Source organism: Tetrao urogallus (genome assembly GCF_951394365.1).
Source record: "Tetrao urogallus genome assembly, chromosome: 20".
In the NCBI taxonomy this organism is placed as follows: Eukaryota; Metazoa; Chordata; class Aves; order Galliformes; family Phasianidae; genus Tetrao; species Tetrao urogallus.
In genome coordinates this window covers 5,699,046-5,763,969 of record NC_136833.1, presented here as the reverse complement: position 1 = coordinate 5,763,969, position 64,924 = coordinate 5,699,046, and the positions used below count along the sequence as shown (strand labels likewise).

Genomic DNA, 64,924 nt, shown 5'->3' with positions numbered 1-64,924 from the left:
GGCATTTGGGATGGCAGGAGTTAAATTTCGGAAATTCACCCAAGCCGGCTCATTGGGAACACAGCGTTTTTGGGGTTTCGGTGCCCCTCTGTGGGATCGAGCCCCCGGCCTCCTGCTAGGCTGCATTAGGGCAGCACGGTGCTGCAGTGGGGCAGCTGCAATGTAGGAGGGGGGAAAGCTCCAAACTCCCCCCCAATACACACACACACACACACGTTGTTGTGCCCCATCCTTCTGCAGGACACCCATGGGTGCTCACTGGGGGCACAAAGGGGGAAGATTGCCCCATGATATGAGGGCGGGTGGGCACAGTGCAGGTGTATAGGAGGCACCCCCAGGTTTGGACGCCCCCCCCTCCCCCAACCCGCTCTCCCCCCTCCCGGGTCTCTGTGTGATCTTTTTCCCCCAGAGCTCAGCCCCACAGCACGAGCTTATGGGCACGGGGGGGAGGTGAGTGTCTGGGGGGTGACCCCGTCCAGGGGTGTCGGGTCGCTCTGTGGGGTGCACCCCCAACGGGAGGAGGGATGCGAGGATCGGGGCTGCCCCTCTGCGTATCCCCACCGGGGATGGGTGGCCGGGGGAGGTGGGGTGATGTCGGGGTCCCGGTGCAGCCCGGACCCCTCTCCCCACCCTCGGGCCGTTGCCCTCCCCCCGCCCCGATATAAATAGTAGCGTCTTCCCGTTCCCTAAATTTCCTCGCTGACGTAGCGCTCACGTCATTGTGTAGGTTGATGCTTTTCTATGAATGAGCCGAGATCCCCGTTACTACGAGCCCGATCCTATAAAAGCTCCGCGCTCTGCGGACAGCGCAGCATCGCCACACCGGCGCCGTCCCCGAACCGGGGGGGAACCGCGGGGCTCCGGGTCCGGACCGGAAAGTGTCGGGGTCCGGGGGGGAGGTAAGGCTGAACCCGCCCCCCCTTCCAGGTAAGCGGGGACGGGAGGGAGCAGCGCAGCTCCGCGGCATCGAGCGCTGCACCTGTATGTGGGGACGGGGGAGGAATGGGATCGAGACGGGGGGGGGGGACTCTGCGGCGGGATCAGGGGCGGATCGGGGCCGCCTGGCGCAGCCCCACGTGCGGAGGGGGCGGTGGGGTCGGGGCGCGGCGCCGGTGGGGGCGGGCGCGGAGGCGGAGCCGCCCCGGGGAAGGGGAAGGGGGGAGGGGGGGGCGACCGCCCCCCCCACACTTTGCGGTGTTTATGTGAGTGCGTGTGTTTGGACACCGTGTATCCCCCTCCTCTCCTCAGCCCCCCCCCCCCCCGCCCCCCCCGCGATGTTTGCTGCGGGTGACATTGGCATCCCACTGTCTCCGCATCCAGCCCCGACGTGCTCGCCCCCCCCCCCCCCCCCCCCCCCGCAACGTCCATCCCCCCTTCCCCCCCTCCATACCCCGCACCGGGACACCGCACCCCCGCACCCCGCGCTCTGTGTCGCCTACACCCCGACCGTCGGAAAAGCGTGGAGAGACCCCGTCGAGGAGAGCCCGAGTCAGCGCATCGGCACCTTGGCTCTAGACTGCTTACTGCTGCGTAGGGACAGGACAGTAACAGTCTACAGTCATGGCTACTGAAGCATGACCCACCGGCACCGGCACCGGCACCGCCGTGGGGCGGGGGGAGCGGTCCGGGAAAGGGGGGGGGGGGTGCAGGAGCTGTCCCGCGTGCTGAGCCGTCGGGGCGGCCGGGAGCGTCCCGAGGGGTGGGGATGGGATGGGATGGGATGGGGTGGGATGGGATGGGATGGGATGGGATGGGATGGGATGGGATGGGATGGATGGGATGGGATGGGATGGGATGGGGGTCCGATGCCCGCCTGACCCCTCTCTCTCTTTTCCCCCCCCCCTCCCCCTCCCGCAGACACTGAGACCCCACGGCGGACGCCCCCCGCTGCAGCCCAGGTAGGGGGTTCCCCCCAACGGGGCGGACACGCGTGGGTCGGCGGGAGGGCCGGGTTGTGCTGGGGAGTGCGGGGGGGGTGGGGAGAGGGCTTCCTCCGCACGCCGACAGTCCCCCCACGCTGCGGGGTGGAGGCGGGCGCGTTCGCTGCGGTTTTGGGGGCCGCCCCCTCGCTGTCTCCAGGCACCGGCTGCGTCCCCTTCTCCTCCACCCCCATCCCCCCCTCCTCGACGTCGCCCGGGCGACCGTGGCTTTAGATTGTTACTGTGCTGCTGGGGGGGTAACAGTCTACAGCCATGGTCGCCGGGCCCGGCGCACTAGCAGCGCGGGCAGCACCCCTCAGAGCCCCCCCACAAAACACGGGGCAGAGAGGGGGGGGCAGAGGGGCGCGCGCGGGGGTCCCGTCGGGTACAGCCCCGCCTCCCGCGGCAGTAGGAGCTCACATGCAGGCTGCGTTCGCCGCACATCAACTCTTACTGTTCGGGGGGGCGGGCGCGGAGCGGCTCTTCCTCGGCACGGGGAGCAGCGCGGACCCCCCTCCCTCTGTTCCACATCCCCTCCTACCCCCCCAGCCCGCATTATCCCCCCGCCCCGCTGCCCCTCACCTGCCCTTTCGCCGCCCCGACGGGGAGCTCCCCCGCTTCCCTGTGCCGCGTCGCGATGCGCACCGACGGCTCCGACGAGCGCCGTGCCGCGGGGTTGGGGGAGGGGGTGTGGGGGGAGCACCGGGAGCGGAGCGCGGCCCTACGCGGGCGCGGCGGCGGCGGGGACTGAGAGCGGCCCGACGGGGCGGATGGTGGTGGCCGGGGGCGGGCGCAGGTTGCACAATTCGCCCGTCGCGGCCAGGAGATTCCTGAGAGGCGAAGTCAGAGCGGCCCGACCCGCCCCGTTACCGGGCATCGGGCCCTCGGCAGCCGGCGGTGAGCGGTGGCGGTCGGGAGAGCCGGGGGGGAGGAGTGGGTTGGCACGGGGGGGGGGGGGGAACCCGCAGGAAGCCCTGAGGGATGGGAGGTGCTGAACTCATGCAGGTGGGTGCTGGGGACAGAGGGGTTGGGGGGTGACAGCGGCAAGAGGGCAGGATGGGGACAGGGCAGCTGCAGCCTGGTGGACCCCTGTATGAGGGCTCTGCTCTGTTCCCCCACCTGAGGCCAGAGCAGCCCATAGGGAACACCCGTGGGCACTCTGTGCCCCATCCCCAGCAGTTCTGTTCGTGCCTGAGTGGGATTTGGGGCGGCCCCATCGGTGGGGAGAACCTACAACTGTGGCAGCCACAGCTGGACTGCAGTGCAGGGAGGGACACCCTGAGGTGCTACTCATCTCCAAAAACACCCTCTGCCCCCCAGAAAAACCCGGGGTCCTGTGGCAGGGGGTCTCTTAGGGCCATGGGACGATGCCCAAAATGCATCCCCAGGTGATGGGAGCACCCCTGGGACAGGGACGGCCCCCAGCCTGCATCTCTTCAAAGACTCAAAGCGGCGCTGTTGTTGTTTTGAAGGCCAACTTTTGCTCACACATTGGAATTAGTTTTTCTTCCAAAAAACTTAAAAATATCTCAGATTTCTGACACTGGCTTCCAAGGAGCCTGGCTTCCAAGGAACCGAGCCCAGGGCCAGGGCTCTATCCCATCGAGGGACAGAAGCCTCCCTGCTCCCATGCTCCTTGGCCACAAGGGGACAGAGCTTGTAGGTGAATGGGTGCTGCACAAACACTGCCCTAGGTTGGGTTGCTGGATGAGAAGCAACACGTGATCCCAGCCCTCCTGCTGCCAGGATGGGGTAAGGCTCATCCTTACCCTACCCCTGCCAAGCCCAACGGTGGAGGATTTGGATGCCTCCATCCTGCTCTCCCCAGGTGGGATTTCCCCATGCAGAACACGTGGCCCCAAAGCCCAGCTTCTGCCCAAAGCCTCACAGCTGTGCCACAGGGACCTTGTGCCATGGAGCTGGTGTGGGCAGCACGTGCCCACAGGGCTGGGATGGGGGCACGGGGGGAGGGAGAAGGGGTGCTGCTGCCCCCCAAAAGGCAGCACGGCCCCTGGATGCCCCTCACCGTCTGCTATTGTTACCATCTGACAGCTTTTGGCGAAACCATCTTTGTGATTCAGCCGTGTTTATCCCAGCCTGTGGCCCGGCCCAGCGTGGGTTTCCATGGAAAACTTCCATCGAAAACAAGGAGAAAAGGAGTTACAGCAGGAGTGACTCAGCCACAACTGGAAGCTTCTGCGGATGAGGCAGAGAAGGGGGGGACTCTTCCCACCAGCTTGGTCCCAACTGGGCAGCGGGGCCCAGGGACATCCCTGGAAGCGTCCAGCAGCTCTCTCGTACCCAAATCCAAGCACACTGCAGGTAAGAGCCAGGCCCAAGGGAGATGCATTGTGTAAGCATCCATGAAACGCATCACCTTTCAGGAGCATCCCCTCCCCAGCAGCCTGCATCAGGCCCTGCACACTGCTGGCTGTAGGGGAGGAAGAGTGAGATGAGTAAGGCTGGAAGGACGGTGAGACCCGCTGTCAGCGCAACCCACGGGAGCCCCTGTTTGTGTCTGCCAGCCCTGCATGGGCAGTGAGAGCAGGGAGGGAGCGGGGGAGGGCCTGAGTCAGCAGCAGCACTGGGGAAGGGATGCAGGGAACAGGCGGTGGGTGTTTGCCAGTGGGAGGATGCTTGGGATGCTCACAGCATCTCCAGTGCTGCTGGTTGCCTCAGAGCTTGCGGCAGGAATGGCAGCAAGCAGGGGTGCAGCTGCTCTGGGGAGCTGGCACTGCTGTGGACACACTGGGGGGATGCAGAGAGCTTTGAAAGCTGTTTTGGGGGGCAGAAATAGGGAGCAGAAGGGTGAAGTGCATCCCTGTCACAGGCTCCCATCGCCACTGGGTAAAGGCAACACAGAGGGGAAAAGCAAAACCCCCACGAATAACGCTCTCAGGTAGGAAAGACATTTGCCAGCCTCTCTTTCAGGCTCACATCCCTCCTGTTTTCTTCCCCATGCAGCTCACAAGAAGGTAGATCATAGGAACTAGACCTGGACCAGCAAAAGGTACGTGGCACGGGGCCGAGCTGCTGCTGAGGTGGCAGAACGCAAGCAGAGGTGCGAGTGGTGCTGCGTGGCATGGGGCAGACACAGCCATGCTCAGAGGGGCTGTGGTGGGCAGGATTCCCAGGGCACGGCCCCCTCCTCCGACCAGCAGGTGATGTCTGCAGGAGTCACTTCCCTCCTCCCATCACAGCAGGTGCAAAAACCACCTTCCTCCCGCCCCGCTGACACCTCATGCAGATGAAGGGTCGGCTTGATTTGTTTTTATTATTTGCTTTCAGCTCAGGGAGAAGACACCTGGCTTTTAATTTTTTTATTGAACCCCCTGAGAATGAGATGCAGGTGCTGGAGTATCAAAAAGCCCCCAGAATTCAAGCCCACCCACTCGTCAACCCCCCCCCCCCTCCCCTCCGTTCTCCCCAGAAGAGCCGCATGGGAAGCAGCAGGGCCATTCTGCTCACTCACCACGCACACACACACAGGTCCATCCCTGTTTCCAACGCCAGCGAACGGCTGCGGTGCCTCCGGCCGGTGCTGCTGCGGGACACGGGGGCGGGGGAAGCGGCTGCGGGACCGCAGTGCAGGCTGGACCGCGGCGAGCAGACATCACTGCAGTGCCTCATCCGCGCCGTCCCGCGGTGATGGGCTGCGCCGGCGAAGCGCCACGGCGAGCTGCAAGCTCGGCAATAATGAAACGGCTAACGGCTGGCCGGCCGAGCTGCCTGCTGCTGTCTTTTCACAGCGCCTGGAAGCTCAGGTGGGAAAGCAGCGAGACAAAGGCCCTGCTGCTTTGTCATCACGAGGTTCAGCCTCGCTGTTTTGGCTGCGTTCACCCACCGCCTGCTGCTTGGCAGGGCAACAGGTGTGTAGATGCACAGCAGCATCTCTGCGTCTCCCCGCGTGCTCCTTCCCCACCTCCCTGCGGGCCAAAAGCTGCGTTTTTGCTCCCCAAACCGACCCCCGGGTCCTCAATGCAGAGACCAAGGGGTGACAGACAGACACCCCACAGCTCTGCACCAGCCCAGGAAGCGGCCAAGCAGCACTGTGATGCCGGAGCCCCCAGAGCCTCCACACCCTTCAGTTACCCAAGAGCAACATCAGTGCAAATCTGACCTGCAGGGGAAAGCAGCCTCATGCTCTCACTGCTGCCTCCATCACGCTGCTGCCACAGAACCAGCAAGAAACCAGAGAGCAAAACTCACACGAATTAAAGCTGCTCGGTTAGTTTTGACCTGCGGCGGTTCCCAGGCGTGTTCACGGCTCAGTGAATGCTGAAAGTGCTTCTGTCTACTGATCCACTCCCCGTGGTTGCCTGAGGCTCAGAGCCTCAGCCTGGGGAAGCATGAGGAGCCCACAGACTCAGGTGACACCCTCCCACCCTGCACCACAGCACTGTTCTCTCCTCCTGGTGCTTGTGACCCACCAGAGGATTGCCCAGCACCATCCTCTGCTCAGCTCCACCTGTGAGACCTCAGTGCAGCAATATAGGAGAACAGCCCCACCTGGCAACACGAGCGAACTACCACGTTTAGCATCTACAGTGCACTTCATCACTGAAGAAAAAGGGCATCGGAGACCATGCTGTGAGCTGAAGTCCCTGTGGGTACAGACCCGAGGCTGGTGTACCCCAGCACTGAAGCCACGTGGCAGCCAAGCAGGATGCCTACCATCAGAGCAACAACACCAGCATCGCAGATTTCTGGGTGCATTTGGAAAATGTCAGACAAAACCTAGCAATGGTTGAGTTTTTCCTCGTTTGTGAAGGCTCTTTGCACAGCAGAAGATATAACAGATCTCTCAATTCACACAAGCTGAACCAGCAGAGAAATTTAATGCAAGAGGCAAACACCAACCCTGACACTGCCAGGAAATGTCTTCTCTAGGCCCAGGCCCATTGAAAGGCTGGCTTCATTTTTTTAGTAGGGGATACTGAAAACACAAACCTTTTTGGATATAAGAGCTGCAAGTACTGTGTGCTCTGCAGCTGCTTCCTCTGACTGAGATCGTACTTTTGAAGGGACTCTGGAAGTCCATCAGGCACAGCTGCATCACTCTCTTGCCTGCAATCCAATGTCACATACATAATAAAGTTGCAAAGAAGAGATACAGAAGAGTTTCACTGTGTTAATATAGCAAAAGAGCACAGAGATCGTGACAACCTCTCCAAAGAGCGCAGAAACAGCAAGCTCTGCTCCAAGATACCCCACCAAGCAGCCCACCACAAATTACAGACACCGCTATCACACTGCTCCAGCCCCTGGCTGCTCAGCCCGGCCCTGCCCAGGGCAGAAACGTTCCAAGAAGCGCAGGTAGGCCTCCTTTTGTGCCGCAGCCACGGGGACGAAGTGGCCGCCGGGGTGCGTGACGACGACGGGCTCCACGAAGCACCGCGCCAGCTCAGCGCTGAGGTGCGCGGCGATGACAGCGTCGGCATCGCCCACGACGTGCAGCGAGGGCAGGGCGATGGGCTCCCGGTAGAAGTGCTCGTGGGCCGGCGCGCGGCTGGCGAAGGCGGCCACCAGGATGGCGAAGGCGACGGGAAAGCGCGGATCCCCGCGGGCCCGCAGGGCGCACACCATAGCGGCCAGCGCCGCACCCTGGCTGAAGCCCAGCAGCCCGTCGAAAGGCCCGCGCTCCTCCAGCGCTCTCGCCACGGCCTCCAGCGATTCCTCCAACCCTGCCGGCCGATCCGCTGCCTCCGAGGCCTCAAAAGCTCCCGGCCTGGAAAACCACCACCCACGTGGGGGGTCGTCGCTTATTTCATCCTCACTGCCGGGCACGAGGTGCGGAGCATCGAGGGCTACGAGCTCAGCACGGCCTCGCAGAGCCTTGCGCAGCGCGCCGGTGCGCTGTCGGAAGCGGCGCTCGCTCTGCCGGTAGCCGTGCAGCGCCAACAGCCGCAGCGGCCGCCCCTCCGACATGGTGCCCGCCACAGCCGGAAGTGAGCGGCACTTCCGGCCGCCCCCTCTTCCCGCCGGAAAGCTACGCGCTGATTGGCTATGGCCGCACGCAAGGAAAGGCTCGGGGAGGACCGTCCGCCGGCGCGCCCCCTTGCGGCGGGAGGTCGCGGGACGAGAACGTGGAGGGGGCGGCCCCGACGGGGTGCCAGTGGAACCGGCGCCGTGCAGTGAGGGGGGATGCGGAGCGGGAGGGGCTGCGCGACCCGCTTCCACCAGGCAACAAGGCCATACGGGCCGTCCTCAGTTCCACCCCTTTCCATCCTGGTGCTGGTACCAGCGATGCCCCAAATCCGTGTGGCCCCGATGATGCTCACCCTGGGGCGGTTGAACCCACGCCAAGTCCCCACAGGTGGCAGCGGGGCCACCGGGACCCTGTTCAGGAGGTGGCCGTGTCCTCAGGCGGGTGAGCACTGCGGGAGCCCTCAGAGCCATTCTTCAGGCTGGGGGCTGCGAGTGGCTTCTCCTGTGGGGACAGACATGGGGTAAGCAGAGAAGGGGCCACCTGTGCTCCGACGGAAGGCGCCGCGTGGGCACCAGCCCTGCTCTCCAGGGAGCAAGCCACTGGGTGGCGCTTGTGACACACGGCACCGAGCACCAAGGGACACAGTAGGGACTCCCACCCCCCAGCGGCCACCTGGGCTGGCTGTGCTGAGCGATTGGCCGTCCACGGTCCCAGGGATTGACTGGCATAGAAGTCCATGGGGTACGGCTGTTGCCACTCGATGTCCCCAAGAGCCACCGCTGCCTGCGAGGAGGGGATAAGGGGCTGAGTGCCACTTGCAGTGCTGGGAGGGGTCCTCCTGAAATGCACCGGGGGCTGCTCACCTCATAGGGTGTCAGCAGTGGTTTGCCGAAGGCCTCCCCCCAGTCAATGGAGAGCCGTGGACAGGCGATCTGCACCCACCTGTGAGGAGAATGGCAGCAATAAAGACCCCACAGCCCCATGTGAGGAACCTCAGGATGGCTCTGGACACCGCCATGAGGAGCTGCTCCCCTTCACCGTGCTGCGTCCCAGGACCAAGAAACATCACTTGGATTTAGGGGCACCACGGAGGAACTCTCCATGACAACAGCCCAGAACTACGTCAGGCCCAGCACCACATTCCCAGCACGGCTCTGGGGCTCCCCACAGGAATGGGGCCGGGAGCACTCACGCATCCACGCTGTCGAAGAGCTGCAGTTTGCTGGGGAAGATCTCAGACAGCAGCACCCGCACGAAGGGCCGGCCCAGGGCACGCAGCCGTGACTCCAGGTGCTATGGGGAGAAAAACAGCACCGTGGTTCAGGGGCTGGCCAGCCTCATGCTAACCCGCACAGCACTTTCCATCCAGAAGGCCATACAGAACCCAAAGCTCAGCCCTCAGGCCTCTTGGGAACACAGCTCTGTGTCCCTGCCACATGCAGGGGGCACACACGGTGACAGGGCCGCAGCTCCAGCTCGCACGCCGCTTCCCCTAGCGCGTGCCTCAGCCTAATGAAGTAATTACTGCTCAATGACAACAATCTGTTCTCGTTAGCAGCTGCAGCCTTGGGACACCTGCCTGCTGCAGGGCTGAAGGCTGTGGGAGGACGTGAGCAGCGTGGCCGTGACCTCAGAGCCGCCAACTGTTTCCCGTGCCCTACTGTGCCCGTCACCTCCCTGAGCCGCCCCCCAAAATCACTCTCAGGATCTCTGCCCCACATCTCACTGCTGATCCCCCCAATCCCCCCCAACATCAACGGCAGCACCTTGGCTCTGCTCCCCTTGCCCGCAGAGACAGCGAACCCAAGCAGGAGTTCATCCAATTAAAACCAAACCAGCGAATTAATTGCTGAGCTGCTCATCCAGGGGGGTCTCCACGGCTGGCCAGTGTTTAATGAGCCCTTGGCCAACCTCCCTCATCTGCTGCTAATTGCCCTGCCCGCACGGCTCGGGGCGGATCGATGGCAGCAAGAGAGGGCAGGCGCTGTCCTTGCCCATTTCCCAGCCATATCCCCAAGGTGAGGGGACCCAGCAGTACCTGTAGGATGGCAGGGGATCCCTGTCGCCCCAGGGTGCCCAGCAGCAGCCCCCAGCACTGGGCGCGGGCGGCGGAGCGGATGGCAGCCTGCCGGGCTTCACGCATGCGGTCATGGGCATAATGCTCCTGCGAGAAGACCTTGCTGTAGGGATCATACCTGTGGAGCAGACCCAAACTCAGCCACAAGCAGCCCCCAGCCCCACAGATGGCCCCCAAACTGCTCCGTGCCCTCCTTCATTTGCACTAATTAGCTCACAGGGCCCAGTTGGTTCATCAGGAGGGCAACGGGGCCAGGACTGCGCTCCCATCGCAGCCCCCCACACTCAGCCCCTCCCAGTCCCGGCTCATCAATTATAAAGGAATCTTTGATTTGTTGCTTTGTTTGACGAGGAGAATTTTAATCAAATCCCACTCGGGTTTCGGCAGCTTCCCCAGCGCCATAAAGCTGACGCGCGCCTCCCGTTCGTAACAAACGACCTACTAAGAAATTCAGATTTCACCAAATGGGCCCTGCCTTTCGCTCTTGATATTTCATCTGCTTTCAGCAGCCTCATCATCGCGCTTTATGGCCTCTGCCTGCAGCAGCCGGGGAGTTTAATGGCTGCACCTCAAAGAGCTTTCACAGGTACTTGTCAAAATGTTTATATTCAGCCGGAGTAAATGGCTGGTGTTCATCGCATGGAGCGTGGCTCCCTCTGCCCTGCTGGGATGGGGGAGGAGTTGGCCCTACCTGTAGGCGGGTATCCCCGGGTTGGAGATCATGATGGACTCCAGGTGGAAGCGGCCGTCCCCCAAATAGCTGCGGGAGAGAGGGAGAGGAATGGGGGGTGGTGGAGTCGTGTGCTCCTTCCTCAGCATGCAGGGTGTGGAGGGGTGGGTGGATGGACGGATGGACAAATGGATGGATGGACAGATAGACAAATGGACGGATGGACAGATGAACGGACACATGAATGGACAGACGGATGGATGGATGGACAAATGGCTGGATTAATAGATGGATGGACGAATGGACAGATGGGCAAATGGATGGATGGACAGACACGTGGATGCACGGACGGGAGGATGGTTGGATGGACAGACACATGGATGGAGAGATGGACAAATGGGCAGACAGGACGGATGGATGGACAAATGGCTGGCTGGGTGGATGGACTGACAGATGGATGGATATGCAGATGGACGGATGGATGGATGGAGAGATGGTCAGATGGACAGATGGATGGAGAGATGGACAGTATGAAGAGAAAGACGGACGGACAGACGGATGGATGGATGGATGGAGGGATGGATGGACGGACAGACGGATGGACAGACAGCCACTTTCGGAGCAAAAATGGACATGAAGCAGCAGGGCCAGCGCTACGTCTCTACGGCTGGTTATAGACGTTGCTGCTTCCATTTCTAATCGGATTTCAAGTCAGCAATTACATTTCAAAGCCTTTCATTCAGCTGCCCTAATGGAGTGAGGCCTCGGAAAATGAATTCAGACGTAAAACTTGACTAGATTTTTGCCCTTAATTGGAGAATGACATTTTGGAAGATCAAAGCTAATTTGTCGGCAAAAGTTAGCCCCAGAGACGGGCTAAATAAGAAAATAACAACGCGGGGAGGATGCAGGTACGTCGGGTGTGGGCACCTCGGAGGATTGCGGGTACCATGCTATGGTTCCAATGGCAGCAGGATGGGTGTGCTCATGCCAGCGTGGTGGCTTTGGGGACAGCAGAAACGCAGTGCCTCGCCCCCAGGTCCAGGTGCAGGGCAAAGTCACAGCCCTGTCCCACAAGGCTGCCCCATGACTGGGAACACGAGGGCGATGCTCTGCCTCACCCCAGGTGGCTGAGATGGGGTTTAACACCTCCAAGGGTGGGGTCCTCGTATTTATTTATTCTGCAGCGCACTGTATTCACAGTACATTAAGCATTTCCATTACCTAAAATAATTAGGTGATAGGAAGCGAAGTGCTCCCTCTAATTTGCTGTCCTTAAATAAAATTAATGTTGCTGTGATGTTGGGCCCCGGCCATTTGTCTTTTCCAATTATCCACCCGCCCTTCCATCTATTATCTATTCTGATATACGACTCAATTATTTCCTCTGTGCTACGAGCAGACGCCAATCAGAGCAGCTTTAGGAGCCGGAGGGACCCAGCCCAGCCCATGTACACCCCAGGCAGGGCAGAGGAGGGATGGGCAATCCTGGCACCAGGAAAATGTACCCACGGATCTGGGGAAGGCATGGGGATGGGGTTGAGGATGGGGTCGGGATTGGAAAGGATTTGGGATAGGGTAGGGATGGGGATGGCTCTAGGGATGTGAATGGCATTGGGATGAGAAGGGTTTGGGGACAAGGTTGGAAATGGGGAGAGGGCTGCAGATGTAGTGGGGATGATAACGGAATTGAGAACGGAGACATGACTGCGGATGGGTTTGAGGATAGAGGCAGATTTGAGGATGGGGATGGGGTTGGATATGGAGCACGGCTCCAGCCTGGCTCTATGCCCTGCCTTGAGCTGCAGGGTCCTTGGGGACAGCAGGTACTTACACAATGGCATCAGTGTCCCGTGCGAGCCGGGGCGATGTGCAGCCCAGTATCTCACCAGGGGACAGAGGCTTACACTGGGGCACACACACCTTGTACTGCGACTGCAGCTCCTTTGAGGCTGCCTGCAGAGACATGGGGTCAGCCAGAGAGCCAAGATACAGAGCCCACACCCGGCCAAGGCTGGTGACAATCACAGTGCTGGGGACCCTCGGGGCACCTCAATCTGGAGAGCCACAGGGTGCCTCAGTTCACAAGGTAATGGCCCTGCGGAGCAGAGATGCTCTGCCACACTAGAACAACATATCAATTAGAAGAGAAGGGAAAATGCTTAACGCTCCAACAGCCTCATGTTTGGATAGACGTGGCTCAAGAGGCTCATTCATCTCCGCTCAGGAGCAGACAGACAGACAGAGCTGCTGGAGCTTCCCTCAGCACTGCACTGAAATACCACATGCTCCTCTGCCTGCCCTGACATTTACAGAGCAGCTCCCAGGGGAGCTGGGGAGTGGTGCTGCTGTGAAACATTGATCAGAGTTATCACAAAGCTCTCCATCAACGCGATCGTGGCTGCTCACCTGCACTGCAGCCACAAACTGGATGGTGCTGACCAGGGCCAGGGAAGAGCCTGCGGCGAAGTTGAAGCGGATGGTGTCCAGGAAATGGGATGTGTCAATCTTGATGTCCACGAAGACATAGAGCATCTTCAGACCACGCGTGGCATCGATGGGGACTGCCAAGAGAAAGAGTGTGAGGATGATTCTGGGGGGCTCTCCTTATGTCCCATAGCCTGGTGTATGGCAGATGGGGGCCTGTTCACTCCAGGCAGGGGGTGCAGATGGAGCACCCATTCATTTCTCTCTGGATAACGGCAGCCCGGGGGGGATCAATGAACACAAATCTAATTACCCCCGGTGCTAAGAAGCCTGTGTCACCACGATTAAGTGAATAATTAAAGTACACAGAGTCCACATCGATCCGCAGCTCCGCATTCACTTCCCATTTTGGTGCGCTTCGCCTGAGCACAATTAAGTGCAAATTACTCCCTCCTGCAGGGCCGGAGGGATGGGGATGGTGGCTCTGGGGTGGCACCCCCTAAAATACCATGGGATCCCACAAGGATAGCTGTGCTGAGCTGGTGTCAGGGTGGGCAGCCCAATAGATGCCCCTCGGGGTGCTAAATTCATAATGTGGTTTTGAGTTACAGATCTCAACCAGGAGGTCAGTATTTCATAGGGAGCCTGGAGCGATACTACAAACCCCATAAGCATCCTCAGAGCCCCTGCCCAGGCTCAGAGAAGCTGCAGGATGCTGGGAAGACCGAGGTTGCTGCCCAGAACAGCAATTCCACCGATCCACCTTAAAACCCAGAGTGTCTTATTGTTATTTTTGGGCTGATTCCATCCTGGGTGGACTTCAAAGTTAGCAGCATCTGGGACAGCAGCGCAGTTTCCATGGCAACCGGATCCAGAGTACCGTCCGCCTGGGGAGCACACAGCCTCCTCCTCCCTTCCCCTTCCAGCCAGCTCAAAGCCACGTCCCCATTGTCCCCACCATCCCTATTGTCCCCATCCCCACCAGTAGCTCCCAGGCACAGAGGCTGTGTGCTCTGCTGATGTCAGGCTCAGGCGATGTGATTTGGGCGATGCCACGGCCAAGCAGGCACTGCAGTGCTGCGATAGGGACGCTCTCCACATGCACTGCTGCTCCCCAAATCCTACCCAAAGGCAGCAACCCAATCAGCCCGGCCCTACCCAGCTCTGCCTTTGGAGAGGGCTTACAGCACTCGGTGCCACGGCCCCATGCTGGCACTGAGCACGGGCACAGTACTGGCAGTCCCCAGTGCCACCGCACACCCCAGAACCCAATGTCACCTACTCAGGCAGCTGTGTCCATAGTGCACCAAGAAGTCAGCACCCAGAGCCCGCGCCGTGTAGTCATCCACGCAGCACGCGCCGTACGTCACATCGCCCATCACCACCGCCTCAGCATCTGTAAACCTGCAGGAGGGACAGCAGTGCAGGCGGCATCGGGGTGGCATCAGGATGGCAGCGTCATGGCACACGTCCTCCCAGCCCTCTGCCGGTGTCCCCAGCCCCGCTGTGTCCCTGCCGGCACGTGACGCGGTGCGAACGGGGGACCCCTCAGCACACAGCGGGGAGGACGAGCACTGGCCACTCTCCGAGATGTCAACATGATTAAAGTGGAGAGCGCTAATCCGCCTCTTCAATTGGGTAAAGCTGTTTGCAATTCAGCGGATTATCCGCTCATCAAATAATACGCTGCCAGCTTCCTAATGCAGCGGCACGGAGAGACCCAGCGCACGGCCACCGTGCCGGGGATCGGAGCCAACCCGAACCGTGCCAACCCCATAGCAGAGGCCGTGCCCCCACACCCTGGGCACTGCTGCTGCCCTCCAGCCCACGCCTGGCTGGCACTTGGACAGGGACAGCACAAAGTGGCACTGTCCCCTCCAGGGGTTCCACCCATACCTGGTGCTGCCATTGGGAGATAAAGCCCCGTCGTGTGATTTAAGCGTGCCACCTTCACCGGTGGTTTATTGCACCATTTCGGGGGATTATTAGCTTGGCCACGTTCCCGCGGTGTTTTAATTAGGAAAGCGGGTATCGCAGTGACAAAGCCCCATGCCTGGAGGGCTGCTTCAACCAGATGCTGACGCCTTATTTACACCAAGGTTGTGCCACAGGCTGGGTTGGAAGACCCTTCTGACAGGATGGTGGCTGAGGTGCCATCGGGGTCTGCGTGCCGGTGAGTTCCCAGTGACACCAAGGCAGGGTTTGGGGACAGCAGAGGCGTCACCCCCTGCTGGCGCTGGCTGAGGGCCAGGGTCCCCCTCCCTGAGTGCCGTGCAGGGAGCGTTACGTCGGCGGCAAGAATAGAAGTGGTGGGCAGATCTGGGCAGATGGCAGAAGGTGGAGGAATGGCGGAGCGTGCAGAATATTAACAGCTCCGACCCAGCGGCAGAGCTCGGAGAAGGGGACAGGGCACACAGTGTCCCCAGTGCGGGGACAAAGCCACCATCATCTTCGTGTCCTGCCCAAAGCAGACATCCCATGGGCAGGGGATGCGTTGGGGACAGCTGGAGGATGGGTGTCAGCACCCAGAGCTGCGGTCCCGATGGCACGGATGGGCACACGGCCACCCCACTGCCCATATGGCAGTGCCATAGGGCTGCTGAACGATCCAGAAGGCTCTTTCCCCACCCCCCGGTTCCCCTCAGCCCCCTTCTCTAATGAGAGGTGATGAGATGAACGTGAATCAGACTCCACACATCTCAGCAAAAGTGGAAAATTATTCAGCTCCTTAAGATTCAGGACGGGGAGGTCTGACTCAGAGCAGCAGCCAGCGCCGCTTAATTTTTTATAGATTAAAATGTATGCAAATTGGCCCAAACCCCAGAGAAAGTCCCTGGGGGTGAAGAGCAAGAAAGTGAAATAGCAACAGTGGAGGGAGGGGATGGCAGAGGGGCACTGTGCTCCCACCCATGGCACACAGCCATACGGGGACGGGGCTGAGCTGCCTGACCTCATACCATACTCCTGGACTGGACAGGGGACATGGGACAGACCAAGGACACTGTAGGACGATGGCGGCAGGCTCCCTGTGGTGACGTGGGGACAGCACATGCCGGGGTCACCCACACCGGATGGGCTATGATGGAGCAGCCATAATCTCCTGAGACAAATCAAAGCAGAGCACGGGGGCCTCCCCTTGATGTTTTAATCAGTTCGGCGTCGCCGGAGCCTTTCATCAAACTACAGAGGAAGGAAATGTCAATTAGCATCCACCTGCCCGCGACACGGGACGCTGCACTGCAATGGGACACAGTCCTCGCCATGCTCCATGTCCCCACTGCCCGGTGGTCCGGTGGCACGTCAGGCTGTGGTGACAGGGCTGTCCCCACGGGGCTGCGAGCCGTTCTCTCCCTCTGGGAGCTCATGAATATTGAAGACAAGGGGAGGTTATTCATCTTTTCCGTCCCGCAAACCCCGTTCATTCTGAAAAACAGCCCGGCCTTAGTGTTTTCCTCATCTCCCCTAATTCATTATCTCCTCCTTTAAACAGATGGCTCCCAAAATGCCATTTATAAAGTGCCACGCTCAGCACCGGCAGAGGGCTGGGACCCCCTGCCCTGCTCTGCCACAGCGCAGAGGTGACACAACCCAGTGACAAACACGGGGACCCCATCCCTTTGCCAACACCCCCCCTCCGGTTTTGCTCCTGCTTGACTTCTGCAAGCAAAACTTCCCAGCCCCAATCCCTGAGAAGGTTTGGAGGGGAGCCCCTGATCCCAACAGCACCATAGGTGCCCAAGTCCCTTTGGGACGGGTACATGGAACTCTCTGCTCGACCCCAACCTTCCACCCCCCTAAAAGCATTGAGCGCAGCCCCAGTGTAGAACAATGCGATTAATTAGCAGAGAAGCCCGTCGCCGAGCCCCATTACCAGGTTCCCAACTTCATTAGCACAGGAAAGCTGCACATAATTAAAATAATGAGTTTGCAATTTTACTGCAAGCAGCTCTGGAAGAGCACCGCTGCAGCTGGGCAATTATTGCCTGCGTGCAGCACGGGGACCCGCAGAGCACCTGCAAGTGGGTCAGGATGGGGAGATGGCAACAGGGATGGGGTTCCCATCCAACGTGAGGATGCAGAGCACTGTGACCCCATTGTTGGCCTTTGATGCATCCCAGCTCTGTGCTTTGCTGTGCTTTGTGCCTTGAAGCTGGAAACCCCTCCAAAAGATGAAGCTATGGAGCAAAGAACAGCAGTGACCAAGCCACCATGGCTGTCCCATGCCTATCTGGTGCCCATCCCTTTGGCAACAGCTTCCACCAAGGACTGGCCATAGGGTTGCCAGCTCCCCAGTCTCTGTAGGGACACAAGGACATAGGATATGGACACAAGGACACAGACACAAGGACGCAGACGTCGCAGCAGGATGGCATTGGCACGTTCTGACCTCAGGAGGTAGCAGCCCTTTGCCCCATTCGCCCCACGCCATCACCGCCCAACCGAGCTGTTCACCATCTCCACTGAAGTGAGAACTTCATTCTCCCTAATGATGCTGTTGTGTGCTTAATGAGGGTGATTAAATCCCCCCTGTGCAGCACCACGCGCTCGAAGGACGAAGGGAACAGGGAGGGCAGCGGTGGCTGAATCCTGCACCCCAAGAAGGGTCCTTTAGGGTTGACACCACAGCAGCTTGGCCACAGGATGTGGTGTCCCCACGGTGCCATTCACCAGGAGGGGACAGCGCATGGCACCGGGGGGCTCTCCCCCTTTGCTACTGTGGCCACCAGCTCCAGAGCAGGGAAGGGGCAGAGCGGTGCCACCAGCACGTCCCCGACTCCATCACCTCCCCTATTAGCAGGAGACAGGGGGGATTAGCAGCTGCGCAGCCTGACAGCTGATTTTATTAACAAGGAATCAAGAGCCCAGCTGAGCCGCCTGCCATGCACGGGGAAGGAGGGGGGGGTGGGGGGGGTCTGCTCCCAACACCCCCCCCCCCCCCAACACATGGAGCTGGTGGGCTGAGGGCTGCCCCCCGATCCCGAGCTGTTGTCCAGGCTTTCCCCCACGCTGCCACCCCCTCACCGGCACGAGCTCCCTTCCACCGAATTACATCAGCCACCAGAAACGGAGCCAATTTGGATGCTGCCTGGAGAGCGTCGTGATGCGGCTCCAGCAGCGCACGGCCCCGCCAGCTCAGCAGCCTGCGGGCGGTAACGAGACCCCCACCTCAACGGGGGCTGCGGACCCCCCACCCCCCTCCACAACTCCACGATAACGACAAACCTATCAGTGCTAATTAACAGGACTTCACACCGGTCAATGCTGTCAGTGTCTCTATTTGAAAGGCTCTGTGTTAAGTGCCCGGCGCTTTTCCATGATGCTCCCATGACATCTTCATCCCTGCTCCCAGCCAACATGATGCACAGGGACCAGGAAGCCAACCCTGCTCTTGTCCTCACCATCTGGGACTCCAACAAGCAGCCCCCTGCCTTTGGCCCCACTGTTTCCCTGCAGTGGGGCAGACAAGACCCCGGCCAGCACCATGTGCACATTCTCACTCTCATCTCAGCCCAGCAGACACAGCCCTGGCTACAGAACGTGGGACACGTCATCCTGGGGTTGATGGCAGCTTGACTCTATCCCCATTGGCATTGCACAGATCACATCAATTCCCACCACACCACAGCACCTGTCCCCAGCTGGAACACAGATGTCACCCAGTGCCTCCAACCAAGGGACAGACCTTGGGGTGCCCCCGGTCAGGGTGCCACCACTGCTGGCAGTGAGGACGAGGCTGGTGGGGCTGCTGCAGCTCGGGGAAGCGGGGCTTAAGGTTTCATTCAGATGAAAGAGCCCCTTAATCCGCTGCCTTTGAAGTCAGAGACATGAAAGCGGCTGGGTGCCAAAGCCGGGGAGAGGAGGCAGCGCTGCTTAAAGGGACAGACCCACGCAGAGCCACCTGCACTCTGCACCCATCCCCTGCATCCTCCCACCCCTTATGCAGAGATGGGACAGGTGACAAAGCCGGGCTATGTGCCATGACCCCCCCCCAGGTGCTGTCACCTCCCTGTGAGCCTCCTCACAGAAGGTGACAGCGTGCTAACAGATGCTGTGACCCCACTGGTGGTGACACTGAGGTCACAGCTCCGGGGGATGCATCACCAAGGGCACTGTCACCCCGACAGCAGGGATGTGTGACAGCACTGGGGACCGCAGGCGTTGGGGACGTGGTGTGACCATGCTGCCCCCATCCCCAAGGGGCAGATGGTGCTGCATTAAGTTGGGAGCCCCCCCAGCCCCAATATCAGGTCAGATCTTACCGCTCAATGATATCTGCAATGGTGCAGGCGAACATGAGCAGCCCCTCCGGCATCTGCAGGGCCACTGGGAAGAGAAAGGCTGTGGTTAACGGGGGATGCTCCCAACTGGGGCCCACCCCACAGCACTCCAAACCACTTCATCCCTCCCCACAACTGAAATTGGGCACTGTGCCCTCAGAAAGCAGCAGCACAGCACGGATCTCCCCGGAACGGCTCACCCTCTGCCGCTCGCACCCACCCCGTGCAAATGCATTTAATCCCTTTCTGAACCCGCCGACACTCCTTGTCTCTCCCACTTCCCGCTGTAATGAGTTCTGGGTTTTAATTAAGCGCTGCACAGGAAGAGGTACTTTCTTCTGTTTATTTTAAACCTGCTCCTAATAATGTAAACGTGTGCCCCTGGTTCTCCAGCTACAAGAAAGAGTGGATAATCATCGCCTTTTCAGCTCTGCACCATTCATAATTCCACAGCCCTCTGTCATATCCCCCCTTCGTTCGTCTCTTTCCCAACAAAAAGAACTAAATCTATTTAATCTCCCATTGTACAGAGCTGTTCCAAACCTTTGATCGTCCTTCGTTGCCCTTCCCCTTGCTGCTGCTCTCCCACTTTGGAGGTGCCAGCACAGCTCCACGTATGGCATGCATTTATTCACAGTGAGATGATGCCTCTTAGTCCCACTGTCCCCACCTGGGGCTGCCTTTACCCACTGCCACCCAATGGCACTGGTGGCCAAGCACACAGCAGGAAGGTCCTGGCTGCCATCCTGAGCACACCCCAGCACTGGCAGCCCCATAGAACCATTCAGGTTGGAAAAGACATCCCAGAAGCCCAACTCCAACCCCAGCCCACCCCCACTGCGCCCACCGACCACATCCCTCAGTGCCACAGCCCTCCCACGTCCCCTCCCCACTGCTCACCCTTTTTGGCACCTGCCTGCCGGATCCTCCAGATGGTTTTGGGGATCTCAAAGTTGTAGTTGGAAGGCAGAGCCCCCACTGCCTCCCGCAGCTCTGCATTATTCAGCAGCTCCTCGGGGACCTGGCGGGCAGTGCGACGTGGAACTCGATCTGGGGATACAGTGGGAGTCAAGGGGGGAAGTCTATAGGGCATCAGGTCCTTGGGGCCATAGGGACACTGTGCCCTAAGGCCATGGAGACATCAAATAGGGCACTCTAACCCAGCAGTCACGGGGACTCTGTGTCCTAAGGGCATGGAGACATCACATCCTAGGGCTATGGGGACACTACAAGTGTAAGTTGTGTCCCCATAGAAGAGGCACAGCACCCTCGGGCTCCAGGGACACAGTGCCCCTAGGGCCACGAGGATCCTGTGACCTAAAGCCATGGGGACACCAAATCCCTGAAGCCACAGAAAGACCCTGTGCCACCTCCCCAAGGATGAACTGCAGCCTCCCTCACCCAACATGGGACAATAATGCTGTTTTCTGGGGGAAAAAGCACCTTTTCTGCCCATTATACCTCAGAGCACTGCATTTGTAAGGCCATAGGAACAGTGTCCATAGGGCCACAGGGATGTCATGTCTATAGGGCCACACGCAGACCTTATGCTACCCGTGGGATGGGGCCGAGGCACTCTCAGCCCCCACCACCCCCAGGGGTGATGCTTTCTTTTTTTTGGGGGGAAGAGGGGACATAAAACCCAACCCCAAACCCCGATGTTGACACCCATCCCACCAGAGGGCATTCAGCAGCGTCCTCCCCCATACCCGGGGGGGGGGGGGGAGGACGGGGGAGAAGGGGGGCAGCGCTCCGTTATTCACCGCCGCCACGTCGATCATCGCCCCCCGACGCCGTCATCCAGCGAGCCCACGGCACAGCCGGGACGGGCATAGCCGGGACGGGCACAGCCCCCGCCGCCTTCCCCCGCCCGGCGGCCCCCGGTACTCGCCCCGCTTCTCCCCCACGAGGCTCGGTTCTCCTGCCGGTGCCCACCTGCGCTGCTGGCGGAGGGCAGAAGGGCCGCACCGCCGGAGCGCGGCGGTGCCGCCATGGCGCTGGGCCACGTGGAGGCGGGCAGGCAGAGCCAGCCGAGCCCCGAGCGGGCGGGGCGCTCAGACCAGAGCAATCGATGGCCGAGAGAAAAAGAGAGAGAGAGAGAGAGAGAGAGAGAGAGAGAGATGGAAAGCGGTGCGCACCGCCCCGACGGGACGGGCTGGATGGGGCGGGACGGGTGGCAGGACTGCGTGTGGAGGCTCCGGCACGATGAACGCGCCGGTGTTGGGCTGTACGCCGGGATGTGCATGGCGCTGAGCCGTCGGATTCGTTCCCAAGACGGACCGCGGTGATTTTGGGCTGCGCACCCCGTGCTGAGCTCCCTGTGCTGAGCGGGTGCCGCTCGCAGCTCTGTGGTGCGGTTGCCATGGTGACAGCCGCACCCGCCATGGGGGTCCCCCTCCTCTAGTATGCAAGTGCCTGCGAGTCGGGGGACCCCTGGGGGCCGCGGGGGAGCGGAGTGGTGGTGGTGACCCCCAAAGGATAGCGGGGTCGGCAGCGGGATAACGTGGGATAACGGGATCTGCGGTGGGGATGGAGAGAGCCCCAGTGGACAGAGGGGACCTCCGCGGACAGCAAAGCGCCGCGGGGACATCGGGATCCCGGTGTGGGATTGGGAACCCGATGGGATGATGGAGGCAGCGGGAGGCGGAAGGTACAGAGGGGACTCGAGGGACAAAGAGCGGGGAAGGAGCGGGTGGAGCGAGGGCCCTGGGCGGAGGGGCAGCGGGGACAGCAGAAACGCGGGTGGGGCAATGGAAAAGCAGAGCTCTACGCTGGGACATCCGGTGTTCCGATAGGGGCGGAGGGGACGATGAGGAGGTGATTCGGAGCCAGCGGGGACGCGATGTGCCGCCCGGCGGGATGGAGGGGACAGCGATGCGGCGTGGTGCCAGCAGCTCCCCGAGGCCAATAGAGCCCCGATGGGGCGGGGGGGGGGGGCACCGGGAGGCGGCGCGGGGAAGCGGAGCAGCGGCACTTTCACGAAGTGTCCACGGGAGGCGGGAGAGGCGGCGGCAGAGGAGGAGGAGGAGGAGGAGGAGGAAGGGGGGGCCCGGCCGGGCTCGCCCAGCCCAGCCCAACCCAGCCCGCCCCGTCGCTGCCCCGCCCCGCCCTGCCCAGCCCTGCCCGCCGCTGCAGGCACCGCCGCACCGGCCCCGGGCTCCCCTTCTTTATAGGCTCTGCCCGAGGGGGTGGGGGGCGGCGGCGGCCCCAGCCCCGAGGGGGCGGCTCCCCCCTAAAAGCCGCCGGCGGGACGCGCGGCGGGCAGAGGCGCGGCCGGTGCTCCCGGTGGGGCTCCGCGGGGCGGGCGCTCCCGGTGCCGCTGCGGCTCTGCCCGCCATGCCCCCGCGGGGGCCGCTCGTTCGGGCTCCGCGCTCCCGGTGCAGCCGCCGCTGCCGCCGCCACCACCGCCGCCACCACCGTTCCCCGCCGCCGCCGCTCTGAGCGCCGCCGCCGCTCTTCGCCGTTACCGCCGCGCCGGGAGACCGCGCCCCGCACCGGCACCACGATGCTCCGCCAAGGTGAGCGCCGCAACGGGAGGGCAACGGGTACCGGGGACAGCGGGCAAAGCGGGGGATCCGGTACCGGCTCCGAAGTTTGCCTCCCGCCGAAGTTGGGGCCGCGACGCCGGGCGCTCCCCCCGCAACCAACAGCTACCCGAGCCGCCGCCGGGGTGCGGGCACCGGCGATCCCCGGGGAACGGAACCGGGGAGGGATCGGCGGACGCACGCACGGCGTGTCCCGAGACGACGGTGCTCGGCGCCCGATGGAAGGCAGACTCTGATTTCAGCTCCGCGCGGCCGCTCGGGGTTCGGTGGGGGAAGTTGGGGCGCGTTCTTCTTGTTCTCTTCCCCCCCCCACCCCCCTCCACTCCCCTCCCGTCGACCCGAAGAGATTCGCTCCGCTGTGACATCACGCTATTTCCATGGCAACCGCCTGGGACATCATAGGGATGCTTTTTGACATCACAGCCGGGGAGATGCCGACCCTCCGGGGGGGGGGGGGGAGGGCGGGAGGGGTCCGCTTCTCCGGTACCGCCGTGCCCGGGTAGGTGCGAGCCGGGGACGGGGGGAGGCAGCACTGCCATACGGAGGGACCCCCCCGAACTCTCGAAAGGGTCACAGCACCGGCCCAGGCCACGGACCACCACATGCCCCCCTCTCCGGCGATGCTCCGGCACGGGAACGCGCGGTGCTGGAGGATGCGGGCGCTGTGCCCACTGCTCCACGCAGCCCTGTGCCGGGGCACCGAGCCCTGCTATCACTCCAGGGATGCCGTTCCCCGCGGGTTTAATGTCACCTTGCGGCTGCGGGGCCTCGCGCTTTGAGCCACTTCTCTCCATCTCCCGCGTCGGCTTTGTTCGGTGTATTAACTCAAGCGGGCTGGGCTCGATCCCAAATCCCCGTGCATCCCGCTCGGAGAAATCATCACTTCCCGACCCCATTTCCCAGCACCGAGGGGTGGAGGTAAAGCAGGAGCCGGGCGGGAAAAGTGGAGCTGGATGTGGTTGCGTCCCACCAGGGGTTGCAAGCTGCTTAAGGTCAGGATCTACGGCTTTTTTCCGTTCCTGAAGCTAGGAAAACAAAATGCAAATGAACAGCCTCTGGGCTCATACAAAACCTATCCTTAAAGTTTTTGTCTTGTTAAGCAAGGAAATAGAGTGCCAAATAGGCTTTGTTAAGTGGCAGTCTAATTAATAATTTAAAATCTTGTAGCTGTCTTTCATTAGAATTTATCTGTACATCAACCACAAAATCAGTCAAACACACTCATTTATAAGTTAATGCCGTTTCTGAATAATTCAACAGGCAGTTAGGGGAGGGCCTCCGTCCCGCCCGGAGCCTCTCCCTTCCCTCCTCACCACGGCCCGAGGGCTCTGGGTGGGAGTCCCGGACCCTGCAGCGACCCCAAGGGAGGGGACACCGTGGGGACAACGGGACAGCAGCTACCAGAGATGGGGACGCTTTGGGGCCACTCTGGGTTTCGATGTGTTGGAGGATTTGGTTGGTTTGAGCGGTGCAGGTGGTGATGTTGCTGCTGCTTCTGCTGTCCCATCCTGCTGCCAGGCAGGGGAATGTGGTTTGGGATCGTATGTGCCATCCCCATGTCCCTGGGGGAAGCAGATCGGTGTGTTTGGTGTTGTCCCCCCCCCCCGCCCCGTGCCTCCTCCTGCCTTTTTGGGGGTTTCTCTGATGTCCCCTGACAGGATGCTGCCCCTTGAGCATGGTGCAAGGCATCACCACCAGTGGGATTTGGGGTGTTTTGGGATGCCAGGACATTACTGGTGAGAGCATGGAGCATTGTGCCAAACCTGAGCAAGGGTGGCAGCAGGGACAGCATCCTGCCAGAGGTGGCAACCACCAGGAGTGCAACATCAGAGGTGCAAGAGGAGATTTCCAGGTCAAGGATGCTACCAAGGTCACGGCTGGCCGTATCTTGGCATGGTTGTGGGGCTCCCAGCTCCCAGCGCTGTGGGGCCAGAGGAAAAATAACCCCAGGGTTGGGAGAAAAGGGGCCGGGGGCAGCTTGGGACAGGGCTGTGTGGTGCCATTCTGTAGTGCATCCCACCCCACGAGACCCCAGTGAGGAGGGGAATGAGAAAAACGCATCCCCCCCCTCCCCCATCCCCTGCCCGGGAACAGGGAGGCTGTGCCCTGCAGGGCCAGGCACGGCGCAGGCTGGGCTGCGGTTGCTGCACCGAAGAGCTGAGAGCCCAGAAAACCTTTTTGCTCATCAAAGTTTAATTTCATAAAGAGCAGGGAGGAAGCCACAAGCTCTCTGCGCCCGGCGGAGCTGGGGGGAAGCGGGCAGGACGCGGCGCTGCCTGTCCCTGCGGTGGGGATGGGGGGTGAAGGAGGGCGATGCCGTGATGCTCGCGATGAGAACTGAGCTGGTGGTGGAGGAGTCATTGCTGCTCAGTCACCTGCAGTGATGGAGCCCAGAGGGGTCCTGGTGGTCCCGTGCACAGTGTCCCCGTGTTGCTCCCGGAGGCTGTGGGTGATGCTCCAGATGGCCTTGAAGCGCTGCCCTAGAAACAGCGGTGAACCTGGCAAGGAGGTGTTAAAATGGGTATTTTGGGGGTGTGACTTCACACCACCTCTCCCCGAGGCAGCTGGAGGCAGCGGTGTGGGTCGGAGCCTGTGGTGTGCTCAGGGCTGAGGGGTCTCCCCGAGCTTTGTGGGGTGGGGATGAGGCTGGGATGTGGTGACCCCGGCTCTGGGCAGTCTTGGGATGCCGATAAGGGGTTCTGGCAGCACAGAATTTGAAGACGATACTGGGCTGGGGAGCACAGGGCCCTGGGGACGCAGTGGCTGGGAGCCCTGTGTGTCCTCCAGGAGAGCATCCCCAGCGTGAAGCAGACCCATGCTGTGAGATGAAGCAGTGCCAGCGTGTCACCATGCACAGTGTGCACACAGCACCCACGGGTGATGCCCCCCAGCCCAGAGGAGCTGCCACCAACCGGCCGACACCGAGAGCTTTGTTTGCAAAGTGCAATCCCGGGGCTTAGCAGCGTTCGGTATCAACGATGGTTATTAACTGCAGATTATGTCTTTAAAAGCGCTTTGGTGGAGCAGCAGGCAGCAGCGGGCTGGCGAGGCGCCGGCACTGATTGTCACGATCGTTTGACGTCCTCAGGGTGGGACATGGCAGGTGCCACCTCAACGTGTCCCCCAGCCCGGCCCCCGCTGGAGGGGGCTGAGCTCTAATTTAGGATCGATGCAACAAGTGGGGGGTGGTGGAGGCACCGAGCATCATCATCCCCTCCTGCACGGCCCTGGGTGGTCCTTCTTTGGGTGGCCCAAAGGTGAGGACAGGGGATGAGTCGTCCTATGTCCCTGTGCCAGAAGTGTGGTTGGTGCCATCACCGTTCCGGATGTCACCGCCGGGTCCGATCTCTCAAATCCATCCCCTATCCCCCGTACCATCCCCGCTCACGGCATCTCCATGGAAACCCGCAGCCCCGCGCCTGCAATCAGAGGGGGCCACTTTTAGGAATATTATTTTTACTGATGACAAATGATGGAGGTGCTGACGGAGGAACGCCCGCGCCTGGCATCACCTCCCCAGCGGCCGTCCTTTCCCTTCCGGAGCCATTGCATCCCACTAAGGGCTCGGCACGTGCTGGTCTGGTGGCAGATGCAGGACAAGGCAGATAGAATGGGGAATCTTCTTTGTGCAGATTAGGATTGTGGGGCTATTAAGCCGAAAATGCTCCATTTGGTGCAGAAAGCTCCTTTTCCCTTTAATAGCACACCGCCTGGCTGCTGCTCGCCTCCCTGCTGGCAAGGCGAGGGCTTTGGCAAGCGGTGCTTTGCGATGTTCCCGTCGGGTTTGTAGGGCCACGACCTCCTGGCTCCGAGCACACACAGCTGTTTGTGCTGGAATGGATGGCAACGGGTCTTAGCCCCTCGGTGGGCTCCAGTTGATGGCATCCCCTTGGTATCGTGGTGTGGGCACGGTAGATGCTCCACGTGCACACAGGTCCCAGCGCCGAGGGGTACCTGATGGGCACCTGGATCCCGATTCCCGGTCCCTCAGCCGTTGTTTCCCAGCGAGGAGGAGAGGCAGCAGTGGGTTCGACTGCGAGCTGGCAGAGCTCCGTACAGAGGCAGCCCTGCAAACGGAGGGGAGGTGCCAGTGCGGCTCCGCCAGCCCCGTGCCGCACTTGGGAGCCGCGGATCTCTCCTGCTGCGTTCGTACGGAGGCTCTGCTCGTGCACGCTGCATCCCTGCAACCGGCACCAGCCGAGGGGTACAAACCCTTTCACATCCCTCAGTGCTTTTTGGGCTCTTCCGTGGCCCAGATGAGCTCTCACCCATGAAAGAATGCTCGGCACTGCTTGGGGCTGCGCTGGCAGTGGGGGCAGAGCCCTTGACCTCAGTATAGCCCCAAAGGGAAGACCCCCAAAGCCAGCCCTCTTCTAGATAAAGGGCAGCCCATAGCGCTGGGTCCATGGTGCTGGACTAAATGCAGCACAGCCTCTGCCCATAGCCCCTCTGCAGGGGTCTGCGGGGTGGTTTTGCTAACAAGAGTGCCCTATTATAATTTCAATGGGATTAGAAAAAAAAAAAACAACAAAATAGTCCTCACACAAATGACTCCGCAGTGCCTCTGCCAGGGCCTAAGATCTGCTGCTATCTATTTTTTAATAATTGAGGGTAATAAATATGTATTTCTCTCTCCTTTTTCTCCGTGCTCTGCAGCTTGTCAGCTCCCTGCGTCTCTTCCTCTGATCAGACCGCATCTTTGCTGAGCGGGAAAAAAAAAGGGAAAAAGGAAAAAAAAAAAAAAAAAGAAAGAAAGAAAGGGGAGGGAGGGGAAAAAAAAAAAGAAAGAAAAAGATCCTTTAAGCAAAAAGGATTAAAGCCTTGAAAGTAGGTCTGCCTGAGCTGGCTGCGCTTTCCCTGCTCCCATCCACTGCGTCCAGGGAACGGGAGCGATGGGGCAAAGGGGCTCTGCCCTATGGGTAGGGATGGGGCGACTTGGGTAAAGCCTTCTGTAAGTGGCTCTGTTTCAGCAATGCATCTTCCCTTGGGGTTTTTTTTTCTTTCTTTGTGTTAGGGGATATTTGCTTGGGGATGGGGAGCGGGGGCTGGGGGCTATGGGGACCCCCCCGGTGCCATCCCGGAGCCGTGGCCCCGAGGCTGCAGCGGGCGCGGGGCGGAGGAGGCACAGAGCTGGTGTGAAGGAGGCAGCTATTTATAGCTTCCCCTCCGCTTTTGTTCCTTTTCCAGCAGAGCTCCTCTTGAAATAGAAACGCGACGGTCGGGCGGCCGCTGGGGCGGGGGGCTCAGACCCGGAGGGTCACCCCATAGGGTGATGCCATCAGGGTGAGCATCTGTGTCTCTTGGGATGGGGTGTGCTGGGGGGGGGGGGAGCAGCCCCTCTGCCGTGCTGCTGGTGGCCTCAAACTGAGGGTGATGGGATGGGGATGGCAGAATGGAACCCATGGGGTGCAGTGGGTGCAGACCCCACCTCGTCTCAGCCGTTGCCTCTGCTTTTCTCGCAGCATCTGATTGCCCCCTCCTTCCCTCCTCTGATCAATAGAGCTGGGAAAAAACAAAACAAAACAAAACAAAACAAAGTAAATATTTAATACGATCCAGGGAGCCGCGCGGAACGCTTCCCCCCCCCCAACCCCCCTCCTCGTCTGTCTCCTCTGCCAGCCGCTCGCAGCAGCTCCCCAGCCCTAATGAGCCTGAGTGCAGCAGGGATCGATGGCCGAGGCAACCTCTGCACATGGACCAGGCCTCTGTGTCCTCCCTCCATACAGTGCCGGAGCCGGGACTCAGCCCCCCTGTGCCCCCCACCCCAGCTCATCCTCTTCCTGCTCTTCTTTTCCTCCCTGATTCATTCTCTTGGACTCACGGGGCTGATGAAGGCTCTGTTGCTCCACTGGAGCCATCCCTCACCCTGGTGTTTAGGGGCTTCTTCAGATGCAGGAGGGGGCCGGGGTTGCTGCTGCAAGCTCCCTGGATATGGGGACGTGGAGCCCATGGGGACTCTGGGCACCCTCAGAGAAGGCGCCAAGCTTCCTGCGTGGCGCCAAAGTGCAGCGTTGAATATGGGGTGACTGGATTTGCTTCCTTCTCCTTCTCTCATCCCATCCCATCCCATCCCATCCAATCACATCTCATTTCATCCCATCCCATCCCATCCCATCCCATCCCACCCCATCCCATCCCGGACATGTCCCACTCAGCCCCTAAAAAACACTTTATTTTTGCCCCAGATGTGTGGCCACATGATGTAGTTCATCTCTGCTCCTGCCTAAAAATGGGTCAGAGCCAAATGCTAACAGCAGTTGGGGTCTGGTGGCTTTGTGGACATTGGGAGCCACCAAATGGAATATGGCAGTGGGTGTGCAGGGCTGGGAGTCCCCACTGTACTCCTCCCCATCCTTCAACACATTTGAGGAGGGGAAGCACCGCTCCAGGAGGGGCACAGGGGATAGAAAAGTCAAGTGGGCCTTGTGGTCAACAACAAGGAGATGACCTCGCTGTGCTCATCCTGTCTGGCATGGGGTTGGAATCACCTTGCCAGGCTCATTCTGGTTGGCAGGGGGTTGGGAGTGGTGAAAAACCCCAAGATGCATTACTTAGGGCTGATGATTGGATTTCAGAGTGGCCACAGGTGGAAAAAAACCCAGGAGCCTCCTGGGGACTGCGCTGGGTCTCCAAGGCGACACTCAGCATCTCATCACCCCTTAGGGCTCTGCAGATGGGGCAAGGGCCAGGGCCGGGGTGGTGCCATGGACACAGCATCACAGGTACACACTGGTGGCAAGGTGCCGAGGAAGTTTTGCAGCAGCATTAGAAAATGTTGACATGTTTTTTGAAACAATTTCAGATCTGATATCTGCGCCAGATTGAGTTTGTAACCAGCTTTATTGTTTAAGCCTGCTGGGATTTCATCAAAGGCGTCTGCTGTTTACCCAGAACCATTTCATTGGAGAAAACAGCAAACAGACCTGCATTTCTATCTGATTTCACTTTTTCCTTTTCCTCCTGAATTTAAGTGCTTGTGAAAAGCATGGCTGATAAGGCAGAGCAATGTGGATAAATCCTGAGGATGGGCTTGGCAGAGGCTTTCCAGCTGCTCTGTGCTCATTACCAGCACACAGGCACAGGAGCAGCAGCTCTTGGTCACATGGGGATCCTGCTGTCCCCATCCAGTTTTGGGTCTCCTTCCTTGCTTCACAGGATGCGATGTGTTGGGATCCCTGCTGGCTTTGCTCCCACTTTCAGCATAACTTCAGATTTAAGCTACAAAGGAGAAAACATCCATCCCCACAGAAGGATTGGCAGTGGCCAGGGCTGGAGATGTGCTCAGTGATACCAACAAGGCTCACCAAAGCAAGGCAGCAGATAAAGATAAAGGAGAAACCAGACCAGAAAGGGGCCTGGAGCAAATCTCATTTATCCTCCCCACACTTGCATCCTGTGGGCTCTGTGTGATGGACAGGAGAGCAGCGGCTGGAAAAAGCCCAGAAATAGGATTTTGCAAGGTGCTACAAGCCTCCCTATTGCCAAACCCAAGAGTTTTTGAGATGCTCTGCCCTGTGCACCTTTCCCAGTGCTGGTCACTGGATGCTCCTCATGACCAGCCATCACCAAGGTAGCTTTTCTCCAGGACTCAGCAGTTTTGCTCCAGAATGGCCTTGACACCTTCCCCTGGCCTTTGAGACCAGGATGGGTAGCCAGCAGCTTAGTGCCAGGGATTGATCCCATGGCTGGTGCTTCGATTTTGGGCAATGATGTCATCCTGGCCAAGCTCCCCTGCCCCACTGGCATCTCATGTCCATCCAGGGGCCAGCAGTTCTCTGCACCAAGGGCTTGTCCATATTATCCATCACACCTGCACAGTGACAGTGTAATTTTTATCTGCGGCTGTTTATTTCTCAGACAGAACTACTTGTAAATTCTGGGAAGAATATATATCCCCGTGCGTGACAGATCCAGCACACAGCGATTAATCTGCCCTCTTAAGACCAGAATGCGAAAGTGTCCCAGTGTCACTCCTCCATGGGGCTGGTGGCCAAGTACCCACTGACCCTTGGCATAGGGTCCCAACCATGCGATGAGGCCTCCCTCTTCCTCCTTCAGCCCTGGATGCCACCTGTGATATCTCCTCCTTGGGACAGGACTGGCTCCAGTATTTCCCGTAGGTTTATGCAAATTTTTCTTCTTTTGTTATCATTATTATTATTTTTAATTCCTCGCCGCTGCTGCTCTGTGGTGCCCCAGATACTGAAAGTGCTGAGGGTATGTGTTTGCTGCAGATCCTGCAGGTTTGCTGCCAGACGAGGATGGAGATGGAGAGGGGACACAGGGGGTGTCCAGGTGGGGACAGAGCATCCATCAACACCGCCACGGACAGCAGTTGGCAAAGTCCCTCAGTGCCACCAGCACCGGACTGGTGGGCAGGGGAACCAATGGACGCAGGGCTGGGCGTAGGGCTGTCCTCAGAATCCTGCCCAGGATAGGGAGTGGGGTGTAAATCTTTACCCACAGTCCCGCCGGCAACACCCCGCGTGCCATAAAGCCGCTTATTTACAACCGCCTGCTCCAGAGCAGCTGGGAAGCGAAGCGCGTCATTTTCCAGAGAGAGCAAAAAATGCTGCATATTTCAGTGTCTTTTGAATTTTTTAGGTTTCCCTGAACTGTGCTAATGGGTTGGCGGCGGAGGGGGGAGGCGGCGGGGGGCCCAGCCCAGCTCCCGGCCTGCTTTGCTGCTCCGACGCACGGCCATGACTGCATTGCTGCTCTTAAAATATTCAGTGCTGTTGGCCACGATTTCACAGCGGGTCAAAGCGCGCCGAGTTAGCAAGAGGAGGGAAGGTGTGACAACGAGATTAACCCTGGCCCCGCAGTCCCGCCGTGCTCGACAGGCTGAGCACGCCACGCTGCGGCCACGGCGTCCCAGGAGGCAGAGAGAGCCTGGGGGAACGGGCACCTGAAACGCTTTGAGTCATCCTGTGAATGTGGCATCGCCTCCAAAATGCCGCAGAGGAGCTATGGGAGCATCCTTGGGATGGTTGAGCATATCAAAGAGAGCTGAGCATCCTTGGGATGGTTGAGCATCCCAAAGAGGGCCGAGCATCGCGGAGAGGGCTGAGCATCCCCTGGGCTCCATCAGCCTCCCCAGTTAGGAATTCTGCCCTCCTTGCTGGCACAGACACAGTGCCTCATTTCACTGGGCTCAGGGCTGTGGATGTCCCTTGGGCATCCCAGATGCCATGGGTGCTCCTGCACCCCAATGCGTCGTGCTTACCAGGCACTGCACAAACATCAGTTAATGCTAATGATGGAGCAGCAGATTTATGATGCAAAAGAGCAGCAGTTGGAATCCAGAGAGGATTGCGGACAGGGATTTGATAATTCTGCGATTGGCCCTGAGTTTGTTCTGCTGTTGCTGACATGTCTGTGAGGGCTTCAGCGCTCTTTTGAAGGCAGCTTGATCTGCAGTATGTGGTATGGAGCAGAGCAACAATGGAGTGGGGTTGGTAGAAGGGTGTCTGTGGTGTCCAGAGGGTGAACATGACTTGTTGAAGGAGCATGCTGTGTTGGCTTGCCATGAATATAAGCTACGGAGGTTAGATTCAACATCTGAGCCAAAGTCAAGTGGATGCAATTTCATATTGCATTACACAATGCCAAAAAATGAAAGCATGGATTCTCTGCGTGGAAATTCCAAAAATCCCTCCTGCAAGGGAAACATTTATCCCCTTGTCCCACTCAGGGGGACCAGAGGTTCCCCCTGAGTTGGTTCCCTGAGTGCCCTCTACATCCAACACCATCGCTGAGCAGAGCAACACCCAGCTTGGTGGGGCTGCGCCTTAATTCTGCCTGATCCCTGCTCATGTAGTGGCAGATGTTCTCATTATCCATTTAAACATATAATCCTGCCCCGAATCCTGCTAAGCTCCTGGCCTTGCTGATACCTCGTGGCAGTGCGTTCCACAGGTTAATTACGCATCGCTCATTAACCACTGAGCAGAGGGTGACCCATGAATGGGGGGTACCAACCCTAGCCTGGGTGGAGATAATTCCTGATCAGAGCCACCTGGCCCCAAAATGAGCCTTAAAATGAGCCTTGTCCTTGTCTGGCGTTACCCTAGATCGTGGTCCGTCGACTCCAAGTGGAGAGCGACCACTTCCCAGGGCTCCCATCCTACCTGGACGAGAGTGAGCAAAGTGGGAGGAGGAGCGAGGCAGAGAGGGAAAAAATCACATGTTGTTTTTAAAAGGCGTTTTTGAGTGAATGCTGAATAGGGTTTGGGAAAATTGCCTTAAAGGCCTGTTCTCTGCAGGGACGGCGCTTTTCATGGAGCACAAGTATTTTGAAACTTAATTGCACATTTGCACGGGCTAGTGTTTTTATTTCTCTCAGGTCTCCGAGGTGGTCTTTGAAGATTGCTGTCTCTCTGTAATGGTTTTCTTTATCTCAAATAAATTCCACACACCTGCGAGGTGGAGCTGCTTGAAAGAAATGATGTCGAAATTGGCTCTCGATTTAATAAATCTGCAAATGAAGCTGGAATGCAGGGAGACGACACGGCCGGCTGTGTGCCTCCCCCCTTCTCCCCATTTATCCCTCTCCCTTCCTCCAGTGTGCTGCTGCACCGTCTCTCTTTGATCCTTTGAAGTGGACCATGGGGATGCTTCCAGCTCTCAGGGATGCTCTGGATGCTGCGTTTCCGCCATGTCCAATGGTCGCATCACCATGAGCTGCATGCCAACGATCCAACCTCTTCTTCAGTCCCCTGCCTCTACGATGCCCACACGAGCCTCCTATATGATTTTTTCCAGCCATGAATTTGGGTGTTGTTGGTGCTTTTCAGAGCACTAAGCCATGGCTCTCCAGCTCACAGGGTGGACGATGAGCTTGGTGTTGCATTGGAAGCACTGCATCAGGGAAACGTCTGTGGCACGGTTCAGCGTTTCTGTGCTGTGCTGCTGCAGCATGGAGAAACAAATCCCTTTATGGCCCGGGCAGAGCACGCTCCGGGCAGTCCTGGCTGTCAGCAGAGAGAAATGGACAGCCACAGAAGTACACAGACAGGTTAATGGCAGCCGCAGATGCACTACAGCACACAATTGGATTTTGCCTCCTCATTTCTCAAGGAATCAGCAGCTCTTTCTTGCTCAGAAACCCACAGTGGGACTTGGGCACTTTCAGGACTGGGACCATGGGAAGGACCAAAGGCCCTGGATGCTGCAATTCTAAAAGAGCAGAAAGCTCAGCTCCACACATACAAAGCACCCAGCAACTCTATTGCATCGCAGCCTTTCCTTTTGCTTTTCAGCACTGTTACATTTGCTGCCAGGAAGAAGCCAACACAGCTCTGTCGCCTCCAACCACTGTGAGATTCTGGGCTCAGGCCGTATCCCAAGCCATCTTCCCTTCCCAAACCCAAACCTCACACGTTTAATTGTTGACCTTGTAGATGCTTTCACGTAAAGCAAACGCCTTCCCATTTCTCTTCTCTTCTTTCTCGATTGATTGTGTACCTCCGCACTTATCTCTCTGAGTGTCTGTCAAAGTTTTTATGTTGCGCTCATCACCATGGTACCTGAACACCTTGGCAGAGCAGAAAAGTGCCTCCCCATTATGCAAACCCTCCCCAAGTTTTAGTCGTGCTTGCTGGTTCATAATGTCAGTTGGGAAGCGGCACTTCAGCTCCTTCTTCCTTGCTTCTCGCACTTCTTGGGCTTACATAAAAACACCTCGGATTCTTCTCATACTGCAGCTTCTTGGCCTCTTTTGTCTGTGTGCTGAAGACAAGGGGCTGGGATATTGTGGGGCTCCTGCTCCCTTTCCAGCAGTGCAGGACTGGGAGCATCTTGCCCCTTCCCTTTCCCTTTCCCCACTCCCTTTGCCTTCTCCTTCCTCTTCCCCTCTCCTTGAAAGGAGGCTGTAGCAAGGTTGAAGTAGGATGAGAGTACTGGCCTTATGTTGCACAAGAGGAGGTTAGGGTTGGATACTGGGAACAATTTCTACTCCAAAGAGTGGTGATGCAGTGGCACAGCTGCCCAGGGAAGGGAGGGGTCCCCATCCCTGGAGGTGTCCCAGAATTGTGGAGGTGTGGCACAGACAGACATGGTCAGCGGGCATGGTGGGGGTGGGTTGGGGTTGGACATAGTGATCTTAGAGGTGTTTTTTAACCTGAATGATTCTATGATTCTCCTCCTTCTCCTTCTCCTTCTCCTTCTCCTTCTCCTTCTCCTTCTCCTTCTCCTTCTCCTTCTCCTTCTCCTTCTCCTTCTCCTTCTCCTTCTCCTTCTCCTTGTGTTCCTTTCCCTTCCCTTTCCCCTTCTCCTTTTTCAGCCCCTTTCCACCAAAACCCACTCTCAAATCCCACTGCATCCTAACGCCGTAACAGAGCCACACAACAACCATTTCCCAGGGCACTGGGACGCTCATTCCCAATCCCATGAAGCTGTCTCCATTTCTACCCGACGGCACAGGTGCCCGAGGGCTTCACCACTGATAGCGACAGCTCCTCTCGCCGCCCGCGACATCAGCTGCGCCCTTGATTGAATTATGGGGCTGCAATCCGCTTCCCTCCTGGCTGCGGTGTGTGTGGCGTGAGGCTTAGATGGTGAACCCGAGCGCCTTAATTCAATAAGGAGCAGGCAGGCAGTGCGCTCGGATAGCTACTGGGATTTCTTCCTCTCCCCAGCTCGCAATGCACTGATTTGTACTGAGGTGCCCAGACGATGCCCAGATCCTGCCTGGGGGTTTTGTTCCCATCAGAGTCTGCTCTTTCTCTAAAGCAGGAATTCAGTGTTTCCAGCCTAAAACTCGTGGGGGATGAGGAGGGATTTGGTGTTACAGTTGGTGCCACGGCTCATTAATTCGGGTGGGGATGCAATGATGGGAAGCAGAGGATCCCATCCTCCCAGTCATTGGGAATTCACAGTTTCTACCCCAAAGCTCTTGGGGTAACCATTGGGGTGAAGAAGGATTTGGTGTTGTTTCAGCCTTGTGTCACTCCTTGTTGCTCTGCCCTTTGATTTTGGTGGGGATGAAGTGATGGGGTGCAGAGAGCCCTCCTGGCTGCCGGGATGCAGGAGGTGGCAATGAGCTAAAAGTCGCAATTAGTAAAGGGCTCACAACGAGAAGGTTCTGTGGGAAGAGAGAGAGAGAGAGGTGCTAAATGAAACCTGAAAGGTTATTCCAATACGAGGCAGCAGCCTTTCCAGCCCTGATCGCTTCCCTGGGAGCTGGGGGATGAGCGCTGGGAAGGGAGGGGATGGAAGGAGAGGAGCAATGTGGGTGAGGGGGGAGGCTCAGACACCCGCACGGCACTGGGGGGGGATGCGGCTGCTCTGTGCCCTCTCTGGGAGCGTGACAGCATGAGGAAATTTTGCAGCAATTTCTTTGTAACTGCACCAGAATGAGGCAAATGGGAGCTCAGCACTTACTGGAGTGAAAAATATCACTGGGGAATCAAAGCGGGGAGAGAGGGAGGGCCAGTGCTCCCTGAAACCAGACAGGGGGATGCGATTCCAGACAGGGGGATGCTCATCAATGCACCGGGCTGGGAGTGCCAATCTCTCCCCAGGGCCATGATGCCACTGTAAGGATGGGGTGAAGAGACCCCAGTGTGCTCATAGGGCAGCAAATGTGGGGTGTGGATTCAGCCCAACCAATTCAAAGCAAAGGGAGTGGAGTGCAGCAGCGTGAGATGGAACAGCAGCAAGGAAAGGGGATTTGTTTCCTATTGAAAGGAGGGTTTGACTGATCAGGAGGGCATGGAGAAAGGGCAGGAGGGGAGAGCTTGGGCTGGTGGCACAAAGATGCTGCCCCATTCCACCCAGACACCATGGAAATGCAAGGGCTCTTTGCACATGGAAATCATTTAATTCTATAGGATTGCTCTGAAATACTGGGGCTGTGACATACAGGAATGTCCCAGCAGGGCTGGGTTGGGGGGCTCCCATGCTCCCCCCACTGCCTTCCAAACAGTGTGGGGGGGTTAAACACCTTTTATGTTGCACCTCAAATGATGAAAGGCTCCAAAATGGGACTAACAAAGATGAGTTGTGCTTCAGAACAAAAAAACCCGTGAAAGCAGCAGATGCTGTCATGGGAATAAATTGTATCAGCAGCAATCAGATGGGGAGTGAAAAGTCAGAATGGAGTTGCTCCCTCTTCCCCATTTCCAGCAGAAATGACTGGGCCCTGAATTTAGCTGGAATGGGGTAGGATGAAAGGCAGAGCCTGACAACACATTTCAAAGCCTCTGGGAGACGTGGCCACTTGGATGGGGATCCGGAGCCCCTCAGTTTTAATGAGCATCTCATCGCCTTCCTTTATCCTTGTGCCAAGATCTTCCCTTTTTCAAGAAGTGTGAGACTATTTCTGCTGCTCGCAATTTGTTTTAACTTTTGCAAAACGTGCATTTAAGAAACATGACTTGAGGAGGCTGAGGGTGAAGCATTCCTGTTATTTAATAGATGCCGACGTGCCTCTTGCCGCCTGCCTCTTTCCCTGCACTGCTGGGGATGGCCAGGATGGGGCTGCTGCTGGTTTGGCATCGAATTCCCAGACACAACCACAACACTGCAGCCCCAGAGCCATCGCCAGGGTCTCCTTTGGGACAGGGCTGTGTGTTTTAGGAAAAGAGCAGCGGAGCAGCAGTGAGCGGCGCTGATTTCCCAAAGGCTGACTCCCGCCAGACCGCTCTGCGCGGCGTCCCAGCAGGATGCTGGCAGGCTGGGAGGAAGGGATGTTTGCTCATCGCACGGAGATCGGGGTTGCATTCAAACCTTTCCAGCCACTGCGAGTGGTCATGCCACGCTCCACGCAACGCCACCCCGTATCTCTGCATCTGCTTCTTCTGCTGACTTAGCACCTCCAAAAAATGGGCATCGCTGCACTCCAGCAACCCCATCCACACCCAGCATCTCCATCCACCCCATCTGCTTCCCCATGCACACGTTCCCACCACGTGGCCTCATCCCTGTGTCCCCAGCCGGCGATATTCCTCCCCACCAGCATTGCTGCTGCGAGTTATAGCTGCCTGCTTCAGGAACAGCTGTTCCTGGAGAGGCTCCGGCATCACCGGCACAGTAATGCACGTGTGCCAGCACACACGTTCACCCCTTCCCACCACTTCCTTCTTCGGATGCTGCTACAATTTCTTTCATTACATCCCTAATACAACCCCCTCCTCTTGGAGGGAATGGATTGCGGGGGCTCTGATGCCCTATTGCTCACGGGGATGCACTGCCATGGATGGCTTTGTGCCAATCCCAAGTCTCCGTGCATCTCACAGTAACCATTATTAACTAGCAAGGAAGGGATCGTAACGGGATTTATAATGGCTTACAGAAGAGCAGGCTCTGATTAGCTTGAAGGGAAGGGACTGGAGTCACATGCGGGGTGTGCGTGGCCCCACAGCCACAATGGGGTCCTGCTAGGCAGTGATGGATGCTTCCAGGCACTGGGGAAGCTAAAACATCACCTTTAGTTTTTCAATGTGGTCCTAAGTCAGTGCGAAATCACTGGAGCCAGCAGTTCCCATTCACATTCAAGGGATTTTGGTGACTTTGAGGGAAGGACGAGGACAGGATCCAACCCTGGCAATGGGTAGGGGCACAGTGGGGCCATTTACACTCCTTTGCTTTTATCACCGAGCTTTTCACGAGCTTTCTGCCAGCAAAAAAAAAGCTGAGTGTGAAGCACAAGTCTCATAGAGCTCTGCTCATCCCGTGGGGATGGCTCAGTGTCACACACCCACCCCAAGTAGAGACCAGAGGCCTGGGAAATGGTGCTGTGCCCCCATTGGGACTGGGAGGGAGCGACCTGAGGCTGTCCAGCTCCGAATGACGCCATCGCTTTATTTTTATGGGAAGAAAATGTGACAGAGAGGAGCGCTTTGATGCCCGCCCGCCAGCCTCTTTCCCCCCTGCTGCCGGTGGAATGATGTGCTGCTGAAAGGGGAAGAAGGCGCAGCGCCGGCTCCAATTTGCCCTCCTCTCCACAAAACGCAAGGACATGCAGTAAGTGGGAAAGGCTGAGAAAGGGATGAAAGGCAGCGTCTGCGGCACGGCGCGTAATTGGCTCGCCGGAGCTCGGTGGCACAGGACGCGGCTGAAGTCGGGACGTCGGTGGGATCGTGCCTTTTGTCGAAGCGATGCTCTCCCTACGAGCTGCGTTGGCACCCCGCAGAAGGGCTGCTGGCTTCGTGCCGCCGTCCGGCTATTTGGATATCTGCCCCAAAGCTTCGCTCTGCGCACAGGGAGCGGGCGGCACAGCGAGCACCCAGAGCCGGGGCAGCTGTCGCTTTCCTCCTGGGTCTCCCGTTTGCTTTCTTCTGGCTGCGTTTCCAGTCCTAAATAAACCCTTCGCAGGTCCGAGCCAGCTGCTGGCAAAGGGAAGGAGCGGGTGAATCTGCTTTCTCTGCGCATTAGCTTGTTCAGCATCTGATACTGATCTGGCTTGTGCTAATCTTGGGTGGTTTTTGTCATTTCATCTGCAGTTGTTTCGCTGTCGAGTGCCGCCGAAATCTTGGTAGCCGCTCTTTTACAAAGGATGCCGTCCTTATTACGCCTGTGAATGAGCTATTTTGCATTTCTGTGAATGGGAAGGAAAACTTGTCACCTCGGGACAAAAAGGGAGTGGAAGTATCTGATGATCCCCTGAGAGCTTCAGACAATCCACTAAGCATAAGTCCTCCTCTATTTCTCTCTCCTTGGGGACAATCGTAATTAGGCGTCCCTTCTCAAGGACCTGAGGAGCTCCCTGTCCTCTGCCAATTCACCTCCTTGCACTTGCCTGCTGGCATGGCCATGGGTTGAGCTGGCAAAGCCTCCACCATGCTGTCATGCCAAAAATCTCACAATAACCATGCACGGTTGACTGGATGAATCCCCTTGGTCATGCCATCCTGTTGAAAATCTCAGAATAATCATGCTTGATGGTTGGGGTGCACCCCTTTGGTCATGCAAACACACCAAAAATCCCACAATAACCACACTTGGTTGGCTGATTGGCCATGCCATGCCATGCCCTTGGTGATGCCATCCTACTGGAAATCCTGCAATAGCCACGCTCGGTGGACTGGGAGCATCTCTAGCTGTAGATGTCCCTGTTCATTGCAGGGGAGTTGGACTAGGTGACTTTTAAAGGTCCCTTCCAAGTCAACGATGCTGTGATCCCCTTGGACGTGCCGTTCTGGCCCAGAGAAGCAGAAGCATCATCAGCTTCTTCTATCAACATGGCAAGACCTGATGGCTCCATCACCCATCTGCAAGCCAGCGGATGCTTCTTCCCTGCCACGCGTCGGCCTCAGGATGGTCTAAGTGACACGGTGGGACCTTTGTGTGTGATGGGACGAGGCACGGGCCCGCAGCCCTGAGCCTTGTGCTTGGAGGGCACTGCTGCAGCGGGAGGAATACGGCAAAGTGGGGTTAAGTAGAGCAGATTACATGCGGAAACATGCTCTACATTCCCTCTGCTTCTGCATAGATCAGTCCTGAAATGAGCATTTAAATTAAACAAGTTTCTATATCCGACTTTCCAATCCCACAGCCGCTCTCACCGTTGGCTTCTTTTCTTCAGCTTGAGCAGAGCGGGGAGGAGATGCAGCCATGGAGAGGAGTGCTAATTAAACAGGGACTTCCACATTAGGGTACAAATCCTCTGGACCAGCAGAAACCCTGCCAGTTTCTGTATTTATTTATTATTTTTTCAGTACAATTGTAATTTCCAGCGGTGCCTCCAGCACAGGGAAAGAGTTCAGGGGCTGCTCTCGGAGAGGATTAGCGTGCTGGAAGCATTATTGCTTTCCTTCGCTGTGAATTCAGGAGCGATTCCCTGATGGCTGTACTCTATATAGAAGTGAATCGGTGCTAATTTGTTTTTGAGGATCACACATCCACCAACACGTGAAAGACAATCCTGCCTCTCGATGTATATTTCAAGTTGGTGCTACAGCAAACAACGGAAAATAAGGAAGAAAACGGAGCCAGACCTCCCTCGCCCAGAAAGCCAGAGCTGGAAATGAGCGGACGTTGAGATTTTAGAGCTTGAGCCGCCCCTTGCCGAGAGCTTTGGCTCAGCTCCGTGCCTGTGGCGGATGGGCAGAGGGAACAGAGCATCTCTGGCTGGTCCTGTCTTTCTGCAGGCATGGAAAGCCTAAGGGACACCACGTCGGACAGGATGTCAAAGAGACAAAGCATAAAAGGCTCTCTTCTTGGCAACACGTTGGTTGGGGTTTTTTTTGTTTTTTTTTTTTTTTGTTTTTTTTTCCTTTTAAATCATCCTCGAGTTTAACTGTGAGAGTGGAATAAATGGCTAAATGGACTAATTGAATCTGCAGAGCCCAGGGGCCGCACACCTGGCGGGCCAGCAGCCGCCCCGCCACCCGTGTCCATCCCTCTGTCTGTGTGATTCAGAGGGACGCGGTCCATGGGGAGGGATCAGCCCCGGCTGAAATGGAAGACAAAGCTATTGTTTCAAACAGAGTTATTGATTTTTACATTATTACACTATGAAATTTATGGTCTGGTTTCAAACTGCCATAGGAGTTAATGATCACCATCCAGAAACTTCCAGGTGACCTTGGCCTCGACTTTGGTGGTGGAAGGGAAATAGCTCCAGATATTGGGTCAGCAAAAGTGAAATAAACCTGCAGTGTCCTAAAGGACTTCATTCTGGGGTTCCACTGACCCCATGTCTGCACCAAGCTTTGGCTCACAGCGAGCTCCAGGCTGGTTGGCAGCAGCAGAGCAGGCAACGGTAACTGGACCTCACCAACTCCAGACAAAGGCCACTGCTGCTGCTAAGAGTAGATGTGGCACTGAGGGACATAGTGGGCATGGCGGGGATGGGTTGGAGTTGGACTTGGTGACCTTAGGGGTCTTTTCCAATTGTAATGATCTTTGAGTTGGTATGGTGGGGATGGGTTGAAGCTTGGACTTGATGATCCCGGTGGTCTTTTCCAACCTTGCTGATTCTATGATTCTGTGATTCAAACCATGAGATTCCAGGGTGCCCAAAAAGCACCAGGATGGGAAGGAACAGGGCAAGAGGAACCTCAGCAGAATGGAGAGCTGCTGCACGCAGAAGGCATGGCCACTTCTGCCACCAACATGGCTTAATGGGCATGGTGGGGATGGGTTGGGGCTGGGCTTGTTGGTCTTGGAAGTCTTTTCCAACCTTAATGATCCTATGATTCAGCGAGGGGTCGGGGAGGCTAACAGAGGTCTATGCCATTAGCACAAGTGGCACTGATGCTGCAGAAGGTTTTTAGGACAACAGCATCCCCAGACTAAAGCCTTATCCTGAGTTTTCTTTAAAAGATGCCTCTCAGCACATCTCCTGGCAGCAGCCCCTTTCTGAGGCCTTCCCTATCAATATTCCCTTTGAATTCCCTTGCGTACATCTCCACCTGGGAACACTTCCTGGCAGAGAGACGGGGCTCCCAGCTGCGGGGGAAGGATTTCTCCTTGCAGTGCCTTCTCCCTGGAACATCCCCAGTGCTGCACCTCAGCTATAGTTGTGTGACGCCAGTAGCCTCCGAGCTCAGCTTCTGCCTCGGAGGTCATAATTGCCATTAAATCACAGCTTGCCTAACCAAATTATGCAAAACCGAAATTATCTCCAATGATTTTTATGTTGCTGAAATGTTCCAGAACTGCTGGGGTGATGGCTGGGGGATTGGGAGCAGCTGTCACTCCATCAGAAACCATAACTCCAAACAGCTGGGATCTGTCAGTTATTTATGACACCGTTTGCAAAAAAAAAAATAATAATAATAATGATAATAATAATAAAAAAAATGAGGGAAGTGGATGGGTGGTTGTTGTTCTCTGGCTGAAAGGCAGTTCTACCACATGCCGATGCTGGAGGGAGCAAAGGCAATGAGGATGCCAATGGAACGCTTTGCACAGAGGCTGGAAGGAAGCTGCTGCTCGCCAGGGGAATTTGATCTTTGTCACAGTCAGGGATGGTTTGTTTATTGCAAAAGAAAAAAAAAGAAAAAAAAAAAAAAGAAGGAAGAAAATAGGCAGCTCCCAACCACAAGTCTGACACTGCTGTGTCGAACTGTCCCAGATCTGAACTGCGCTCTCAGCTCACGCCCCGTGGCGCTCTGTGCTCAGGCATTGCCTTTCGTCGTCCTTCAGCTGATGCGTGGAATTATGAACATTTGAGGCTCCTTTTTCCCCCCAAACAAATTTGTCGTGGTGAGAAAGTTCATTTCTGAAGTAGGGGGGGGGAGGGAACTTTGTTGCAGTTGCACACAATACCAAGAGCACTGTTTGAGCCTGATTCGCCAAGAAAGGTTGGGTGGATGATGGCAATTCCTGCCATCACAAAAGGGAGTAAGAAGTGTGAGGCAAAGAACCGTGTGACGGTTGGGTTATCCAACGGGAATCCTCCACAGACCCATCCTGCTATGGTTTGTCCAATGCAGGGGGTGGCTGAGGTGAGCTGGTGATGGCAGTGGCTCCTCGGAATGATATTTGTCCTCATGGAAGGACGTAGCCCATGAAAGTGGGTGCTATTAGGAGGAGGATGGAAGTTTTGAGGTGTATTTTCCCCTCGGGTCACAGTTGTATTGTTGCGGCCCAGTGACAACTTAAAAAGCACCTTTGAAAGGTGTGGGTGCAGATGGGGCAGGAAGATCTCTCTGTCTACAGGTGGTGCTACACAAAGTGCGAATTTGGCTTCAGAGGAGTGAGTGATGAGCGAGCTTCTGCCTCTTTGATAACACAGAGTGCGAACAGAAGGCAGATGCTTTGTCCCCACTTGTAGCTTGCTCTGGTTAAGTATTATTATTTATATTATGTAGTAGCTATACATAGTGTTTTATGGCAGTAAAGACCCATAAATCAGCAGCCAGAAGATGAGGGCTTTGCTCTAAAGAGCTTATAAATCTAACAGCCTGGGCAGAACCGGTAATGGACGCAGCGAGCAGTCGGACAAGTTGCGTGGAGACAGGAGCTAAGATTGGGCTCCCCAAGCAGATGGAGGTTTAGGAGAGATTTGAGAGAACTCCATCCCAAAGAGCAGATCCTGCTGGGGGAGCGGCAGCCGTGACCCACATAGCAGAGAGGTGAAATGTTGGGGCTGGAGGTGACCCATCAGGGCCAGTCCTAGCTCCCAGCTCCAAGCTGGGGACTTTTGATGGAAATAAGTGGCACTGCTCCTTCAGCAAAGCGTTAAAATGCTGGAATGTCGGGTGCCAGCATCTCTGCTGCTGCACTGGAGCGTTGCTGTGTCTGGATGAACTCGCTGTCTCTGGGCGTCTGCATTCTTCTGGCCGTTTCGGCTCTTGCACAAATGAAGGCTTCATGCTAAATGCATTACGCTGTATAACAATTAATCCCGCGCTGCATATAGAAAGTCCTTACTCATCAATAATGCATTCAGGAGGAGTGATTTTCACTCTCAGTAATAAGGCTAAGACAATGGAAACAAGCAGGTAATGGGGAACATTTATAACGATGTTAATCTAATAACGGGTATAATGCTGTTAAAAGTAAGACTGCAAACTGGACACATCCAAAGATAAATTATTTCAAGCATTCATTAACTAATGCCTAATTAATGCCCAATTAGAGAGATGCTGCATGGGAAATGACTTGGACAGCCCGATGAATTCATTCCCATCACTAAAACCTGAGCTGGGAGGCTGCAGAAGGACAGCAGAGCTGGGTGACACAGCACGGCGGTGGGAGAACGCCGGCAGACAAACACGGCCGTGTTGGTTTGATCCGTGTCGACAAAGCTTTGGTTCTGCTCACTTCACTGGCAGCTTTCCATCGGATTTTTACTTTTTGAAGCTCTCCCTCCCTGGTGAGCAGCGCCACGCACGCCCGTGACCCTCCATCTGCTGCACAGCCTTTACAAGATGCAGTCAAAAGGTTTGCACTGGGAAGAGCTTGACATGTTGGCTGCAATCAGACACTGGGGGAGCTCAGGGGTATCATCCTGGGAGGGACAGTCCCACTGATGGCAGCCAGGGACCCAGGTGGCCCCAGCTGCCTTAGCCATCACGCAGCTGGTCCAGCAGCATCAGGGCTGTTCTGTTCTTTCGTTCAAGGGATCTCATCCCCACATCAAAATGGCAACCAAACCTGGACGTCCTGGAGCATCTCATAGCAGTGTGCAATTTGCAGGTCTGTGGGCTGTGGACTCATCCCTGATGGGACCACACACCCTGAGCACATCCGCTGAGGAGGATTCCTCTTTCCAAGTCCTGCTCACCACGTTATCGCTGCTTCTGAGCACCCTTCCTTTTTGTTTCCACATTCTCTTTGTCTCCAAACTGCAGCCTGTAGGTAGGACGAAATCCCTGGCCTTCCCTCCTACCATCTTTCCTGCTGGAAGAGGAGAACCACCGGCAACACCCATCCCAAAGGAACCAACCCCTCTTCCATTGGCACTTCGGCCATTAACTCACACCTCTAATTGAAGAGACAGGCTCAGATCTTCCTGCCCTTCACCTCCAGAGCCATCGGGGACCGTGAATCTCCATTCTCCCTTCCAACAGTGCAGCTCCATGCTCCCCATACATCCCATCCATCGCTGAGCATCGCTGGCAGCCGCCTGCCATCACCTCCTAGACGTGAAATTCAGGATGCTACGCAAGCCCTGCCCAGCTCCTCCTCCCACCAGTAATCCTGTTAGCCTGGCAACTATCGTGTCACGGAACAGCACATAAAACCAGCATTGGGAAGCAATATGTAATCTTCCAACCTGCTGCTCATAGCTGGGAGATGGTTTATTGATTCAAACCCTTGTGATTTGGTATTTGCAATAACAGACTCCGCATGTGGGAGATTGTCACTGTGCTTGTGCTTGGCAGGATTTTACTAATAAATATAAGAGCTACACGACTCTTTGTGGCTCAGTGTGACTCGGGTGGAGCTGGGAACACAGAGCTGTCCCACCTCAGCAAAGTGTATCTGTGGGTTAAAAAGGAACAAGAAGAGCAGAAAGCAATTCTGCACCTATCTGCAACTGTAATCAGGATATCCTTGAGACTAGCACCAGAGAGGTGCTTGGCTGGAAATGCAGGGCAGCCCAGGAGCAGTCTTGCCTGAATCATGGCCCCTTGCCCCATGGCAAGTGCACGGTGGTGGCTTGGAGAACATTCCCTTTCCTACACAGCCGTAGGAGTTGTCGCGGATGAAGCACTCCTGACTACAGCCCTTTTCTGGCAGCAGTGCAGGAATGAGCCATCCCTCCCTGCAGCCTTCATTCCTGCAGGGTAGAGCCTGTAGAAAGCCCAAATCCCCATCTGTATTTCTATCCCCATTGCTATCCCCATCCCAGCAGAGGCTTGGCCCAACAGTTTGGCTAGCATTGCTATTCTTTGGAAAAAGTAGAGCAGTACAGTCAGAGGTGGCTGCCTCTCCCCGCTAATTTATGAGAGCCTGAGTAACCAGTTTATCTAAAAACATGACAACTTTGCCTTGAAAGAGTGGGTCCAGATGGACAGGTCACCTGCTATTAGCTCCCCAGTAATAGATCTCCATCCCCGGCAGAAGGCGATGCGAACCACGGAGTTATATTTCAAACAACATTAATAAGAAACCAGTGAGGCTTTTTTCTTTTTTTTTTTTTTTGCCTCCCACTCATATTCAGCTGTAGGCACTCGAAAAGAAGGACTGTAAAAGCCCAAAGGGTCCAGCACCACAGCCTGTCTTGTGGTAACGACATGGAGTAATTAGAGGTGAACTCCACTTCCACTCTTGTTTTTCAGATTATTACAAGCAAATCGCGGCATGAGGACTCTGGGGTAGGATGGCACTGGCAGCTGTACGCTGCTCTCATTTTACTCCTTTCTCCCGTGAAGTCCAGAGGCAGAATTCATTAGACATGAGCAAATTTTGTGTGTAAGAGGGAAAGCAGATCCGGGAGGAAATCTGAATGAGAAATGACAGCCTGGTGCAATGAGTCTGAAAAGCCACTCCACGCAGAAGGAATCGCCTGAAAGCAGGCATGGTGTGAGGAGTGGGAGAGCAACGGGAGCTGGGCGGCGAGGCTGGCGCTGGGCGCTGAGCCGAGAAGGGATGATTGCTGCCTGCTCGCTTCCCTGCTCCGCAGCCAGAAAGCCCTGGCCACAGGCAGGCTGTAGCATTGCCATAGGACATCCATTTAAAATACGTCTGAGCACCAGCTTCCAAACTGGGCGTTCAGCTCGGTCCGTCCCACCAAGTGCCGAAAGCGTGTTTCTGTAAATCACTCGTTTGCAGGGGAATGTGCTGGTGCTAACAGGGCATGGGCGTAGGAACAGCGTGGAAAGCAGCCAGCTCCTCCGGAATTCATGGAATTGTAGAATGGTTGGGTTAGAAGGGATCTTAAAGCCCATCCAGTTCCACCCCCTGCTGTAGGTTGGCTGTACTCAGCAGAACAGGTTGCTCAGGGCTCCATCCAATGTGGTCTTGAGCACCTCCAGGGTGTCTTTGTAGGTGAGGAGCTGCAGCCTGCTGAGCATCCTCGTGGCTCTCATCTGGACCCGTTCTAACAGCTCCACACCCTTCTTGTGTTGGGGGGGTCCAGACCTGGATGCAGTATTCCAGATGGGGCCTCACGAGGTCATAGCAGAGTGGGTCAATCCCCCTCCTTGCCCTGCTGCTGTCCCTCTGTTGGTGCACCCAAGATGCAGCTGACATAGCACACACACACCGCTGGGTCATGTCAAGCTTCTCATCCATCAGAACCCCCCAAGTCCTTCTCCTTACTGCTCTCAGTGAGTTCTTTTCCCAGCCTGTATACCCACCTTGTATTGACCCAACCCTTGGGCTGTGCTGAGGTGTGCTGTGTGGTTGCATGGCGCAGATGTAGTTTGGGGTGGTTCACCAGGAGGTGAATTCAGCATGAGGAGGTGGACAACACCCCATAGATTATGTTCAAACTGTTGCACACAGATAATTCACATGGGCTCTGTGTCCCCAAAGCTGGCCTGACACCACTCTCCCCTCTCTCCAAACAGGGGCCCTCGCGGAGCTGCTGCTGGTGCTGCTGGGGCTGAAGGTGCCTGGGGCTGCCAGCTGCCCCACTGACTGCGTCTGCTACCCTTCACCCATGACCGTCAGCTGCCAGGCCCACAACTTCGTCACCATCCCCGAGGGCATCCCCGAGGACAGCGAGCGGATCTTCCTGCAGAACAACCAGATCACCCTGCTGCTGCGGGGCCACTTCAGCCCCTCCATGGTCACCCTCTGGATCTACTCCAACAACATCACCTTCATCGACCCCAACACCTTCGAGGGGTTCGTCAACCTGGAAGAGCTGGACCTGGGGGACAACCGCTACCTGAGGGCTTTGGCAGCCAACACTTTCCAAGGGCTGGTGAAACTCCATGCCTTGTACCTGTACAAGTGTGGGCTCAGCTCCCTTCCCAGTGGGATTTTTGGTGGCCTCCACAACCTACAATACCTTTACCTGCAAGACAACCACATTGAGTTCCTCCAGGACGACATTTTTGTTGACTTGGTAAACCTCAGCCATCTTTTTCTCCATGGAAACAAGCTTTGGAGCCTCCACCAGAACACGTTCCGGGGGTTAATAAACCTGGACAGGCTCCTCATCCATCAGAATCAGCTGCAGTGGATTCACAGGCGGGCGTTCCACGACCTCCGGCGACTGACCACCCTGTTCCTGTTCAACAACAGCCTCTCGGAGCTGCAGGGGGACTGCCTGGCCCACCTGGGGGCCCTCGAGTTCCTCAGGCTGAACGGAAACCCCTGGAGCTGCGACTGCAAGGCCCGCTCGCTCTGGGAATGGCTGCACCGTTTCCGGGGCTCCAGCTCCAACGTCATCTGCGAATCCCCCGAGCGGATGCACGGCAAGGACCTCAAAGTGCTGAGGGCGGAAGATTTTAGGAACTGTTCGGGCTCGGAGTCGCTCCACCAGATCAAAACTTTCTCAGCTTCAGACAGAGGAGCCTCCAAAGCCCACCATCCCCACCACTCCTCCAAGGAGAAGGGTGGCGAGAAGGGTTTGCACAGCAGCCATCCCGCAGCCCGGCCGGGACCTCGCCGCCCTGCCAAGAACTGCACCAGCCACAAAAACCGCAACCGAACCCTTAAGCCGGGATCGCTGGGGCCGCGCAAAAGCGGGCACGAGTTTCCCGACTACGTGCCTGACTATCAGCACAAATTCAGCTTCGGCGTCATGCCCACCGGGCTCCCGAAACGCAAAGGGAAGTGCACCCGGCGGACGCCCATCCGTGCGCCCAGTGGGGTGCAGCAGGCGGCGGGTGGCTGTGCAGGACTCGAGGCCTCGCGCCTGGCCTTTGTGCTGGTCTTGGTGGCCATCATGCGCTGAGCTTGGCCACGGCGGAGCGGATCTGCACTGCGACCCGTCTACGAAGGACCAGAGTTTCTTTTCTTCTTCTTTTTTTGTACGCGGAGAAGTCTGCGGGCGCGGACTGCGGCGGGCGGGCGGATGGAAAGGTGTTAGCACGCATTGCGGCCAACAGCCGAGCCCTGCACCACGAGACAAAGCCAACCTTACCCAAACCGGATCGTGGGGACCGCCGGCGACGACGGCTGGACAAAATGGCAAATTGCAAATTCCCGTTGAGCGACCCCGCCGAGGACCGCAAGGAACATAATTGCTGTAAAAACGATCACCAATTAAGCCTACACTGTTTCTCTGAAAGTGAGTGTGTGGACACTTCTACTCATTGTATTAAGGACATTGGTTCTCCCACGTTTTAGCCCTTTTGGCTCCAACCCCACAGGCCAACGTTGGCTGGAAATCTCTTAGAAGACAATCTCAAAACCCTGAATATCTCAGGCACTACAGCAGAACAAGGCTTGCCTGCTGGGCTTGGAGTAGCCAACTACCAAAGGAAAGACTGGTTAGAGGTGGAATAATTAAAGCAAAGCAAAGCAAAACAAAAACACACACACACACAAAAAAAAAAGAACCTAAGGAGATGAAGTACCTGCGAGGAGGTGCGTTTTTTGTAACCGCATTCACACATCCAACAAACAAATCCGACAAATGCACAGGCCCTCCCCTCTCCTCAATTATCCATATGTATGTCTTATAATGTTTATAAACTATATGGAAACTATATCTTCAGAACTAAGGATTGTATTGTCGAATTTATAGCAGAACAGTATATCCTTTTCTCAAGACCACAATCGGCAGCAGTGCCTACAAATGCTGAAAGCCATCCGGCAGCCTCGGTGCGCGCGGGGGACCAATGTTCTTAGCAATTTAGAGCACTAAACTTTGGGAGGGGTGGGAGGGGGCTGTACGCAACGCAACAAAGACCATAGGCAGAGAGCCAGAGCTCACCCTTATGTCCTAATTTCTGAGTGAGGGGAGAGAGAGGCGGCTTAGCAGCGTCTGGTCCCGATGCCACGGGGATGTAGGGGCTGAAGGCTTCCAGCCACATTGGTTACGTGAGGACCTTTATAGCTGGACTAAGGTTTTCACTCAAGCAGCAGGTCTGTGGGATGCAGGTGGCCCTGACAATATCAGGAGCGGTTTGGTTTGGTTTTTTTCTTTTCTTAATAGGAACGGGTTTTGGCATGGGGAGTTGGAGAAGTGAGAAGTGCAGCATGCACGGGACCTGTCAGTAGCACTGTGCCCAGTGCTTCTGGTCCACGGTGGGAAAGAGAATAGCCCCAGACAGCTGCAGGAAGAGGTAATGGCCAGCTGAGGGATGAGGAGCAGACTGCACGTTCCCCTTGGCCCCAAATAAGCCTCACCAAGGACGCTGGGGTGGGATGTGCTCACTGGGCTTTATGCACTCACTGGTCCAGATGTGCTCACCGGTCCGCTCTGCGTCGGGGCCACAGCGCAGCTGGCAGCAGCACGCAGCGCAGCCCATGGTGCTGCCCCAGTTCTGCAGTCGGTGTCAGTTCCCTGTCAGCGTGGATATTGGAGATAAAACACACTGAGGTTAATGCAACAAGGGAAATAAAAGTGATCTTGGATGAGAACTGGCTGCTCTTCATTTTGTGATGGTATCCCAGCTCAGGGGGAGCACTCCCAGCATGCAGTCCCTGGGCATGAATACTGTTCTTTGGGGCAGATGTTGTGTGGCTGAGCCCACACCACCCTCCCTGGGACCTCAAACTGGACGGGGAGGGGGCAATTACACCTGGTCCCCTGGAGGGGTCTGGAGATGCCTGGGGAAGCTGCAAAACCAAAGGTTGAGATGCACCAAATTGTAAAAGAGGTCCTGGAAAACAGCAGGAGGGATTCAGGGAAGAGGAAGGGAGGGTTTGCTCCATTGATCCCTCTCAGTTCCAGCTCCTATCCAAACTTCTCCTTCTACAGGGCTCTGAACCTCCACTAAAGGGATGTCCAATGCAGCCAGAACAAATAATCCGTGATCCGAAATAGCTCCCTCACGCCCTACTCTCTATAACCAATAGCAACTGAATGAGTCTGGCACTGTCCCTTAGAAGTGGAGAATGTTGTTATGTCAGTTATTTTGCTTCGTACTCTGGAAATCAAAGCTCTCAGTGGGAGAATGAAGAGGAGAAGCACTTTATTAATTTTTATTTTTTTTTTAAGTCTGTGTGTAACTCCTACAATATAAGAGTGAGATGTCAGCATTGGAGATGCTAATGTTTTATAAATGATTTGGGTGCAGCAGGCAAAATGGAGCCTCTCTGAAATGAATTATATTAGAACCGCCTGGCTCCAAGTCGTAATTGTATTTTTAGTATCTTTTCCTTTAACATGTAGGAAAAATAAAGGCAACCCCAACGTGTATTACGAGCCTTGTCAATCAGGTGCTCTAACTCCTAGCAATAAAGGCTACTGCTTAAAAACCAGAAGGGAGACATGATACACTGCTAAATAGGAAGTGTCGCTTGACACAGACTTCAGGTTTCTGATGTTCCTCCTGCCTTCCCCCGGCCTCCATCCCCCCTGTGCCCATTCTTCCTCTACAACCACAGCTCTCTGAGGATAAACTAAATCTTTTTGGCACGCTCTGACACTTCTCCTCAATAACTACCTTCCCATCTGCATGGTGCAGCTCTGCTGCGGCCCCTGGTTGGCTCCTGTGTGGTTCTCACGATCTCTTCGTGCAGTGTTGTCTTCATGCATTGTGAAGGCTGATGTGAGGCTGGCAGAAATCCCATCTTCTCACAGGCAGTGCACCCACAACCCCAAAGAACACATCTCAAGGCATCCATCCCAAAGAACGCATCCCAAGGTGCCCATCCCAACATGCGTGTCCCAAAGCATGCCTCCCAAAGTGCTCATCCCAAAGAACCCATCCCATAGTATGCATCCCAAAGCACCCATTTCAAAGCATGCACCCCAAAGCATGCATCCCAAAGTGCCCATTTCCAAATGCATGTCCAAAAATTCCCATCCCAAAGTGCTCATCCCCTCAGTTCAGTGGAGGCAGGGATGACCAGAGCTGGGCTAGAGGTGACAAGAGGAGGTGGCACTCCAAAGAGGTCAGAAAAGAGAAGGCTCTACCAGTGTGCCTGCTTTTATTTGTTTGCATCACTAAGCTGCAACACTCTCACTTTGGGCTGTTCATGCAAATCCTTCCCATAAAAAAAAATATAAATGAAAGAGAACCCAGAAGAGACCCCACACTGTGCCTCTGGAAACGCGCTCACGGCTGCAGAATCCCGTTTCCTGAGTCGGAGCCAATTTTCTAACCATTGTAGCATTCTTCCACAGTTTCATCCTGTAATTGCTAATACACAGCTTTTCCTACATGCTTTGGAAACACAAAACACGCAACGCTGTGTCTCTCATCCTCCAGGCAGGACAAAAACCAAGATCTTCTCAGATATTGAGAATAAATGTTCAGTGCATCAGGCGAAAGCAGCATCACATGGCACGTTCTCCATCGCTGCCTGGACAACGCTGTGCGCCCACGTTGTCTTTTCCAATTTACCTCCCTTGCCTCAGCAAGTTGCTGTGAGGTGCACTCCCCACTTCAGAAGGACTGCAGAACTAACACACTGTTTCACATTTCTCCTTAGCCAAAGTGATGGACCGATGGACCAATTTCTGATGTCCATCAAGTGCAGCCTCCCCCTAAATCCACCCTGCACCAATGCTTTCCATCACATTTTGCCTTAGTTTCCAGCACAACCCCACAAACTCAGCCCAAGATCACACTTTCCATTGCATGCTTGCGAACATCTCCTTTTTCTGCTGCTTACAATCTCCTTGAGATCTCGTGGGATGATATTATTCCTCTTTGCCATCCCTTGCATCTCGCCCCAGTAAAACACGACTTGGCCAGCACCAGCGTACAGATGGGAACAGCGATGGGAAACATGCTTGCATGGCTTGCCATGTTGAGGTCTGCAGGCTGGAAGAGAAACAACAGCAAATACAACAAAAGGACACATGGCCACAGCAGCGACAAAAGTTGTTTCTGGGAAGGTGGTGTGGTGGCATCGCTGAGAGCCCAACCACCTCCATCCCCACGTAGAGGATGCACCATGAGCACCATGCTATGCACGTTCATCCATCTGTCCTTCTACATGCTCCATCCTCCTCCAAAGGCAGAAGGACTTTTTGTCTCTGGGCCCACCTCGACAGCTCTGGGGCTGGAGGGCCAAAGCCAGCTCTGTGCATCCAAACAACATAAATAAATGCATTTTCCCCCCATCCGGCGGATACGGGTGAAATTCTGCCCACATCCATCTGCTCTACAACAAGTCTTTATTTCTCCGTGGTTCATTCCCTGTTTCATCTGCTCAGCTTGAGTCCTTTCCTGCAGTGCCCTCCATCCTCTTCCTCCTTTCTGCAAACAGAACCAAAATAACTGTTTAACAAATCAGCCATTACCTTCTCCCATGTCACCAATTCCCCGCTATCATGGCGTAATTGACCAATTTTCTCTTTTACCTTCTCTCTGCTCTGGATACGTCTCGGGAAGCTCTGATTGTGTGTTAAAATATCCTCTCTAATTCACTGCTCAATATCTCTTTCTGCTCTTCTAATTGCCCTTTTAACTCGCTTCTAATTTTTTATAAATCTCCTAATCCTCTTCCTGCGCAGGTTGTTTACATGCACCGTAGAATGTATATGTATTAGCAGATGTTCCCGGGTAAATAATGCACAAAAGGATATTACTGCTTCACACAGGCTGCAATTACTGCCTTCCTTCTGAATAAGCCCTGGTTAACCCTCCTGTTTAGGGTGCACACCCCTGCTCGCAATGCTCATCTCCCAGCTATTCCATTTCTTCTCTCCATTTGCCCACCACACCCCATCCGACACAGCATTACCTGCCGGAGGCTCTGATCTCTGCGTTTTCCACTTGAACAAACGGAGCTAAACGGCAGGTTTAGAGCCATGCATCCTGTTTGGATGAAAGGGTTTGATGCAGCAGGTCCTCACCGGTGGCCAGCAGTGCTGGGTGGAGGCATGGAGCCTGAAGTTGTGTTGTGTTGCTCTGGGGGCTCATTCCCACATGCCCAGAAGGCAAAAATCAGAAGCAAAAACCGATCAGAACACCGAGAGCTCACCTTCTCCTCCACTTGAAGCCTTAACTCCATGCTCTTTGTTCCCTTACAGACCCACAGGAACTTGTCTCAGGGCTGCTTTCTCAATAGTGCACGCAAATTGCTCTCGCTGGGACAAGTTTTCATGGCTGCTGCCTCTGTCATCCTACAGCTGAGCTATCCAGGAATCAGAACATTTGGATCCTCGCTGGTCTCCAGACTGGCTGTCGGGTGAACTGGCTTTTCTGAGCACCTCTCTTGTTTTTCATTCATTCTTAAAAAAAGAAAAAAAAACATCATAGTAATAAAAAAGGAAAAGCAGAGTGACACTTTCCACGTGTGGGCCGCCCTGGGATCCCGGGGATCAGGCCAACATCCCATCACCATGCACGGTGTCCTCGCAGGCTGCTCACTGCCTCCTGCATCTACTTAGCACGTCAGGAGTGAAGGAGATGGGAATGCACAGAGCCCCCACGAAACCAGTGCTAAATATACTGCAGGAGGCTGACAGCCTGACCCGTGAGCTGGTGCGGGGTGCCAGCACCAACAGGTTCTTGGTGGGGATTTTGCAGGGTGAATGTGGGAAGTGGGACTGCGAGCAGCCCAGGGTGCTCGGGGTGTGATGGTTGCTGAAATTTTGGTGTGAGCATCCTGATGGCAAACACAGGCAGCAGCTGTGCTGTGTAGCACTCTGTGTGTGCGTGCATGAGCCCTGTGTTGTGGGATGCCAAAGTGGGACAGGAGGCAGCAGTGAAATCCCATAAAGGGGAAAAGGAAGGAAAGGAAAAAGGAAAGGGAAGGGGGAAGGAAAGAAAAGAGGAAAAGGAAGAGGAAAGGGGAGAGAAGAAAGAGGACAGGGAAAGGGAAAGAGGAAGGAGAAGGGGAAGGGCAGGTGGAGGGAAATGGAAGGGGAAGGAAAGGGAGAAGGAAAGGGAGAGGGAGATAGAAGGGAGGAGTGGAGAGGAGTGGAGTGGAGTGGAGTGGAGAGGAGAGGAGAGGAGAGGAGAGGAGAGGAGAGGAGAGGAGAGGAGAGGAGAGGAGAGGAGAGGAGAGGAGAGGAGAGGAGAGGAGAGGAGAGGAGAGGAGAGGAGAGGAGAGGAGAGGAGAGGAGAGGAGAGGAGAGGAGAGGAGAGGAGAGGAGAGGAGAGGAGAGGAGAGGAGAGGAGAGGAGAGGAGAGGAGAGGAGAGGAGAGGAGAGGAGAGGAGAGGAGAGGAGAGGAGAGGAGAGGAGAGGAGAGAAAAAAGGGATGGGAAGGGAAGGAAAGGAAAGGAAAAAGGAAAGGGACAGATAAGGGAAAGGGAAAGGAGAAGGGAAGGAGAATGGAAGAAAAGGGAAGGAAAAGGGACAGGATCTCAGAAATTATTGTGGCAATTATGTGAGTGCAGTACGTGAGAAGTAATCCCAGCTGCTGGGAGCTGGGAGGAAGAGAAATCATGGTGTGATCCAAAGGGGCCCCAGAGAGCTCACGCCAGCAGCGGTGACCTGGTTTGCAGATGGATCCAACGCTCCTCTGCTTCCAAGCCCAAAACACCGCCCTGCTCCTGGGTGTCAGCACTGCTATCGTGCACTAATCTGTTTATTTCTGTTTGCCTCCTTTCTTATTTTTCCTGTCTTTTGAATTAAAAGCTAATCCACCGTGCTGATTCTCATAATTTCGAGCCATGCACCGAACACAGGAATTCTTGAACAGGTTTTTGCTCCCCTGGCAGCATCACTTTCCCCAGTGCACAGGAAACCAAAGGCAGACAGCAGAGCAAGAAAACATAACACAGCTCCTGCATCACACCAGCTCCTCGGGCTTCCAGCACATCTCAACACAGAACTAGAGCAAAAGGGCAGATTATTTAAAGCCGTCACATGTAGGCCAATTTTCGCTGCAGTTCCTTTTGGCTCTGATTTTGCAGGCCCCAGCGGAGTGGTGAAGTCATGAATAAATGCAAGCAAACCGAGCTGATCCACTCTCATTTGAGCAGCGGAGTTTACTCGCCCCATGCTGCTTCAGCTGGAACACCAGAAGGTGAGTTCATAAGGATGGGGGATAATCCAGTGCTGCCCTTGCCCGGCCATCAGCATTTCCCCATTGAAACAGAGGCTCAGGACCAAATCCCGAATGCTGCAGCCATGAGGACCCTCCCCAGGGATGCTGCTCTGAGCGGAGCCCTACATGGATGGCATGTGAGAGCTGCAGAGATAATGTGATAATCATAATGGGTTTAAGAAAAAAAAAAAATAAATAAAAGGGAGGAAAAACACCCTGCAATTTTATCTCCCTGTAGCATCCCTTCCGTTTGGCTTCGACCGGAGCTGAGTGACTGCCGCGCCTGTCATCGTGTGGTCAAAACAGTGGTGAGAGCCAGATCCTTCAAAGTTGGAAAAATCATAATAATGGAGTCCCCGCCATCCTGCTGTGTTTATAAAGAGATGTTTTCTTCCTGAGCCACACAGCATGGCGGGCTTAATCTGAAATTTCTTTTTAATCATAGCGGGAGTCCCAATTAACGTGTTGGGTAATCGCTCGAGTAGAACCGGAGCTTCATGGCTGTGGGGATGAGCAGGAATGGACCCTTGGGGCCGGGACCAAGAACACGGAGCATCCCCTGCCACATTTCAGGTGCACCGAGCTCTGAGCATCCCCTGCAACATTTGGGGCACACGTTGTTCTGAGCATCCCCTGCCACAGTTGGTGTGCACAGAACTGAGCGTTCCCTACAACATTTGGGGTGCACAGAGGTCTGAGCATCCCCTGCAACATTTCAGATACACATTGCTTTGAGCATTCCCTGCAACATTTGGGGTGCACAAAGCACCAAGCATCCCCTGCGACATTCGGAGCCCTGGGCTCACTCAGCTGCAGCAGGGCACAGGGCACAGCTCTGGGCACTGCAGGGCTCTGTGTTCCCTCTCCATGCCCCTTCCCAGAGGAGACACACGGTGCATTCCTGCTGCAGGATGCAGCCGTGCTCCAGCGCGTGCCGGCGGGACCGGCCCTGACCTACTTTCCTTTGTTGCGGGAGCTGCAGGCAGGATGCAGGATGCTGTGTGCAGGCAGCGTGCAGTCAGGATCTGGCTTTGCTTTGCTGCTGCATATCCCCTGACATTGCCATAACTGCCGTTTCCACCCCGACCTCAATTTATTTAGGCCAATCACAATAGCAGGACTCTCCAACCCACCCTGTCCATCCGGCACAGAAAACTGCAGCGCCCCACAATTTGCAAATGTTGGACCTACATGGACAGGTGCCCTTTAGCTCTCCAAGGATGCACCCACACTTCCACGGGCAGCCAAGCCTGGCATCCTTGAGCATAGAAAGCTCACGCTACGTTTCTATCCTCCATTCATGCATTGGGGTTGAACCCGGCGCTGCGCTGACCTGGAAAGTGAAGCTCTTTAAAATTCAAACACGCGCACCCGTGGCGGATTTCAGCAGTGCTATGGAGAACGCAGCCCTCGTCCTGCACAGCTCCAGCAGCACTTTGGTCGGGATGCTGAGCTGCAGCCTCGAGGTTTGGGGCTCGGAGGCTCACCGCAGCCACTGGGGTTCGTGCAAATTGGTCTTCAGAGGGAAAGAGCTCCGCCGCCGCATGCACAAACACTCCTCAGCAACCAACTGAAGAGCTCCACTGGCCACCTGGGTTAACACAGCAGCTGGATTTTGCAGATTTGGAGATAAAAGGCTGCGATGCTTAACTCGCATCCTGCAGCCCTTACAAGGCAGCCATTCAGCACGAGGCTTCCCTCCTGCAATGCTTTAAGGACGGAGCATTTTAATTGATTAGCTCCATTATGGAGGAGCAGAATAGCAGCGGTGCAATTGAACTTTGGTCCTTGAAATGCAGGGAGACATAAGCTTGCAGTGTGCTGGAAGCCTTGGGGGCTCATTTCTGCTGCCCCGTGCTCTCAGCCTGGGATTTCCCTTAAGTACACGAGATGCATCTATACATGAGTTGGGGTAGGAAAGGGGAACTGCTTCACATTGGCATTCAGTCAACAGATTCTAATGATAAAACCGTTCCAGACCCGCACTTTGATTAAAATCAAAGCCATGGAAAACTCATGCTAAGGTTCATCTAATGAATTCTTCCTCCCAGGACTTCAGCAGCAGTGTGTCAGGGACTGAATCCAAGGGGGTGAGCTCAGTGTGATCACTGTGGTCCTCTTTTCCCTCGTTTTCACCCCAGTTCCTCAAGCAAGCTTAGCAGGATGAATAAGTCTGGCATGGCCACCACAAAAATAATCCCTTGTATTGAGCAGCAAAACTCTGCTGGGGAGAGGAGAAGAGGCACTCAAAGACAAAAACAACAATCTCCAGCTGCATATATATGAAATTAACGGATGTATGTAATTAATTGTTTGATAAGATAATGTAATCTGCACTAAGCTGGGGCTGCATGAGTCAGAGATGCAAGAGATAGAAAACATGTTCATCACTCAGTCCACCTCTTTACCAACACATGTTTTCTAGCATTTGTCCAGTGTAGGTTTTCTGTTGTTTTGAAGTCAGTGAATCAACTTTTCTGATATTCAGCCCGACGCCAAACAGGAGCTCTTGGCATTTGCTGCGGATGAATAACCGACGGGTAACGGTGCCACTGTGTGAGATCATCCAAGAAGAAACCAAGGAGAGGTTTCCCCAGGACACAGCTGGCACAACCACGCTGCCTTCCCCCGTGTAGAGGAGCTCAATCTCTACACATGGAGCTGAGACAACTGCCCGCCCCCCGGCGTTGCGCTTTTGCTGGTGGCTCCCATCTCCCCCAGCACCCATCGCCTTGTGTTCAGCGAGCTCCCTGCTCTCGCCACCCTTACCTCACTCTTAGCAACCCTGCTATTTAAAGTCGCAATCTGTTGCAGCGAAGCAGCCTGGCAGTCTATAAACAAGCTGTTATGACCCCACTGCAGGAAGAGGAGGAAATGGCCTATGCTTTAAAGGCAGCTGCCTCCAGTAATTAGAAGCGAGGAGACAAACATGAAAGCAATGACGTTTCAATGTGCTGTTATTTAAAGGGTACGCCGGTGCCCCGAGCCCCTTGTTAGCACCCAGGTATGCAGATCGTGTGCAATTAGCCAAGCATAGAGGGGCGGTGGCCGTGGCAGGGGGTCAACACTCATTTTCATTGCCAACAAAACAGGAAGAAGGAGATGCTGGGGGCTTTATTCCGAACCAGCCTTTGTTTTCTTAGCGTGCAACATCAGCTGCTTCTGCTATCAGCCGCCCTGAAAGGTTTTTATTAGCCCTAATGCTCCGCAGAAGAACGAAGAGGTAACAGCACATATGTTCTGCTCTGCCCAAAAGGGCGTGAAAGAGAGAAGCGGTGCTCTGCAGCAGCACTGCATTGCTGGCATTCCTGCCAGCTGCTGCCCAACCCAGCACAGCTGTGCGTGGCATTGCTGCAAGGAGCAGAGCCGGGGCAGGAGGGGCAGCAAAAGGGAAGATCCCATCCGAGGAATGAGAGCGTTTCCTTCGGTGCAGTGCAGAGGAGATGATCTCCTTGCAAAGGATTCTGTTCCTCTCCATCTCCCAGATGGGAAGGAGGGAAAAAGGCAAAATCAGCAGCAGCGTCGCACCTGGGAAGCTCACGGTGTAAAAGTGTGCAGGGCACGTATGTCCCATCAGGCTGCCTTGACATTAGGCTCACAAATAACCCTGAGTGTTTTTAGGGCAGAGCTCTGAAATGGATTTGCTGAGGGCTCCAATGACACGAACGCACGGAGCGGTTCCTCCGGGTGCCTTTGGGAACAGCAGCACCGAGGGGAGCAGGAGCTGAGCTGTTTCAGGAGAGATTAAAGATGAAAATTAGCAGAGTTACAGCTTATGCACATACCAATAAGAGCAGGCATTTACCACTGCTTGGATAATTAAAAAGATTTTTCACCGGTGACCGGGCTGATGGGGCTGCATCCCACTGGCTCCCCAAATACCCAACCCCAATGAGCAAGGAGAGCAAAGCTGCTGCTTCTCCCAGGGCCCTCTGACACGTCCCTATGGGATGGCACCGAGGTTGGGTTTGTGTGGAACCATTTTTAGCTGGATCCTGTATGGCCAACTACATAGAAATGCTGAGATTCTGAGTGCAATTATCCCAAAAAATAGCACGTTGGGCAGAGCAGTGCCAGTCACCAATTAGTCTGGCTGCATGTTAGGAGGCAGAATATAGGCAGTAGCAAACGAGCCGGAGAGTGAGGGATGCGTACTGCATTAAGTGTATTTACAACACATGAGCTAATAGTAAAAGCAATAATTAGCTACTATTAATACCAGTGGAAAAAAAACCAAGGGAAGGGAAGCTGCACCGCTGAAGACAAGTTATTTATACGAGGTGCCTAACACAAGCAAGCAGCAAAGTGGCACAGAAAGCGAGGACAGAGCAGCAAACAGGGTGGCCTGTTGTTGAATGGCACTGAGCCCATTGCATCCTCGTTTCCACACCTCACGTAGAATCATAGAATCATTCGGGTTGGAAAAGAGCTCTAAAATCATGCAGTCCAACCTGCCACCAACGCTGCCCACAGAGCACAGCCCTCATTAACGCATCTCCACGGTTCCTGAACAACTCCAGGGATGGGAGCATCCCAAACCCTGGGCAGCTGTGCCACTGCAGCACTGCTTTATGAAGGAGTTCTTCCAAATCTCCAACCTGAACCTCCCCTGAGGCCACTCTTCTCATCCTATTACTGTAGCCACGGAGTAGAGGCTGACCCCAACCTCACCACAACCTCCTTTCAGATCCACTGCATGCAGAACCTCTCACAAGACTTCCAAGTTAGCCTAACTCCAGCAGCACAGACTGCCATCCCTGGGGGCGTTCATGGTTGGGTAATTTGGATGGGGACACGGCCAACCTGATCTGGTGCCTGACCCAGTGTTTGTCAACCCCCGGCTGCACCTGGATGACCTTTGAGATCCCTTCCAACCCAACCCCATTCTACAGAATTTCTCTATGAAATTATGCAGCCCACGATGGCTGAGAAGGAAGGAGGGCTGTGATCCCATCACATCACCCCAAACCCTCCCACAGGCTGGACAACGCAATGGCACAGAGCAGGAGGAAGGAACAAGGTTGGCTCTGGCGAGACGCAGAGCTTTCATAACGCAGCCCTTTGTTCTGCTGGAGGAATTCAACCGCTATAAATTCATTCCCCTGGTAAATGCAGCAGTTATCAGGCATTTTACCACAGGATTCCTGGTCTCCTAGTGAAGTTAAATGCAGTGCCATTACGGCAGCACTTTAACGTGTAAATATTACATTCCCGGTTCTTTAGGAGATGTTCATTTAGTGAAATAAAACCCTGCTAGTAAAACACCTGATCAAACCCTTCAGCCCAACTGGCCCAGTAATTGCTCCAGGACTGGAAGGAGTCCAATGACTGGTTGCAATTTATGGCCACTTTAGAAAAAAAAAATCTACCTTGAAGCATCCGCTAAGGACCGAGTTGTAGATGAGCTCATGGAGTACATTTACATCGCTGCCTGCTGCAACATTAAGTGGCCGCTAATTCGTGCTGAGCTCCTTTGTAATCCTGACGGAATCGCATTTGACAATCACATAAATAGCAAAAAAAATTCCTCGGGAATAATGTTACTACAACAAGGAGTAAAAGGCGAAAGAGGGATTCATCTTTCACGGTGAGACGTGGCCTTTTCTATCATCTCTGCTCACCCAAAAGAATTCGCCCGGCCCAAATTTCACAGCCGGGGTTGAAAGACGTGGAGTTGGATGAGGGTCACTCCGGAGCCACCGCTGTGGTTTGAGGGAAATAGAGGAAAAATAGGAAGCTGTGAGAAAGCGTGAAGACAATTAAACAACAAGATAAGCTGCCGGGGGAGGGGGGAGGAAGACCTTGATGAAGATTGTGCTGCAGGCGGGGAGCTGTGCTAAATGGCCATCGGCACTGCTGCCCAAAATCCAAGGGTTGGCCATGGAGTTGTCAGAGGGAACAGATGCAAAGTGCCTCCGTTTTTAACCCTTTCCATCCAGTGTAAAGTACTGAGATGAGAAAAGAAGGGGGGAAAAGCACCGTGCGGGAATAAGCAGGGAGTCATGAATGCTATGAGGAGACTAGGATCCAACTGGAGACCTTTATCTGTTAAAATGGTGTAAGTGCAGAGTAATTTCAGAGTGATTGGTTCAGAAGGTGGGATCTACACAGCCTGTAAGGCTTTGGTGCCTTTCCCCATTCGTGGAGCTGGGGTCAGTGTGAATCGTAGGGCCCTTCCCTGGAGGCATTCAGGGCCAGGCTGGATGTGGCTCTGGGCAGCTTGGTCTGGTGGTTGGTGACCCTGCACACAGCACGGGGGGTTGAAACTGAATGATCATTGTGATCCTTTTCAACCCAGGCCATTCTATGATTCTATAGAACATCTCAGGTTGGAAGGGCCCCATCAGGACCAGCTTCTGAAGTCCAACTCCTGTGGGCTCTCTGCATCTCCCCAGCATCCCACGTGAGCCAAAAACTCAACTGCAGTCAGAGCTGAGGACCGGCAGCTCTGAGGACAATGGATTCCCCTTCTGTCCCCAGGGAAAACACTGGGTAAGTGCCCAGATCTCCTTGAGCTTAAGGAGCCCAGGGATTGCACTGAAGGAACCATATTTTGGCTGCCTGAATTAAACAAATAGCTTCAAACTTTGTTATTTGCCTGGCGCTGGTAGAAACAGAGTCCATATGCTGAACTAGAAGGATTTGTTTGAGGAGCTGCTGCCTCAACTGCACCATGCCAGAAGGCAGATAGGGGATTCAGAACAGAGCAAGGATGGCGCCAGGGGCATCAGCACAGTGTGTTGCTGGAGAAAGCAGCACTGACAAGACGGGGGAAAGGGTTAAAAGCAGGCAGAGCAGCTCTCTCTCATCATGCACTCCTCGACTGCCACTAAATTAGCATCAGAATCAGAAATCAGACTACATTCCAGGCTGCCTGAAAATTGTTTTTACACTTCTGGTATGCCCGTGGCCAAAACCAGACAATACACATTTGGTGTGAGGTGATTATTTAATGAAGTCAAGGAGCAGAGCCATTAGAGGAGCAGATCCTCCCAGAGCAGCGGCCAGCAAAATAGGAGCAGCGTTGCTGGAAAGCAAACTGTTGTGCATCCCCAACCCAGACAGCACACGGGACAGCACTCACAGCACTCATCCCTTGCAGAAGCTCTGCTGTTGGAGATGCACGGTGTGAAGTTGCATTTTCCAGTCTCCCATCAGTGCAGTACAGATGGGTACGGAGCAGCAGCTGCACCTCTCCTTGGGGCCGTTCATAAAGTTCACCTTCACCAGTTGAACCCATTCCTCTTTCCTAAAGGGGCTGGAAGAGGTTTGATAGCAGATTCATCACCTCCACTCTTTAATTCTATTTTTGGAGCCTATTGAACTTTTGCATATGTTGAAATGAAAAGAGCCTATATTAACACAGCCACTTTTTTGTTACTGTAATGAGAGCCTTGAAACCACCACAAAGAGAAACATGCCTTTTAGCAGCTGAAACAAATTATTACAGCAACTGAGTCTTAAAAGGAATTTCGAGTGAAAATATAGTATTGCATGAAGTTGTTATGGCAACTGATGTTGTAGAGTAACTGCACTGGGGGAAGTTTTCCTCCTTCATCCCGCTCAGCAAAGTCTGGGAAAAAACTTTGCGATAAAATTATGCCTTAATTAGTCAAATAAGTCATAAATATAGCTTATCCCCAAATCCTTACCATTCCAGCCCCATGCCGTCTGCGTGCAGTTAGTCTGTTAATGAGAAAATATATCTACTAAAGCTCCACTTACCATTAAAAATCCCATCCGATGTTTTCCTAATACAATTTATCAATTTAAACACACGGCGCAATGCAATATTCCGCGGCGTTCCATTAAAATGATAAATAGCTCTGGGAAAAAAAAAAAATAAAAAAGGAAAGGAAAAACAAAAGGGGAAAAAAAAAGCGAGGGATTAAACAGTGTGTAACGTCACAGGGTGGTGTTTGAGAGTAAGTAAAAAACTTCAGCACGGAACGGGGAGTGAACTGTATGGGGAGGGAGGGCGAGTTGGGCTCCGCGTGTTGGTGGAGTGTTGGTGGGACGGAGGGTGCGGAGCGATGAGGAACGACAGGAGACTTCAGGGGACAACAGACCTCCGCTTGGTGTCGTGATGAGGTTTTACATCATCGGTTGGCGTGCTTTAATCTGGGGGGAAGAGAAAGCGGCTCCTCGGGGTCTGTGCCGCTGTGAGCCCGAGCAGAGCAAAGCGTTTGGGTTCCAGCGGCATCGCAGCGCTGTGAGCTCCCACTCCGTGGGGCTGGAAGGGATGCTATTCTTAAAGCTCCACCTGCTGGCTCCGGAGGATGCGCCAATGGCTCTCGGTCCGTTTTTGAGAGGAGGGACGGCAGGTTGGGATCCTTACAGCGCGCTGTTATCACCAGAACCCAAGCCCTGATTGCGCAGCGTTTCCCTTTCTGCCTTAAAAACAAAGCAAACTCCCTGAGCCCCTAAAAGCGGGGTCTTTTTTGAGCTGTCCCGATAATTGTAGCTCGCTTAGGAACAGCAGCAGTGCTCAGAGAGCAAAGGTGTGCGAGCTGCCAGCGCCTGCCTGTTTGAACCCACCTGATTAAGGAAGGACTGCAGGGAGTTCCCCCGTGCTCAGAGTGCGGCCCGAAGGGCAGCACAGCCGGGGAAATGGCTCCATTTAGCGTGTGCCTCCTGCACCGTAATTACTTATTTAAATT

General features: G+C 55.6%; 3 protein-coding genes across 3 annotated transcripts; 1 reads left to right on the top strand and 2 right to left on the bottom strand.

Annotated features, from left to right (window-relative positions):
* Window positions 1–7,166: 7,166 nt before the first annotated feature.
* Window positions 7,167–7,847, bottom strand: OVCA2 (OVCA2 serine hydrolase domain containing; the record flags this gene model as incomplete). Its single annotated transcript, XM_079545165.1, has 1 exon — window positions 7,167–7,847. One exon carries the CDS (start codon window positions 7,845–7,847, stop codon window positions 7,167–7,169), a length of 681 nt encoding a protein of 226 aa, XP_079401291.1.
* Window positions 7,848–8,262: 415 nt separating this feature from the next.
* On the bottom strand, window positions 8,263–21,293 carry DPH1 (diphthamide biosynthesis 1; the record flags this gene model as incomplete). Its single annotated transcript, XM_079545164.1, has 12 exons — window positions 8,263–8,349; window positions 8,521–8,631; window positions 8,712–8,790; window positions 9,041–9,141; window positions 9,887–10,043; window positions 10,617–10,685; window positions 12,430–12,551; window positions 13,005–13,159; window positions 14,305–14,426; window positions 19,283–19,346; window positions 20,201–20,350; window positions 21,236–21,293. 12 exons carry the CDS (start codon window positions 21,291–21,293, stop codon window positions 8,263–8,265), a joined length of 1,275 nt encoding a protein of 424 aa, XP_079401290.1.
* Window positions 21,294–21,505: 212 nt separating this feature from the next.
* On the top strand, window positions 21,506–49,096 carry RTN4RL1 (reticulon 4 receptor like 1; the record flags this gene model as incomplete). The annotated part of the gene is made up of 3 exons (XM_079545287.1): window positions 21,506–21,527; window positions 22,474–22,878; window positions 47,760–49,096. The coding sequence occupies 3 exons, from the start codon at window positions 21,506–21,508 to the stop codon at window positions 49,094–49,096; spliced, it is 1,764 nt and encodes a 587-aa protein (XP_079401413.1).
* Between the last annotated feature and the right edge of the window lie 15,828 nt (window positions 49,097–64,924).